Genomic DNA, 72,089 nt, shown 5'->3' on the forward strand with positions numbered 1-72,089 from the left:
GAAGAATTAAAACCTAAACGTAGGTGTAGTTTATGTCTTGAAAATAATTAAGTGGGGAAACGTAACCCAGGGGACTGTTTAGGAAATTGAAAAGATTGTTAATTTATCGACGTGGCTATCTTGTGCAAGGGAAGACCAATTTTGTAGACCATGCTTTTCCAACCTCAGCGTTGTTTGTCAAACTGCATAATCTTTGTTGGAGAAATGGAGTCTCCTGTGCCCCGAAGGGTGTTTGGCTGCATCTCTGTAATCTACCCACTAGATGCCGTTAGCATCCACTACCACCACCATTTTACCTCCAGTTGTGACAATCAAAAACGTCTCCAGTCATTGCCAAATGTTCCTGGAAGAAAAATTGTTCACCCACCCCTGCCGCATTGAGAACTGCTCTTGTACAACAATGATTCTCCAAGGTGATCCTCAGACCCCTGAGGGTTGCCAAGGCTTTTTCAAACTATTTTTATGCTCATAGGAAGACCTCGTTGGCCTTTTTCACCATGTTAACTTTGCACTGATAATGGAAAAGCAGTGATGGGTAAAACTGCTGACAGCTCAGCTGGTATTAAGGCAATGATACCAAACTGTGCTAGTTGTCATTGCAGTTTCACCACCACACTCATACTACCAAAAACACAAAACAAAAACACTCAAGAATGTCCTTTAGGAAGCGGTAAAAATTATTAAAATGACCCTGGAGGAGTTTTTAATCTGTATCACAAAATGGGAAGTACCCATTAAGTACTTTAGCCGTGTATTGAAGTATGATGTCACCAGTAAAAGCAATTGTGAGATCGCATTATAAACTGAGGTATACACTTTTTTTGTCTGGAATGCAACTCTTATTTAGAAAACAGCCAGCAGTCCAGCTGGTTATTCAGGATTGGGTATGTGACAGGCCTTATGAAAATGAACAAAAGGAGCCTGTTACTTCAGGAAAACAATGGACAGTGTTGCCAATTATACTGTCATATCATAGAAGTATTATCATTTGGAGTATATAACTTCTGACATTAATTATAAAAGATACAAAGGTAGTAGAATGTTTCTTAAGAAGGGCAGAGGTTTACATGACTGTGTTCACTGCAAACCTAAATCAGTGACAATTCATCAAGTCAAATATTTATGATTTGCACGCTTTTCTGTAATGCTTCTTTAAGCCTTTAAAACACATGTGTCTCTCGGACAAGACATTCAGCAGGATTTATGCCTTTATAGTCACATTCTTAGTGCTTGGTTCATAGCAGCTATATGAGGGGATATAATTTGTAGAGTGAATAATTAAGCGGTGCTTAAAGCTGTACTCCTTTCTAGGGGTCTTTCCCCAATCTCCCAAATAACTTTACTCTGATAAAGGCTACCTCCAACACTGAGTTTTCACACTTCACCCACCACTTCCCTACTTACTTTGTCCTATGAACTTGATGTACTTATTAATATATTTAATACATTTCTCAGGCTATTTATTGACAATATGATCTTCCAAGTTGCTAGAAATCCTCTAAATTTATCATACTTAACATTTATTGGCATTCACAATAAATAGAACAGTCTATTTGCCTACAATAGAACAGTTCAATAAATATTGGTTTTTCAAACAAGAGCATTTATTGTACAGTTTTATACAGTCAGGGTAAATAAATATCTAGAGCAATTTATAAGTTCCCTAAAGAACAATCTTATGTGCTATTCATAACATTCTTTAGTACTGTTTTCTTTTGTTACAATTATCAAACTATTTTAACGATTTGGAATGCCAACAATCTGGCACAAGGCCTAACAGTGCCATACGGGATATAAGATTTCATTACAGTCGAATTCTAACAGTAGTGGAATTCTAACCAAATCTAATGTTAGCAACCAAGGAAAACTGGTAACCACTTTGGCTTTTATCGTATATATCTTAATATTTTGTTCAGGTGGTTAACTTTTAGATGAAATCAAAACTCAGTAATTTAGTTGACACAAAAATCACACGTCTGAGTGTTAAAATTTGTTTAGGCACTATATTTTATATTTAGGCACACTGTCAAAAAGGTGCACACATGGTCAGCTAGGAATAAGTGCTTTTTATTTAATTTTTCCGAAAGTTAAAAATTTAAGCACACTGTAACAGGAAAAATTATGTTTTCATCATCCACTTTCTAAATCAAAGTATTTTAAATTATATACCTAAATATACCCCGGTCGAAACATATGCGAACACATCTCAGAAATACCGTACCACAAAGATTGATCTCTACCCTATTACCAATTTATAGTTATGTTGTATGTGGAATTTCATTCATCTTGTCAGGAGAATTCACAATGAAAATAAGACTTCTGCTGTGTATGGAGGAGATGGACAAGAATTAAGGGGAAAAGATTTAAACAGCACACCATTTTTTCATTCCAAGGATGCCAGTCCAAGCATAGATGCATGGAGTCCTACATCTAGCCACAGTCCACCAAGCATTCATTGAGTGTGAATGGTAAAACTACAAGGTCAAAAAGCAGGGATTGGAGGGGGGATGGGGAAGGTGAAAGCACAGGACTTTTTATATAAAATCATTTAAAACTCTGAAAAACTACAAAAGCATCTCAAGAGAAAATATAATCAAAGTAAAAGCAATGGAATTTATTTCAGTGAAATTATTTTAAATTAGATATATTAAGCTCCCATATCCCCCAACCTGGTAGAAAATTTCCTCTTGGTGAGAAATCATTTATTTTAATGGCAAAATTTTTACATATCAGTAAAATCTGTTATATTTAAAACTATGTATACAGTACATTTCTGGCAAAAACCTTATACATCTTTCAGTTGTCAAGACAAAGTAAAAATATGGTTGCATAAATCACAAAAAATATAAATTGCTGAAAAGATAATAAAAAAAGATTAAAAATCATTTGCATTGACTCCCTTACATCTTCAGTTAGTAAGAATTTGCAAACTACAATAAATTTTTGAAAATTCTGATGCAGCCTCGACATATTCAACCGAAAGTTGTCATTTCAAATATCCCAGCTTAAAAAAGAATCTGCTGCAATAATCTGTGCGTTTATCATACTATTTGTACAAGTGCAATATTTAAATATCTTCAAAATAAAACTCAGTAACTAAAAGGAATCACAATAACTTAACAAGCAGCAAAGTTTACAAAATTAACAATTTTTAGAAGGTCCTATTTAATTGGTTCCTCCTTTCAATCCCCCCCCGCACCGCCCCACCACCTCCCCACAACAGCTTATAGAGACATTCTGACAATGTCTTAGTTCTATGTACAAATCTGTAACTTTTCAAAAATACAGTCTTCTGTTCTTAACATCAGGAACATAATGCTGCATTTAGAGACCCTACATTAAATCAATATCCCAAAAATGCAGGGCCACATACAAGTTATACAGTTTTGAACTTAGTATTTAAGTTGCACTCCTATTATTTTATACAGCTTTCAGATTCTAAGTTGAATAGATAAGTCCTGGACATAAGCAAGATTTTTCTTTTGAATTCACTGCATGTTTCTAGGGGTACTGGAACCAAATCTACTACTATAGTTAACTGTGCAAGCTATCAAGACACTTGAGTATATTACTGTCTGGTTACAAAGGTGTTCACTGTATTTGCCAAAAATAGTCCTATAATACAAAAGTATTAAATGAGAAATAAGATAGCTCTTCTGCAATGGAAAAATGATTGATACCAAAGAAAATCAATACCTTGAAGTTAAAATAGTATAAGGCAATTATGGGTGATATAGTACTTTTTATTTTTTATTAGCATACACAGGACACCAATTTTAACTGAAGTGACTTTAAATCTTCATTTACAACTATTATGGAATGCTACTAGGAAAAAGGAAGGATCAAGGAAAAGAAAGTATAGAGATCTTACAAAGATTAATTAAGCATCTTTAGGCAGTTCCCATAATGCTACTTTTTAAAAAATGATTAAAATCTAAAACAAACGTGACCATTTAGAAGCACTAACTGATTCATTCCATTATTTTATTGAAGTAATAATGTCATACCTGGCAATGTCTAAATTTTCACTGAATCCTGGTTTGAAATAGCCAGCTATAAAAGAAATTTGGAAGACAACTGGGGAAACCTAAATATGCATGATTAGATGACTTTAGGGAATTACTAATCTGATAATAGCAGTATGTTTTTTTAGGAAAATGTTATTTTTTTTTAGGAGATGCTTGAAATGTTGAGGGTGATAAGTATATCAGCAACATCCAAACGGTTCAAGGAGAAAAAAACATATATATCTATATACACGTTCATATGTACACTATGTCTATATACATACATAGATATAAAGCAAATGTGGCAAAATGTTAACCAGTGTTGAATCTAAGTGGTAGATACACATGTGATCACCCTATAGCCTTTTTATTTTTGTTTTTAAAAATGGTCACGATAAAATTTGGGAGAAAAAGTCTTATCTGAGCATTTAAATGGTAGGAAATATTCTGTGTGCTAAATCAATTTAAAAGATACATAATTGAATGACTAGAAATTTTTGTATACATTCAATACTGAAGGACATGAGCAGCGGAATTTGTGAGATTGACAAAAACATGACTTATTTATAGCATATGCAACTCAGCTCTTGGGACAAAAAGAGAAATTTATGTACAGAATATAGTGAGACAAATTTTAAGATTTAACTTAGTGCCTAGAGTATCTGAATATGTAAGTTCTGTGTGTTTTTGGATTTATCAAGCTAAAGAAAAAATTTTAATTATGTCTAATTTAATCTTTGATATGCTTACTGTATACTAAAGAATATTAAGGGAAGAGATATGGAAGAGTTGTCCAGCCTGTCACTACTGGAAAATACCTGCTATGTAAGACAGGATCCCCCCAAAACAAATCACCTATAAAGGTCTCTGGGGATTCTAGGCAAATATTTATTGAATAAATTTATGAAGCAATTATAGAACATATCAACTTGTAATAATACATGAAGGCCTTTATGGTAAATTAATATTCTACAAAGCCCTGTATACATTAAATATAAAACAGCCAAAAATCAAGTGAGCCTGAGAGACCTATAATTCATTGTGAAAATTACATTATGCTATATGCCTACTGAACAATGAACAAAATTATCTTAATTCATTTTTGCACATTAGGCTTTTAACTATTAATCATGTTCCAATTCCTGTGCAAATTGCATTCCAAAAGGCCAATCCTCAGTTATAATTATGTATAACTTGATTATAAATGGAAGCATTTGGCTATGATTTTTTATGCATGCTTATTGCTATCAAAGAAATAAGCAAAGTTTTAGGTTTACTGTGCAAGAATTTTAATTAGATTCGCACACATTTCAAAAAATTCTATCGTGTGACTTCCAGGTCTTGGAGTTAAGTCAACAGGAGAAGAGTCAAGTGAGGTCACAGATGAGGTAAGTGAAGCTTCTGAGGATTTTCCTTGAGCATCAGCATCTGAATCATTCCTTTGGCAAGATCGATAGTTGCTAACTGATCCTGATCTCTGTGGAGTAGCAGTCCCTGATTTGGCTTCAGTAATTTCATCTGGGTAAAAAAAAATTTCAATTTATTATAATCCATTACACCCCATAATTTTTATTCTTTTAAGTTTTGTTTATTTTGAGAGAGAGAGCGCGCGCATGCATGAGGGAGGGGAGGAGGGGCAGAGAGAGAGGGAGAGAGAATCCCAAGCAGGCCCCATGCTGCCAGTGCAGACACAGCCCAACACAGGGCTCAATCTCACAAACCGTGAGATCATGACCTGAGCAGAAATCAAGAGTTGGATGCTTAACCGACTGATCCACCCAGGTGCGCTCCCACCCGCCAACAAAAGTTGAATAGTATTTAATTTGCTTCTTTGAGTGAGACCACTGACCACCTATCAAGAGCACATTTATTTTGAAAACGTTCTAAAATAGAGGTGATGAATCTGTGTTAAACCATTTGTCTTCTTTACATACAGTACGTATTCTCCTCATGCCTAATCAACATTGGGTATAGCACATAGCTACTCATCAGTATGTAGCTACTCATCAGACTTACACTCCAAAATTAATAGCCCAATAAACTAATAACATGGGGCTCAATAAACATCCTTCCCTAGCAATAAAAATTCATTTCTCTATATTAAAGTCATAAAATAAATGCACTTAAAATTTGGGAGAAATCTTGGAAACCACCTCATCCAATGCTTCATTCTATTGATAAGAAAACATAAACCTCAAAAAGTGTAGTGACTTGCCATAGGTAATAAAGAGGTAAATCTAGAACCTCCTTTGCCTGTCATCTCACTGCTTTTCACTCTCCCACTTTCTCTTTGTATTTAAGATCTCATGAAATGATTCCAAAAAACAAATTAAGGAAAAACTAAAGTTGAAAATACAGTACACAAAAACAGTAAATGTTCATTCAACTGGCAAACCCAGGGGCTAATAAACCTAAGGTTATAAATTTGAGGCCAGTACATTACCACTCAAACCTGTGCCTTTCTGACACTAAGTAGGTACTATTCTTTTGTTTATGAAGAAGACAAAAAATTCATAGGTAAATCTAATAATTCCATAGGATCTTAGATACACAAAAGTGGTAACAGATCTTAATGGAGATGGCCAATGAAGAACTGCTAAAAACTTGTACTTAATTAAAGGCTCTGTTTATGAGAAAACATTTATATATACAGTTATACTCTTGAAATGCTAGGATAGAGTATTTACTTGATATTATGAGTCAAGCGTGCTCTGTCAGGCTTTTTTTTTTTTTTTTTTCCAACGTTTTTTATTTATTTTTGGGACAGAGAGAGACAGAGCATGAACGGGGGAGGGGCAGAGAGAGAGGGAGACACAGAATCGGAAACAGGCTCCAGGCTCCGAGCCATCAGCCCAGAGCCTGACGCGGGGCTCGAACTCACGGACCGCGAGATCGTGACCTGGCTGAAGTCGGACGCTTAACCGACTGCGCCACCCAGGCGCCCCTGTCAGGCTTTTTAATAGACAGTGTTAAATTCGTTTTGAGAGTGTATGCATATGGGAAATCTGAATTAATATAAATTTCAAACCATGTTATAGTATCATATCATTTACTAAAAGCCTATTATAGTCTACTCATACAAACATTGGCATAAAGATATTTTTCCCATTTAAAAATAAAAATAAAGTAATCCCTATCAAAATAGCACACTACTGTTCACTGAACTAGAACAAACAATCCTACAATTTGTATGGAACCACAAAAGACCCCAAGTAGCCAAAGCAGTCCTGAAAAAGAAAACCAAAGCTGGAAACATCACAATTCTGGACTTCAAGCTATATTACAAAGCTATAATCTTCAAGACAGTATGGTATTGGCACAAGATCATTGGAACAGAATAGAGAACCCAGAAATGGACCCACAAACATATGGCCAACTAATCTTTGACAAAGCAGGAAGGAATATCCAATGGAAAAAAGACAGTCTCTTCAGCAAATGGTGTTGGGAAAACTGGACAGCAACATGCAGAAGAATGAACCTGAACCACTTTCTTATACCATACACAAAAATAAACTCAAAATGGATGAAAGACCTAAACATAAGACAGGAAGCTATCAAAATACTAGAGAAAACAGGCAACAACCTCTTTGACCTGAGCCACAACAACTTCTTACTTGACCTGTCTCCCAAAGCAAGGGAAACAAAAGCAAAAATGAACTACTGAGACCTCATCAAGATAAAAAGCTTCTGCATTGCAAAGGAAATAATCAACAAAACTAAAAGGCAACTGATGGAATGGGAGAAGACATTTGCAAATGACATATCAGATAAAGGGTTAGTATCCAAAATCTCTAAGGAACTTATCAAACTCAACACCCAAAAAACAAATAATCCAGTGAAAAAATGGGCAAAAGACATGAATAGACACTTTTCCAAAGAAGACATCCAGATGGCTAAGAGACACATAAAAAGGTGCTCAACATCACTCATCATCAGAAAAATACAAATCAAAAACAACAAAGAGATACCATCTCTCACCTGTCAGAATGGTTAAAATTAACAACTCAGGAAGCAACAGATGTTGATGAGGATGCAGAGAAAAGGGAACCCTTTTGCACTGCTGGTGGGAATGCAAACTGATGCAGCCACTCAGGAAAACAGTATGCAAGTGCCTCAAAAAACAGAACTACCCTATGACCCAGCAATTGCACTACTAGGTACTTATGCAAGGGATACAAGAGTGCTGATTCGAAGGGGTACATGCACCCCAAAGTTTATAGTACCACTCTTGGCTATAGCCAAAGTATGGAAAGAGCCCAATGTCCATTGACTGATGAATAAAGAAGATGTGGGGTGTGAGTGTGTATGTAAACACACACACACACACACACACACACACACACACACACACACACACACACACTGGAATATTACTTGGCATTCAAAAAGGATGAAATCTTGCCATTTGCAACAATGTGGATGGAACTAGAATGTATTATGCTAAGCGAAGTAAGTCAGAGAAAGACAAGTATCATATGATTTCGTTCATATGTGGAATTTAAGACAAAACAGAAGAACATAAGGGAAGGGAAGCAAAAATAATATAAAAACAGAAAAGGAGACAAACCATAAGAGACTTTTAAATGCAGAAAACAAACAGAGGGTTGGTGGTGGGGTGTTAGGTGGGAGGGAGGGCTAAAAACGGGTGAGAGGCATTAAGGAAGACATTTCGGATGAGCACTGGGTGCTCATGTTATATGTAAGTGATAAATCACTAAATCCTATTCCTGGAATTATTACTACACTGTATGTTAACTAACTTGGATTTAAATTTAATAAACAAACAATAACAAAAATGTCTGCTTTCTGCAATTAATAATTTACCTCAACTTAATCAATATAAATAGTTAAGATATTCTGGCAAACTATACATAATGGTAATCAGAGATATATTTTCTAAGTATAGGTTTTCACTTTCTAACTATTAAAACAGTAAACCAATACTTATCATAATTTAATGTTTCTTTAAAAATATTCAAGGAGGTACTTTTAAGATTTTATACTGAAGTAAATCATTATTTTGATGACCAATTAAAATACACCTAACTTAAAAAGTCTGAATATTTCAATTTGATCATCAGGCTGTCTCTGATTGTTTATGACTGTAGGTAAATAGAAATGCACAGCAATCTAAAATTAAGGTTAACAATGTCACTTTTAACGAATTATGATCATTATCTTGAACATTATCTTTAGTCCCAGGAATCCCTATATCATGCTTTCATACAAAAGTGGTCTATTATTTAAGAACACTTTATTAAGAGATAAAATTGGAATCATGTAACTCACAAAACTAATACAGGATGCATACCTCTGATATGTCTCTAGTGTCAGGCTGGGAGCAAAAGGCTGGATGAGAGGAGAAAACTAACCATTAAGTCCCTTACCTATCCAAAACATTTCTCTCTCAGTCCCCTGTAAGAAACCTTACTTGACAAATGATTTCTTGTCCTATGAGCTACTAATCAAATCTATTCACACTGCCTTATCAATCAACTCTAAAAGGTAATAACTGTACTCTAATTCTTAAATGAAAAAAAAAATTTATTAAATATCAGATATAAAAAAATGTAATAAAAAGTCAACATTTATTTCTAAATAAAACATTTTATCTTACCAAAATGAACCACACCAAAAAACAGAAATGTGGCAGAAACTATCATTTTAGGATCGGACTGCATCTGGCTTTAAGGTAATCATAAAAGGACAATACACTGTAAGATTACAGCAAACCTAAGATTCACAAATGCTGACATCACAGAGGCACCAAATCTCACATTTAATGTTCTTTTGCTATTGAATTACTAGGAACAGTTCAAGAAGCTTCGAAAGAATCAAAGACTAAAAAGCCAAGTTAGGTAACAAAGTCTAGTTTGTCAACTAAGTTGTTTTGTGGAAGGTACATACCATCAATACTACGGAAATCCAGTAAGTACGTTCTACTATCCACTTGGTATAACTGTAGACTCATTTTGGAGTATGTACTTGTTACAGGATTCTTCCTTCGAACACGCAAATAATATGGGTTTACAACCTAGTGTGTGGTATGGACAAAAAGAAAGTCAAAAGCAGTTCTTCTATAAAACATTTTATAGACTACAGGTTTAGCAAATGTGCTTAAAGTCAGAATGCCCTTTCTTTTTTACCTTCCATTCGTAATCCAGTTGTTTAATTGCTCTACAAACTTCTGCCATGATATCATTCGGTCGACTTTGACTTCTAATTCCCAAATGCCATTTTGCTTTCCTTACACCTTGGTGTTTTGATTTCTGTGGGTTTAATTCATCGAGGGTGTGGCGTGCCCTTGGTGTTTCAGCAACCAAGAATGGTACTCTTTCAGGATGGGGCCGAGTCAAATGATGATCATCGAGAAAAGAATCAGGTGGGCTTGTTGCCAAGTAAAAATCTTTGGCCTCATTCATTATCCTCCTGTTATCTATTATGAGGTGATAGGCAACTGCCAACGGGTCCTGGTGATTTCTATTATAAAGGCAGCTGAGAACCTCCTCTTCTGAGCATTCAAATTTTTCACACACTTCTTTTAAGGCTTCATCATCAATCATGGTTGAACTATATGATGGATCCTCAGGAAAGAGATATTTTGGAAGATCTTGTTTAAACCATTCATGCTCCCTGAGACAAAGTTAGGAGGTGAGACTGTAAGTAACAGTTTGGGGGATTTAGGATATGAATTCATTTCTATTTATACACATAGGGTATTTTCATTTTTTTTAAACTGAGACTTTCTTCTGGCTCACATTTCATTGTATATATTGGGGGAAATGCTCCAACCTCCCTCAGATTTTAAGAGGGAAAAAGCAGTGCTGCACTAACTGGAAAAGAAATGTCTTCACTTTTATTTAAAGTTTTGGCACAAATGACAATGACAAACAAATGACCAAGACCAGCTTATTTCCAGTTCAGAAAAAAGAATATATTCTGTGGCTTCATTATTACAATATTCTTGATACAATATTAGGTGAAAAAAACAACAAAAACAGACAACTATCATTCACTGAACGCTTACTCTGTGGTAGATTTTAGGCTAAATACTTCGTATACATTATCTCACCTTATAAAACAACTCTATGAAGATAACAACTCTTCAAATATAAAAGGATATGTTTGACCTAAACTATGTCAAAAACTGCTAAAACTAAAAACATCATGAAAGGAAAAGAACAACGATTATCTTCTGGGTGATGGAATTAAAGATCATTTTCTGGTGGGTTTTTTTTTATTTTGGTTTTGTTTTGTTTTGTTTTTGGTGTTTTCTAAGTCTTCTAATTGTCACATATTGCATTTAAATTGGAAAAAAAAAACCATGTAAAACACAAATAAAAGCACCTTTCACTTAGATATTTTAAATTTTAAAGAATGATTTATCCTTTTCCACTGGTGGTAAAAGCATGCCCTTCCATATGAAACTTACAAATCAGTAATTCCACATGTGATTCAATGTATAGTACCCAAAAAACAAAAGCATGTCATTGATTAAATTAAAAATTCCTCATTACTTGAGATGAACAAAAGGAAAAAAGGGAGTAATTTATGAGATAGAACTCAAATAGTAACACACAAATTTACTCCTACTGAAAAGCATTAATCCTAATGAGAATGCATAAAAGTCAAATACGAAGCATACCACAGAAAATCTTAAAGAGCCACTACAAAATTTAACATCCCACCAGGGTCTATTTTTATTTTCTTTCAAAAGAAAGACGTGTAAGTGAAAAGTAAAAGCCCTCCCTCCTACTAATCTTCCTTCCCTAAGGTAACCAGTTTACTGTGTATTTTTAAATACGAAAACAAATGTGCCTATATACTGTATTTTTTAACATACAAATGACATGACATTATACATACTGTCCTGCAACTCTTTCTTTCACTTAATTTAAATCATTGAAGCTATTAGATCTGATAATCTCCAAGTTGCATTATTACCTGATATCTTTGATTGTGGCCCTCTTCATGGGATCCACCTGTAGCATATGTTTCAAAAGGCTAATCACAGAGGGATTTAAATACTGAGGGGTATAAAAGATCCCATCACATATCTTCTTAAAAAGAGTTGGCACATGATCATCATCAAACGGAAGGGTTCCACATAATAAAGCATAGAGAATAACCCCACTGCTCCATATGTCTACCTCTGGACCTGCATACAATCTGTAACAGGAAATACCAATTGGATTAAATAATCATTAGTAACTTGAGAGTCAATTAATCAAAAGTTTTAAATATGGATACTTTATAAAGAATTATTAGAGTATGGTTTCTATAGTCATTGCTTTACACTATACAGAAAGATTCTATATAATTCTATCATCATTATCTTTGAAAACAAAAGTTAAGAATTTTTTTAGGTTAGACTATAGCTAAAATTCTGTTCTTACTCCTTTACTTTGTTCCTCATGATATCAATTAAGAATGTTCTTTAGTGATGAACCCGAAACCCACTCTCCCCCCAAAACCCAAGACTTCCTACCAAGGTAAAAGGGGCCTGAGGCTGTGAAAGAAAGCCAAGCTGACTGGTTCACAAAGAAGATCCTAAACTGGTATTTACAATACACTGTAGCCAACTGACTTAACTACTGCAGACTGTTAGCACAAAGTCTGGCTTTGGGGAAAGGATGTCTGTAAACTGATCAAATAAACTGTTGAACTAATCCATAAATAGTGCTTTGAATACAAGTTCCCACTCATCCAGGGCTCACAGAAAGACCTTTCCAAACTGGAAAATTAGACTTCAGAAATGGCCCATGCATATATGCATATTTCCATTTCTTTCTTTTATTTTTTTTTAAATTAACATTGCCCCCAGAATTGTTTTTTTCCTAAAGAATTTAGATGGCACAAATGAAATAATTTAAAAACATTCTTTGAACATTAAGCTGATCTAAAAAAATAATGATGAAGCTTGATAAATCTAAAATTAGGTACTTCTGCCTTAATCATAGCCATGACTTTACCCAAATATAATTTCTCTGAGCAGGCCAGGCAAGCAAGGTTATGAAAACAGAGAGAAAATACTATACTATTTCTGCATTCTGAATTAGGATATGACATATTCAAACAAAGAAACATGGTTTGAGTGAAACGTTATTAAAAGGTAATTATAAAGACTAGTAACAAACTTAGCCATCTGTTTTCAATTTCAGTAGTACAGTGAAAAACAATTACTCTTTAAAAATTAAATTTTCCTGTCATCTAATCTATTCAAAAAGCTGCACTGTATAAAGATCCTCATGTTCTCAATGCCGGTGGTCAGTAAATTGAGAGATTAGAATTCTTATAATACTGCAGTCTCCAGAAAATAAATGAAGTCTAAAGATTTTATCATACTTCAGTCCAATCCCCCAATCACCTTATCATAAGACAAAAAGCTACTACAAAATGTCTTCTATCTGAAAAATTAAAGGTACACATTATACTTTTAACCCTTCATCTAAGTAAACCATTTCTAAATAGTAGGTATTTCTGTATAATGCAAGTTTTTAATGTCTGACCTACCTTTAAAACTTGCTAGTTTTAAACCTTCAATTTCTTCCACCACGGGGAAAAAAGAATTCTCTTCTATAAATGGAATCCTTAATTCTTATGTTTTATCCCTAAAATATAACACTTTCTGGATAAGAAAAGAATAAGCCCTAAATGTCTTTCCTTTCACTACAATATGACACCACAGACAGACAAAATCTAGGGAAAAAAAGATAATTACAAATGTATTAGTGTGGGAGGGTGTCAAATACTACCTTCCTGAAATTACTTCTGGTGCAGCATAGTTGGGTGAGCCACAGCTTGTTCTTAAAAATTCACCATCTGACATCATGTTTGAAAGACCTGAAAATGTACAAAAAATCAACTATTCAAGATTTCCCAAGGAAATAAAAACAAAACTCCATTAAACAATAAAATTGGGTTTGCATTAAAGTGATAAATCATCACTATATTCTTTGCTTAAACAAATCCTAGTCTTTACTGTTCCCAAATATTTTGTCATTATGCCCTAAAATTTGTAATCTATTTCAGCATTTAAGGTTAGTGCATTATTTGGGGGCAGCTGAGTGGCTCAGTCACTTAAGTATCCAACTCTTGATTTTGGCTCAGGTCATAATCTCACAGTGAGATCCAGCCCCGAGTTGGGCTCTGTGCTGGCAGCTAGGAGCCTGCTTGGGATTATCTGTCTCCCTCTCTCTGCCCCTCCTCTGGCTTGTTCTTTCTCGCTCCCTCCCTCTCCGTCTTCCTCTCCCTCTCTCTCTCCCCCCAACCTGTCCTCAAAAATAAACAAACATTAGGAAAATTAAGTTAGTGCACTACTGGAAGTTAATGAGTATATATTAAGCTATTTGTTGTTCTGTTTATTAGAATAAACTCGGCATGTTTAAATTTATTAATAAAGAAATTACTAGAAAAAATGTAGATGAGTAGAAAAATTAAAATTCAAAGATTCTATGACCCTGTTCTGATTCTTTTTTTTTTTTTTTTAATTTTTTTTTTTAACGTTTATTTATTTTTGAGACAGAGAGAGACAGAGCATGAATGGGGGAGGGTCAGAGAGAGAGGGACACACAGAATCTGAAACAGGCTCCAGGCTCTGAGCTGTCAGCACAGAGCCCGACGCGGGGCTCGAACTCACGGACCGCGAGATCATGACCTGAGCCGAAGTCGGACGCTTAACCGACTGAGCCACCCAGGCGCCCCCCCTGTTCTGATTCTTTAAAAAACAAAACAGTAACTCTGAATATCAAAGCTCCCTCCCGCATAGTTTTACTCCAAAAAGAAACCTCTGCCTTCTCAAAAATGTACTAGATAAAAATAATCATGAAAGGAGTGCCTCGCTGGCTCAGTTGCCAGCATGCAGCTCTTGATCTCAGGGTTGTGAGTTTGAGCCCCATGTTGGGTATAGAGATTACTTAAAAATAAAATCTTAAAAAAATAATCATGACAATTAAGGAATAAGGAAGTCAAATAATTTAGTCAGTTACAACAACAACAATAGCAAATCAGTAGCTCAGAGTTGACTGGCACTGCTTAGTGAATCTCTATAAATTAAAATACATATATTCAAATCTGAGAAAAATACTTATGAAATCACCTCTGATTAGAACTTAAGCTAAGCAAAATTGAGTTGCAGAGATTAATTTTTCTTAAATTTAATAAAATAATATCAATGGCAATTTATATAGAACATAAAAGGAAAATAAATTCATTTTTGACAATGTTCTTCCCAACGTGAAATTATGCTTTTCTATCATGTAAAATATTTTACTAGTTTTTTTTTTAAATAATTCTGTTCATGGGGCACCTGGGTGGCTCAGTCGGTTAGGCATCTGACTCTTGATTTCAGTCCAGGTCATGATCTTACAGTGGCATGATTGAGAGCGCCGGGCTCCAAGCTGAGCATGCAGCCTGCTTAAGATTCTCGCTCTCTCTCTGCCTCTCCCCAACTTGAGTGCGTGCACTCTCTCTCTCCAAATAAAGAAATAAACTTCTTAAAAACAAATGAATGAATGACTGATTTTGTTCATACAGTTTACCTTCTGGCTTTCAGAGTTTGTATAACTCCATTCAGTCTCTTTCCTCTTGCTCCATACTTGATCAAAAGAACATACTGGAGGGGAACCTAGGTGGTTTCATTGGTTACGCATGACTCTGGATTTGGGTTCAGGTCATGAGTTCAAGCCTCAGGGCGGGCTCTGCACTGGCATCTCAGAGCCTGCTTATAATTCATTTTCATTCTCTCCCCCTCTCTCTCTGCCCCCCACCCCCCACTTATGCTCTCTCTCTCTCAAAATAAACTTTAAGAAAAAAAAAAAAAAACTGGAAATAAAGTCGCTAACTTCTCCTTCACAAATAATAGTCTCTATTCAAATGATGTCTCTAATGCTGCCAATTTATTTACCTATTGTCCTAAAACTAAATTTTAAAGACATAAAGTTAAGAAGAGAATTCATCACTTCTTCTCCTTTCTGTATGCTCATAGGCAAAATGGTGAGGATACACTATTTTGGGATACTTTAGTCCATTGCACAGAAGTAAAACTTATCTGAAGAATGCTTTGATGTTCATTAAACATAATGAATATTCGAAACTATAAAAATCTCCTTACCAAAATCAGCTATCTTTGCATTCATGTGTGCATCAAGCAGGACATTTTCAGGTTTCAAATCTCTATGGACCACCATATGCCTGTGACAGTAATCCACACCAGAAAGGATTTGTTGAAACAGACGCCGACTTTCTTTTTCATCCAGCTACGAAAAGTAGAGAGGCATTTTAAAGGTGTGCTTTTCAGAAGAAATTTTTCTACCTACAACTCTCCAACCTATAAAACCATCAAAATGCATGAAACCTTCCAAATGAAACTCATCCTGAGATACTTTTGAAATGGGGAGATGGGTACAATCAGCACAAAGCCAAAATGCTAAGAGGATCTTGGAACTCAACTTTCTGTTACCACTCTTGTGACTACATTGCTTTCCCCTGTATTTCATGAGCTATTTCAAATAGTTTCAACTTCTCCTTGAAACTAGGTATGTTTTCTCCTATATACTGGAAACATTTAATCCTTCATTCCTTTAACAAATATTTATTGAACATCTTTAGTGTGCCAAGCAGTTCTAGGCACTCAAGATACAGCAATGAATAAAACAAAGGCTCTTAATCTAGTTGATGGAAATAGACAATAAAGAAATAAAGAGACCATTAAGGAGTATTTTAAGAAAAATAAAGCAGAATAAGGGCACAGAATTATGTTGGGGTGGGTGATACTATTTTAGACTATATGAGGAAGTAACATTAAAGACTGTTAATGAATTAGCAAGCAATCAAGTTATATGTCCTGAAATAAAGACTTTTTAGTTTTAACAAAAGAAAAACCTTAATTCATTTGTTTTATAAAATATAAAAACATGTATCTTTAGTCTGTTTTCTTAAAAAATTATCTTATGCAGGAACTAACATTTTAAAAAATATTCTTTAAGAACTTCCATTTATCCATTTATCCATATTGTCTTGTTTTAGGATTTTTTTCCCCAAAGCTATAACCATTATTTGGATGAGCCTGTACCCATGAAGTCATATTTAATAAATAGCCTATTAATTCTCTATAATATGCAATTTTCTAACAGAGGTCACAAATTAGCATTCTGAAGCCAGACTTCTACACTTTAAATGGCATGGACAATCTGGGAGAAAAGGTGAACTAGTAATTTCTTTTGAAAGCAAAATTAAAATTAATGAAGTACAATGAGACACCCTTCCTCTAGAGAAAATAACCTGCTAATAATCTAACACATTTATTTCTAGAAGAAATGTAGGTTCACTTTTTTTAACACAACTTTATTTATATTAAATATACTAAATGAAAAGAAGAATGTGTTCTAAATGTGAAATAAAACTTAATTGATTAAACAAAATATAATAGGTAAATTAAACAGACTACAAAAATGAAAATTATACCATATTAACAATAAATACAGTACAAAAGATGAAAAAGGAGAAGTCTCCAAAGGAAAGTTAGAAAAGTTAAAGCATATTTGCAGTTAAACATGGTAGACTGAATCTTTTGTCTCCACACCTTCAAACATCACTAAAAGGACATTAGCATAAAAAGACGAAAAGAGCAAGAAAAGTGACAACAGTAAAATCAGAAGGAGTCACCAAGCTATAGAGTGGATGAACGATGAAGACTTGACCAAACAGAGAAAGCGGAAACCTTAAGCCTGCAGGGTGGAAACCAATAATAAACTAGCCTGCACACGGAACTCTGGAAAAGCTTAGAAATTAGAAACCTTGGAAATTCGTGAAGGGAGAAATGAGAGGTGGACCGAAAGCAGGACAATTGGTTGAAGTTTTAAATTCACCCCTACGGGGGAATAAGACCCATGATTTGCTCTTGAGTAAGACCAAACCAGCTCTGTTCTCAAGGACACCAAGGCAGGCATGAGGTGCCCGAAGGAAAACACAGGGATTAAGTGAAAGTCAACATACTAACTACTGAGACTTGCAGGCCTCTTCCCAATTCAGCTCTCAGAGAACTGCAAGCTAAGCTAATACCCTCAAGGAAATTGGAACATTGCTTCCAGAGCAACCCTCTGATCTAAGGAAAACTATTTGAAATTACTGGTATTTGGTGCACCCTAACAAAATGGACAGATCCCTACCTATTCCACCTATGGGAAGGCTCACCAATCATTAAGTTCCACCTACATGAGCTTGGCATTTAGTACCTCACTCAAATATAAGTGGACAACCAAGAATCACCAGATATCTGAGGAAGGGCCTTTACAAAAGACAGAGACCAATAAAATGAATAGGAAAAAAAAAAAAAAAAAAAAGAACAGGGAGCACAAAAGGTACAGTAACAATGCAGGGAACAGAGGAAAACTTAAATAATAAATAAATAAATAAGTAACTAAGTAAGTAAGTAAGTAACAACTGTTGACTCTTAGCTACAGAGAACAAACTGATGGTTACCAGAGGTGGGAGGAATGGGTGAAAGTGTGATGGGGATTAAGAGTACACTTATGTTGAGCACTGATTAAGTAAGGTACAGAATTGTTGAATCACTGTATTTTACACCTGAAACAAATATAACACTGCATGTTAACTACATTGGAATTAAAATTAAAACCTTAAAAAAAAACAACTAATTATTATCCTTAGACAGATAAGGTTATTATATCTGTGGAGCAGAACTGGCTATTTAAAAAAGAAAATTTCAGAGGTGCCTAGATGGCTCAGTCAGTTAAGCGTCCAAGTCTTGATTTCAGCTCAGGTCAAGATCTCACTCATCAGGCTCCATGAAACCTGCTTAGGATTCTCTCTCTCCCTCTCTCTCTCTGCCCCTCCCACATGTGCATACCTGCACACTTGCTCTCTCTCTCAAAATAAATAAATAAACTTTAAAAAAAAATCTAAAGAAAAAAGAAAATTTCAGAAAACAAGATCTTTGAAATAGAAAATATGACAGCTGAAATTTAAAATTTTTTAAATGTTTATTTATTTTTGAGAGAGAGGCAGAGACACAGCGTGAGTGGGGGAGGGGCAGAGAGAGACACAATCAGAAGCAGGCTCCAGGCTCTGAGCTATCAGCACAGAGTCCGATGTGGGGCTCAAACTAACCAGCTACAAGACCATGACCTGAGCCAAAGTCGGACACAACTGACTGAGCCACTCAGGCACCCCAACAGCTGAAATTTTAATATACCACAGAAGAAAAATGACCAAGAAATAACAAATGGAAAAGATAAGAAAACAAGATACCAATCCAACTTGTGCCTGTTTCCATTTTTCCAGGCACAGCATAGCATGGGGGGAGGGGGTACACTGTATAGAGAAGTGGAATACCTGAAAATTGAAATGAACCATATTAAAAAATGGTAAAATCAAAATTAACTTGGTTAATGAGTTTGATTTTGATGAAAGTAAATAGATATGCTACATAGAACAAATGAGTGAATGATATAAAGAACTTTAGATTGAGAAGGAAAAAAAATGGCTTCTCACTGCTAGACACAGCTCTTCTAGAAAGAGGTTTTAGCCATACCACATAACCTGGGTATGAGAAAAACATGGGCAGGAGGGGCAGTGTTTACTTTTTATGTCTGTAACTTAAGAAACTGTTCAAAATATCTTCTAAAGTTCCTTCCAACTCTAAATTCTTTAAGTCTAATTCCTACCTCCTTCATGGAGCCTGTTCTTACTACTCCAGGTACATCAGATTTCTGAAACCAAAAAATGAATGCAGTTTAAATGTGGCTAGGGTTGACTAGCAAGGCCTAGATCTTTAATATGTTTTGTAAGGATTAAATATATACTTCAAGATATATATTACAAGTATTTGTATACCCCAAAAGCATGAGTTGGAGGATCATGAGTTCTGGGGTCTCAATCCAATTCTGTCATTAATAAATCATGTGACCTTGAGTAAATCTATAAATCGTGAGTCTCAGCTTCCACTTCCATGTAAGTAGACTAAGGAAATAGTCTTTAAGGTCTTTTCTAACTCTAAATCGTCTATGATTCTAGACAAATATATGACTAAGGAAACTGGTTATTAAGTAGACCTCTTAACAAAATTGCTCTCTGACATCTTGAAGCTAGTAAGGAATAAGGGGAGTTACAAAATATATACAGGATTAAATCAGAACTGCTTACCCTTCCATTTTTACAGATATAATCAAATAGCTCTCCTCCTGAGACATATTCCATCACCATGAAAATATCAGATGGTGTACTGATGACCTGGTACCTGGTGAGAGAAAACATTTATCTACCAATATTAAAACATGTATATTCATCATTCAGTAAATATTTACTAAGTGCCTATAATATAGCAGGCACTGTGCTAGAATCCGGGAAAAGCTGCAGGGAACAAAACAAATTCTCTGCCTTCATGGAGTTCATGTTCCAGGAGCCAGGAAACAGACACTAAATAAATAAGCAATATCTCAGGTGGTAGAACTTGCTATGAAGAGAAATAAAACAAACTACGAGGAACCTCTCACACAGGGCATTTAAGGAAGGACTACTGTCCAATAAAGTAACATTTGAGCAGAACCTGATGGAAGGGAGCAAACCATACCACAATCTAGGAAGAAGGTGAGCCAGCAAGTGCAAAGGCCCCGAGGTACAAGTCTGTCTGGCATGTTTGAGGAATGGTAAGACGGCTAGAGCAGAGTGAGCTGGCAGAAAGAAATAGGATGTGGACTCAAAAAGCTAACTGGAGACCAGAGGACAGAACCTTACAAACCACGATGAGGCCTGACTTCTACTCTAAGGGAGATGCAAAGCTATTAAAGGTTTTAAGCAAAGTAGTCATGTGATCTGATCTCTTAAAAAGGAAACTTTAATTTATGGCAACAACATGAAGAACTGATGGGATGGCAAACGTGGAAGCAATAGTCTACTGCAGGAGTCTGTGACAGAGATGACAGTGGCTCAAACTAGGCTGATGGTAATGAAGGAATTGAGGAACACTCGGATTCTAGGTAGATTTTGAAGAAAGAAATGGAATGGATGACAGAAGTTCAGGATGGTTCCTAAGTCTCTGCCCTAAGGAACTGGATATTCACAGAGGGTGACAGCTGTGGGAAGAGCAGGCTTGGTGGAGGGTAACAGAAAGTTCAGCTCTAGCATCCCCATGGGGATGTGAAGTACGCAGTGAGTGAGGGATCTGGAGTTAGGGGAAGAGGTAACAAAGCAGGAGATGTGTATGGAGAAGTCATCAGCATATGGACAGCACTTCAAACTACAGCACCTCAGCAAATGAGAAGAGAGGAGAGTGAAACAAATTTTGAGTCAGCTCATTCAGTACAAAAGCTAAGCAGTTGTCACTGACAGCCCGCATGAGAAAACTGAGCAACAAGTTATATGGAGACCCTACAACTGGCCACTGTAAAACAACCATAATATCACTGCCCTTCTGAAATACTGGAGTCCTAAAATTTTATCGGTCATTATTTGTTTTCTCAGATATAAGCAGTACAGGGGAACACCCTCTCTACTGGCTAAGTGACATCATGCGGAAATTTGGATGTCAAGAGTTTTTACTAGCAAATCATTGTTGGTTCTACAGCAACAGGGACACAGAAAGTTACCTATCAGAAAGGCATGTCCAGAAGACAAGAAAGAATGAGAAAGGTAACAGCTGATAAGCACAAGGGCAAAACATGAACACAGGCTTAGGTGACCAAGAACAGGGTTAGATATAGATAAATACATGAACAGGCAAAAATCTTTAAATCTTGAGGGAAGATTCAAGAAATGTCAGTCATCCTTCTCACTTGTCAGAGTAAGTTGGTTAACAAAAATTATTTTAAAATGATATGACTACATTTCATACAATCAGTTCTTACAGTTTAATTATATGAGGATGCCTGAAAAGCTTGAGGTTCTGAATTTCTCTGCGGATTTTTCCTACCACATCAAGGCTTCGAATCTTCTGTCGATTGAGTATCTTCACAGCAACTTTGTGCCCAGTCAATTCATGTTTGCCAACTGTAGGAGAAATAATTTTACCAGTTAGTGCCAGGCTTGATTAATAACATATTTACATGTATTCTAAGAGTTTGCACTCTCAGAAAATACTGAGCAAATTTAAGTTCCTTTCAATTCTACCTGATTTGCCTCTAAATGTTGTTTACATGTTCAAGAGTGATTAAGTGGGAGAATACATAAGAAACTGGCAACAGTGGTTTCTTCCAGAAAGGAAAACTGGAAAGCTAACACAGAGAGAAAGAAGAGACTTCCTTTTTGCTATATACTTTTTTGCACTTTTAAATTCTGATTTTTTAATTCTTAAGCTATCATACATACAACCTGAACTTTAAAAAAAAAAAAAAACTGAACTTTTTGCTTTTGGTGAACAGTTCTATGAAGTTGAACATACAGTAACTGGTAAAGCCATTAGAATCAAATACAGAATAGTTCCACCATCCCCCAAAATGCCCTCATGCCACAAACACACTCCCCCTCTCCATAACCCCTTGAACCATTCAAATTTCAGTTCATGAGCATGCCATTTCTATTTTTAAGAATAAAATTTAAAAAAAAATGTTAATGTTTTTATTTATTTTTTATTTTTATTTATTTTTTTTAATTTTTTTTAACGTTTTTCTAATTTTATTTTTGAGACAGAGAGAGACAGAGCATGAACGGGGGAGGGTCAGAGAGAGGGAGACACAGAATCTGAAACAGGCTCCAGGCTCTGAGCTATCAGCACAGAGCCCGACGCGGGGCTCGAACTCACGGACCACGAGATCATGACCTGAGCCGAAGTCGGATGCTTAACCAACCGAGCCACCCAGGCGCCCCAATGTTTTTATTTTTGAGAGAGAGAGAAAGTGTGCATAGGGACGGGGCAGAGAGAGAGAGGGAGACACAGAATTTGAAGCAGGCTCCAGGCTCAGAGCTGTCCGCACAGAGCCCAACACAGGGCTCAAACTCATAAACCATAAGATCATGACGTGAGCCAAAGTCGGACGCTTAACCAACTGAGCTACCCAAGTGCCCCAAGAATAAAAAATTTCAGTGATTTTCTTTCAATTCTGAATGCTATGCCCAGATAATCAATGGTAATAATAGGATTTAGTCTCCAAAATTTTAGCTTTTATTTACCCTTTCCCTAGAACCTACTGGAGAATATATATTCTATCAAAATTAGGAAGAAAATGAAGAAAGATAATATCCACTAAAGAAGGGATCAAATAGGGGCGCCTGGGTGGCGCAGTCGGTTAAGCGTCCGACTTCAGCCAGGTCACGATCTCGCGGTCCGTGAGTTCGAGCCCCGCGTCAGGCTCTGGGCTGATGGCTCGGAGCCTGGAGCCTGTTTCCGATTTTGTGTCTCCCTCTCTCTCTGCCCCTCCCCCGTTCATGCTCTGTCTCTCTCTGTCCCAAAAATAAATTAAAAAAAAAAAAAAAGAAGGGATCAAATATAGGAGAAAAACTAAGAGATCTCCAATATGGTAATGAAGCAAAGTCCTAGGTAACAGATGTGTAGAAGGCCTAGAGGCAACAAATCCAGACAGAAATGTGACAGAGGAGCCAAGATGGGGGGGGGGGGGGGGGCAGATAAATTATTTTATAGGTTTGAAAGTTTGGAATGCTGTATTGAGAGAGATTTTACAAAAGCATTTGAAGATACAGGAAATTTAGCCTCAGGTTTAAAGAAAACTAAGAAAATGGACAAACCAAGGTTAACTTAATAACTCCAGGAAAAATGAAAAGTAATGTAAGAAAATATAGTCACAGGGCACCTGGGTGGCTCAGTTGAGCATCCAACTCTTGATATCAGCTCAGGTCATGATCTTGGGGTCATAAGATCAAGCCCCACAATGGACTCCACACCGAGCATGAAAACTGCTTGGGATTCTCTGTCTCCCTCTCTCTCTCTACCAGCCCCCTCTCAAAATAAATAAACATTTAAAAAATATATATAGTCACAGTATTGCCTTGGCAATAGTTTTTACACAGTCACAATTATGAAATGCTAAATGTAGGGTTTTTTAATTATGATATAATTTTTACACAGTTTTTACACAGTCACAAGTATGAAATGCTAAATGTAGGGTTTTTTAACTATGATATAATTATTAGGGGAATGAGGGTGTAGAGGAAAAGGTGTAAGAGAACTGAAATCCATATCTACTCTAACAGAAACTCAACAACAACAATAAAAATCTGACAACAAGAATTAAGAAATAGTTTGTACACATGCATGGATCAATTTGAAATATGGAGGTTTAAAAAACAACAACAACCTAGAGATAAATACAAGAAAAAACAGCTAAGAGTTGAGAGTGTGGGTAAGGAATTGTTTTATAAATACACCTCTTGGCACTATTTGACTTTTTGAAATATACATGTATCAATTTTTTTTTTTTTAATAAGTGGTTTAGGGTTTTAGCTTTTTAGGAAGAAAATGCTGTCTTCTAAAGTAGAACATAGTTTGTAAGACCAAGACCAATAGCTGAGAGCTTTCCCTGGTGATCTTGGTAATTACCAACTGAAAGGCAAAGGTAATGATAAATAAGAAATTCCTTCTTAGTTATTTATGTATGTTATGTGCTGAATTGTGTCTCCCCCTGAAATTCATGTTGGAACCCTCCCTCTCAGAATGTGACAGTACGTGGAAATAGGGCCTGTAAAAAAGTGACTGTTGAAATAGATCAGGTAGGTCTGAATACCCCCTGACTGGTGTATCTTTATAAGAGTAAATCTGTACACAGAGAGAGAGAGAGAGAGCAGGGGTTCACACGGGAAACCCTGGGAGGACACAGGGAAGAGGCAGCCATCTGCAAGCTAAGGAGAAAGCCTCAGAAGGCATCAACCCTTCTGAAACCTTGATCTCCGATGTTTAGCCTCCAGACTGTAAGAAAATAAACTGCTGTTCAAGCCATTCTGGCTGAGGTATTTTGTTATGGCAGCCCTTAGCAGGTAATTATGATACTTTTTATCATTTCCAAGTTGAAAACTCAATATTGATAATTTAAACTTCTTGTGTTTAGGGGTGCCTGGGTGGCAGTCGGTCAAACATCTGACTCTCGATTTCAGCTCAGGTTGTGATCTCAAGATCGTGGGATCGAGCCCCACCTTGGGTTCTGCACTGACAGCATGGAGCCTGCTTGGGATTCTCTCTCTCCCTCTCTCTCTCTGCTTCTCCCCTGCTCATGCATGCACACATGAGCGTGTGTTCTCTCTCTCAAAATAAATAAGTTTTTTTTAAAAAAGATTTAAACTTCTTGTGTTTAAAACATTATTTTAAACAAAGACTTTTTCTCACTATTCCAATCTAAATAGGCTTTCCTGCTTGATCTGGGATTTGGGATGGAGTTGAGCCTGCCCACCCTTTAGAAACCCTCAAGGATTATGAACCACTGCATGTTTTTAAGCAGGGGAGCAACAAGATAATTAAATTAGCTTTCTAAAGACAAAACTCACTGATTGCTCCTCACTTAATAGGTGCTCTTGGTGACTTAACAATAAAATTAGAACTAAAGAGAACTTTACAGATCATCTAGTCCAATGGTTTTCAATAATTCAACATCTTCCCCCCACCAGGCCAACCAAGACAATGGGTGATGGGCTTCTCTGCCCCCCACGCTCCCTTCAGTTGAGAAGGTCAGGGGATGGGGTAGTTTCTAATTACTTCGAATTTTTTTAAGCATTTGCTATTTTCCTTAAATGTTTTAATTAATAATATTAAATCCAAGGTAAGCTATACAGGTATTTCACACTTGCAGAAAAAAGCATTAAGACTCCAAGAAAACTGTTTAAGTCACAGTAAGTCTCAATCCTTCTCAAAAATACAATTTATCACCTAAATTCACCTCCTACTTTGTCCAGATTCTTTAACCTGCACAATACCTCTGGAATGTACATCTTCCCAGCAAGTGAACAAATATACAACTGCAACATAGTCTACCCTAAGCCAAAGCATTATCACAGAATCAAAAATGCCAGTTTCAAACTACTACAATGTAAATGGAATCTCTAAATTTTCTTATAACCACCATTTGTATAGCTTGACTAATCTCAAAACCACCCATGGCTAAGAAAATATAGAACTTTCCTGAAAGATGGTAGAATAGGAATACACTGGACATACTTCCATCAAAAACTAATTAAAATACACATGAAATCAGTAACAAAGAAAAACCTATAATCACAGCTGAAATGGGACTGAAAATTGGAAGCACATTCTAATTTCGGATAAGGCTTTCTCCAATCTCCTATACCAATCAGATGTGATTAAGTGCAGTCAAACTGACTGTTAAACCCTAATTCAGGAAGTATCTTAGTTTGTTGAGACCTAGTTTATTGATACCTGAAGTAGTAATCTCATCTGTCTGAACTACCCCCAAAATCTCCAAGCAATGGCTTAGTAGAAACTCTCTCCCATTAACTGCATAGCTGAAACAGGACTGGGAAATAGCCACAATACTGGACACTACTGGCAGACTGAATCAGAAGGAATGTTAAAGCAGAATCCATTTGGGACTGAATTCCCAATTCATCACAAATCAACCAGTCTCCTCTCATAGGATACCCTGCTCAACTTAATCTCAACCCAGATTAACTATGCAACAACAGAGTCTTTTTTTTTTTTTTTTTTTTTTTTTTTTTTTTTTTTTTAAAGAGAGCATGCACAAAGTAGAGGGGCTAAGGAAGACAGGGAGAGAATCTTAAACAGACTTCACACTCAGTATGGAACCTGACGCAAGGCTTGATCCCATGTCAGGGATCCCATGACCCTGGGATCATGACCTGAGCCAAAATCAAGAGTAGGTCACTCAACCAACTGAGCCGCCCAGGCACCCAAAAAACAATGGGTCTTATCAAAACTCCAGATGTGCATTCTATCATTAAAGAAGGAACTGCAATAGAGACTCAAAGTATTCTTTCAAATTCATTTCATGTACTGAACATCTGCTACATACCAGTTAACATTGCCACAGAAAACAGAACTGACCAAAAGCAACCTGGGTCCCTGGGACCTTCCTGGCCTCTGAAGATGACCAAAATAACTGTAAGGTAGGAAAAACCAAAAAGTTTTTTAAAGTACAAAAGAATAAAGCAAGAAGAACAGACATTAATTAAAACATGAACATTTAAAACATGAACCCAAGAATACATGACTGTTGTAGAAAAAAAAAAATTTTAACAAGGTGATAAGAAATACAGAAGTTACAGAGCATCTGGCTGGCTCAGTCAGTAGAGCATGCGCCTCTTGATCTCAGGGTTGTAAGTTCGAACCCACATTGGGTGTAGAAATTACTCAAACATTTATGTTTACATTATTTTAAAAGATTTTAATCTTTTAAGGAGTGCCTGGGTGGCTCAGTCAGTTAAGCGTCCTACTCTCCATCTCAGATCAGGTCTTGATCTCAGGGTTTTGAGTTCAAGCCCTGCACTGGGCTCTGCTCTGGGCGTTAAGCCCATTTAAAAAAAAATAAAAATAAAGGGGCACCTGGGTGGCTCAGTCAGTTAAGCGTCTTACTTCAGCTCAGGTCATGATCTCACAGTTTGCAGGTTGGAACTCCACCTTGGGCTCTGTGCTGACAGCTCAGAGCCTGGAGCCTGCTTCAGACTGTGTCTCCCTCTCTCTCTGTTCCTCCACCGAGACATTCTGTCTATCTCTCAAAAACATATTTTTAAAAATTTTTAATAAATAAAATAAAATATTTTAAACAAAAAAGGAAATATAAAAGGAAGAGCAGAGCAAGATGAATTTTACAACAATTAGAAAGCAGTAAGTTGTAAAAATATGAGAAAATTTTATTGTAAACATACCAAAAATTAGGAAGAAATCAAAATTAGCACTCAAAGGATGGATGCTGATAGACAAAGAACAGGAAATCAAGTGAAATTCAACTCATGAGTAATAGCAAGTAGAGAATAAATACTATTCCACCTATGAATAATAGAAGTCCCTCCCCAGTAAAGAAGAGTAAGTTAACAGAACGAAATCAATAACCAAACAAAGTACGACTAAAGACATTGTTCTAATACCTGAGCATTTCATCAAATTAGAGATTACTTAGAAGAAATAGAGGCATATCTTCATTTCTGAAACAACAGAAATCACAGAAGTATGACTGTACAAATAGTATTCAAACAAAAATTGAACAGTAACAGGAGAAAGGTGTCGTAACAGCCACTGTAGAGATCAAATTCAACCTCTCTGTCTCTCTCTTACACACACACACACACAGCTAAGTAAATAAGCAGGGTACATGATCAGTTTGTTTTTTTAAGGGAAAATTAGTGCACTAATTCCTTTTTCATGGCTGGCAAACCAATAGAAACATTTCAGGGGAAGAAAAAGACAGCTGACATACTAGACCGCATTAAGAGTGATTTTGGGGCACCTGGGTGGCTCAGTTGGTTAAGCGTCCGAGTTTGGCTCAGGTCATGATCTCACAGTTTGTGGGTCTGAGCCCTGCGTCAGGCTCTATGCTGATAACTCAGAACCTGGAGCCTGCTTGGGATTCTGGGTCTCCCTCTCTCTCTCTCTGCCCCTCCCCCACTCATGCTCTATCTCAAAAATGAATAAACATTTAAAAAAAAATTTTTTTTTAAATTTTTTTTTTCAACGTTTTTTATTTATTTTTGGGACAGAGAGAGACAGAGCATGAACGGGGGAGGGGCAGAGAGAGAGGGAGACACAGAATCGGAAACAGGCTCCAGGCTCCGAGCCATCAGCCCAGAGCCTGACGCGGGGCTCGAACTCACGGACCGCGAGATCGTGACCTGGCTGAAGTCGGACGCTTAACCGACTGCGCCACCCAGGCGCCCCTAAAAAATTTTTTTTAAGAGAAAGAGTGATATATATTTTTTATATAGTTCCTCGGAATTTAACTTAGAATTAAGTACATTTTAACATGTACATAATTATTTTTATTATAGTGTTTTATTTAAGAAAAGACTAAATGACCAATTTTAGAGAACAGTTTAATACATTGTTATTCCAACTCTCTCTCAGAGGAAGACTATAGAAAATGTTCTTATAATCATGAAAAGAGCAAACAAAAACATATGTATTCTACATTGTCTACCTATACCAAAAATATTTCTATGAAAATGACAATGTGCCTGGAAATGCAAGCTGGTGCAGCCACTCTGGAAAACAGTATGGAGGTTCCTCAAAAAATTAAAAATAGAACTACCCTACGACCCAGCAATTGCACTACTAGGCATTTATCCAAGGGATACAGGTATGCTGTTTTGAAGGGGCACGTGCACCCCAATGTTTACAGCAGCACTACCAACAATAGCCAAAGTATGGAAAGAGCCCAAATGGCCATCGATGGATGAATGGATAAAGAAGATGTGGTATATATACACAATGGAGGATTACTTGGCAATCAAAAAAATGAAATCTTGCCATTTGCAACTACGTGGATGGAACTGGAGGGTATGATGCTAAGTGAAATCAGTCAGAGAAAGACAAAAATCATATGACTTCACTCATATGAGGACTTTAAGAGACAAAACAGATGGACACAAGGGAAGGGAAACAAAAATAATATAAAAACAGGGAGGGGGACAAAACATAAGAGACTCTTAAATACGGAGAACAAACTGAGGGTTACTGGAGGGGTTGTGGGAGGCAGGGGTGGGCTAAATGGGTAGGGGGCATTAAGGAAGCTACTCCTGAAATCACTGTTTCACTATATGCTAACTAATTTGGATGTACATTTTAAAAAATAAAAAAGAAAATTAAAAAAAAAGAAAATGATAATGTACCAAAATTAAAAGTTATTCTATAGTGGTTTTTTTTTCATATTTTACTTACTGTTTTATATTCTTTACAATTCAAAAATCCCAAAGGGAAGAAAAAAAAGAAAAAACGATGGGTGTTAGATTCACATTTTTCAGTAACACGTTGAATGCCCCATTCTCCTTTCACATAAGAAGGCAGTCTGTGTACAAAGCATAGACTTTGTAGTCACACAGACCTGGGTTCTGTGTATGAAGGTATTTACTAAATGTTTGACCTGGGAAAGTTAAGTAACTTCAACCTTCTATTCAGTTGTCTGTAAAAATAACAATACCACATACACAAGGGTGACTATAAGGAATACATGAGGTAGGGTTTGTAAAGCACTTTCCATAGTGTCCAGCACAGTAAATGCTTGATGAATAAATGGTGGCTATTACCATTTAGGGCTACTTATTTTCAATCGCTCCCAGACCTGCCCCCTCTACCTATCTAATCAGCTCTAAATTTTCTGGTTTAATCCACACATGGCCAATTATCTCAGCTCTTTGATTTGTGCCCCTTATCCACTTAGAGTCAGTAGCATCCCTTTAAGCACATAAGTGCTAAATAATTAATAGCTATGATTTCTATCCATCTAGCTCCCATCTTCATAAGCTTCAATTCCACCAACCTGCTCCATCCTTCCCCCTTCCATCAACCATCAATCCTGAGATTTCTAGCTTCCAAAGTTAGACCCTTTCCTGACTTTGGTTAATTTTCAACATATTAGTGCTAGACATATACACTTGGCACCAAGTCCTTGACGGTGATTTCACCTAATACCTAAAAACTATAGGAACGCTTATTCAGTCATAGAAGAGCACAGAGTAATTTGACTCAGCTTAAATCACATTTTTGTAAACAAATACTATTTTTAAATATAAATCTTATTGATTTGCAACACATAACAATTTAATGAAGACACACAACTTAGTAATTAATAGGCATGATGACACAGCCACTTTGTGTCCAAAGCTACTGACCCTCTAACTCTAACCAACTCTGGAAGACTGATATTATTAGCAACACTTGACAGGTAACTGAGGCACAGGAAGATGAAATAACTTGCCCAAAGGCCTATAGCTGGTGGTTAGTAAAATCAAAACACGAACCCAGATCTAGCTCAAAAACTTGTGCTTTCCCCAAAACAGTAAGTGAAATGTGATAACTTTTTAATGTTTTTATAAAGCTATTTAAAAATTTTTTTTAAATGTTTATGTATTGTTGAGAGACAGACAGACAGAAAGACAGACTGTGAGCTGGGGAGGAACAGAGAGGGAGGGAGACACAGAATAAGAAGCAGGCTCCAAGCTCTGAGCTGTGAGCACAGAGCCCGACGTGGGGCTCGAATCCAGGAACCGTCAGATCATGACCTGAGCCGAAGTCGGACACTTAACCAACTGAGCCATCCAGGTACCCCATGATAACTTTTTTAAAAGATAATCCTTTTTTTAAATTTATTGTTTTATTTATTTTTGAGAGAGAGAGAGAGCGAGCATGAGCAGGGGAGGGGCAGAGAGAGAGAGGGAGGAACACACAGAATCCTAAGCAGGCTCCAGGCTCTGAGCTGTCAGCACAGAGCCCGACGCAGGCTGGAATTCACAGACTGCAAGATCATGACCTGAGCTGAAGTCAGACGCTTAACCAACTGACCCACCCAAGCACCCCTAAAAAGATAATCCTAAAAGGGCATTACATAGTATAATAATACAGATACAGATATCCTTTTAATAAAGGATAAGTCTAAGAAGTTGAACATATCAGAGGAATCCTTAATTTATAGGCTCACAGTTTTGAAAAGAATAATAGACTGAATTCTCACATGCCAATAAGAGTTATTCTAAAACTTTGTTCATTAAGAAATAGTTGAGTACCACTCAACATGTCTCTGGAGGCAAGGGAAACAAAAGCAAAAATGAACTATTGGGACCTCATTAAAATAAAAAGCTTCTGCACAGCGAAGGAAACAATCAGCAAAACTAAAAGGCAACCAACGGAATGGGAGAAAACATTTCAAACGACATATCAGATGAAGGGTTAGTATCCAAAATCTGTAAAGAACTTCTCAAACTCAACACCCAAAAAACAAATAATCCAGTGAAGAAATGGGCAGAAGACATGAACAGACACTTCTATACAGAAGACATCCAGATGGCCAACCAACACAAGAAAAAATGCTCAACATCACTCATCATCAGGGAAACACAAATCAAAACCACAATGAGATACCACCTCACACCAGTCAGAATGGCTAACATTAACAACTCAGTCAACAACAGATGTTGGCAAGGATGCAGAGAAAGAGGATCTCTTTTGCGCTGCTGGTGGGAATGAAAACTGGTGCAACTACTCTGGAAAACAGTATGGAGGTTCCTCAAAAAATTAAAAATAGAACTACCCTACAACCCAGCAATTGCACTACTAGGTATTTATCCAAGGGATACAGATATGCTGTTTCGAAGGGACACGTGCACCCCCATGTTTATGGCAGCACTATCAACAAGAGCCAAAGTATGGAAAGAGTCCAAATGTCCATCGATGGATGAATGGATAAAGAAGATGTGGTATATTTGTACAATGGAGTATTACTCAGCAATCAGAAAGAATGAAATCTTGCCATTTGCAACTACGTAGATGAAACTGGAGGGTATTATGCTAAGGGAAATTAGTCAGAGAAAGACAATAATCGTATGACCTCACTCATCTGAGAACTTTAAGAGACAAAACAGATGAACGTAAGGGAAGGGAAGCAAAAATAATATAAAAACAGGGAAGGGGACAAAAACATAAGAGACTCATAAATACGGAGAACAAACTAAGGGTTGTGGGAGGGGGGGATGGGCTAAATGGGTAAGGGGCATTAAGGAATCTACTCCTGAAATCATTGTTGCACTATATGATGACTAACTTGGAGGTAAATTTAAAAAATAAATAAAAAATTAAAAAAAGAAGAAATAGTTGAGTACCTGCACCTACTATGTGTCTGGCACCGCTCCTGTGATCTTTTTCCTGTACTAGAAAATTAATTCAGTCTACCAAAAACCTGCCTCATCAATTTCACCATTTTAAGACAAGATACCAAGAACACACTTTATTCATTCTAGCAAACCAATTGAAAGTTTCTCAAAAACTGAGGCACCTGGGTGGCTCGTCAGTTAAGCGTCCGACTCTTGATTTTGGCTCAGGTCATGATCTCAGTTTGTAACATCAAGCCCCACGTTGGGCTCTGTGCTGACAGCATGGAGCCTGCTTGGGATTCTTTCTGCCCCTCTCCTGCTCACAAGAGCACACGAACACGTGTGTGCTCGCTCAAGCGCATGCTCTCTCTCTCTCTCTCTCAAAATAAATAAATAAACATTGTTTTCAAAAAGTTTTAAAAAGTCTCTCAAACATTAAAGTATTATAAGGGAGAAACCAAGATCATAAAAACAAAAGCATATAAAATGGCAAGTGTAGTGGGTTGAATAGTGCCCCTACAACCCAGAATGTGATCTTATGTGGAAATAGGGTATTTGCAAATGTAATCAGTGTGGATCTCAAAATGAAATCATCCTAGCTTTAGAGTGGGTTCTGTATTTAATGAATGTTGTCCTAAATAAGAAGAGAGAACACAGACACACCTACAGGAGGCCACTGGAAGACAAAGGCAGAGACTACAGTTTTGCTACCACAAGCCAAGAAACACCAGGAGCCACCAAAAGCTGGAAAAGGCAAGGAAAAGGTTCTCACCAAGAGCCTTCAGAAGGAGTATAACCCTACAAACCCCTTAATTTCGGACTTTAGGCCTCCAGAACTATGAAAGAAGAAATTTCTGTTGTTCTAAACCACTCAGTTTGTGGTACTTTGTTACTGCAGCCCTAAGAAACGAATAGTTTTTTCTCATATTTGAAATTCACCATTAAAATTAACAAGTTAACAAAAGTAATCTTTTCTGAAAACAGGTTTTCTAATCTGTACTACACATGCCCAGAATTCTTAAATGGGATACACTGTACAAAATGAATGGGAACCAAGCAAATGTTCACCTTGTATGAGCGTCATTTACTCCCCTGTGCCTTCACACAGTGACATCTGTGGGAGTTAGCAGGATAGGACTTCTTACTCCTAGGCTATTTGTTCCAGCTCCATGGTTTTCTGCATTTTGAAGTTGTGTCCTCCCCTTCACAGCCTATCAGGAGTCAACTCTTACAGCCCCCTCTCCAATGTTCTAATTTGGGAATTTGAATTTTCTATAGGCTAGAAAAATCATAAAACTAAAATTATCACAATGAATTTTATGAAGTATGCCCTACAATATACTAGGACAGAAGACACATTTGGGAGAGGATGTATGTTCTCCCTTTTGGGAAAACACTATGAATATTAACACAATAATGGCTCTGAAGCACCTGGTAGAGAAACCAGTTAAACATTTTTAATCTGTCTTCTTTGGATACAGGCTTTTCCCTCTGAGGTTTTCAAATAATGTCCCAACACTGATGACTCAAATATTTTCTCTTTTAGAGTAGGCAATAGCCCTTCTGAATATTGTCTTTCTTCCTCTTTCTTCCCAGCAAAAGCTTGGTAATTTAAAGCTATGATACGGTAATCTGTTCTTTTCCTTAATTATGGGAACAAATATTTGCCTTGAACCCAATTACCAACAAACTTCAATATCAGAACTTCAGTAGCATAAAACTTTTGAAAATATAGTATATAACAGCTTAGGAAAAAAACACATTATCACATTTGAGCCTCACAACAAACCTATGATAGAGGTAATTAGGAGGCTCTGAGCGATTATGTAATTCGATGAAGTAAAGCTATTATATGATCAAGCTGGGATAGGTCTTCTGACTCCGAGTCTTAAGACCTACGTATTCTACCATCTATCTCTGCAGAACTGGGGAAAAGGTTTGGCACGGTATCAAACTCTGAACTGCTTTCTCAAAACTAAGCAAAAGATTCTGCATTGACTAAACTCAGTTGCGGCCAAATTAACTGCTGCTCCACAGTCAGTCAGCAGTAACAAGCGGACCCTATTGTCGGCAAAATAGGCATCAAGTCAACCACACCCCCCTCCCAAAGCTCAAAATTTGCTCTTGAGACTGTCACTGCTTTCCAGTAGTGCTAAGATACCGTTTTTGAACAAAATGGAAACAGGTATTTCTGCCATGGAAGGCTTGTAGGCTCCCAGAATTCACATCTCCCTCACACGAACAGCAGATTCGTCAACGATTAGCTACCAACTCTAAAATTCTAAGAGTCAGAAAATCTCGTATCTTAAAGCAGAAGGGAAATAATCCTAGAGAGGAGTGAGTTTTAAAAGGTGGAAATGTGAGAAAGGTAGGTTTTCTTAACAAAACACTTCAAGCATCCCAAACGGCAAACCAGATGTCCGCCATGTGCCACCACCACCAGTCGGCCAACACAACACTGCAAAAATGCAAATGCAGGAGAAGCTCTGAACGCCTCCTCCTAGATCCCTTGCTCCTCTCCCCCTTCCCAGAGGTAACCACTACCTTGAATGTTTGTCTGCTCCACATACAGGAACACATAAACAATATTTTAACAATGTTTTCCCTATGTTTATTTCTACAAATTTTATACATTCTTTTCAAAACGTAATACCTGCACCAGACCATTAAACACTACAAAAGGATATACAGTGAAATGTCCCCCTGCTACCTAATGTAGCTGTTTTATGTGTATCTGATATAATGTAACTGACCAACTAATGTAACTGTTTTACGTGTATCTTTAAAGGAACACTCCACACATATGCAAGTAGTTACACTTAAATACCTTTTGGCTCCTGTTTTTTTGTACACAAATGGTAGGTATACTATACACATTTGTTTGACTAGCCGTATTAATACCTTTTGGCTCCTGTTTTTTTGTACACAAATGGTAGGTATACTATACACATTTGTTTGACTAGCCGTATTTCTCCCCCTAAAAATACACCTTAGAAATTGTTCCCGAAATTATATAAAGTCTCCTGCTTTTGTTTTTAACGTTTGCAGGATGTTATCACTGCACAGCTGACCATAATTTAACTACTATCCTATTAGAAAAGTTACTTTCAACCTCTTGTATCTATAAACAATATATCAATGAATAACTCATTATTTCACACAGGAGTGTATCTATAAGATAAATTCCTAGAAGTTGAATTGGTGGGTTAACTTTAATAAACACTGTACCAATTTACTCGCATTAGGAATGTCTGAGTGTTTTTGCATGACTTTAAAATTTATATGGGGAGCCTGAGTGGCTCAGTCGGTAGAGCGTCCAACTTAGGCTCAGGTCATGATCTCACAGTTTGTGGGTTCAAGCCCCAAGTCAGGCTCTGTGCTGACAGCTAGGAGCCTGGAGCCTGCTTCAGATTCTGTGTCTCCCTCTCTGCCCCTCCTCTGCTCGTGCTCTCTCTCTCTCAAAAATAAACAAATACCCCCCAAAAAAGAATTTAAAAAAATTATATAAACAGCATGACTGTACATGTTCTTCTACTTCTTTGTTTGTTGTGGCCTACCCTTATAAACTTGAGATCTACCGATGCTGGTGTGTGTGTGTGTGTGTGTGTGTGTGTGTGTGTGTGTGTGTGTGTATATATGTTTTTTGTCCTTAAAGATTTTTTTTTAGTAAGCTCCATACCAATGTACGGCCTTAAACTCATGACTCCAAGATTAAGAGTTACAGCAGACACACCCTCCTTAAATTTTTAAATAACTTCTACTGTGATTCATTCATAAAGTGAACAGTGGCCTATTTACCTGAAACTGCAGTTTTATGTAGAAAAATACCAACTTAATTAATAGATTATATGTATAAACAACTCATTTGCTAGAGACCACCTACACCACTAAAAAGACCATCTTCTCTTCTCTTGGAAAACTTAACAGAAAGTGCCATTTTAATTTACTGCAACAATAACATGACTGTGCTCATCTGTGCTTTTATAAAGGTTGTACCTGGGGAAAAGTGAGTGGACTCTGTGCGGGAATGGAGACTAACACCTTGACAACCAGGAAAAAGAAAGAAAAAAAAGAGAACTTGGAAATAAAAAAGATAATTCAAGCGTAATCCCAAACCAACCCGAGTTGTCTGTTTAAACCTTCCCCTCAAAACGCTGGCATTAAATTACCAAAGGACTTTTTTAGACTGTAATAAGAAACAAAATAATCACTGCAAATTCACAGTCCCTCTAAGCATGAAATATCATATCAGGAATTTTTCTGCATATCAGTATCACATCTTCTATTAGATTCCTTTTCTATGTTAAATTTACCAAAGTGTATAACTAATTTTAAAAGCTGCATATACTCTGAATTAACTTCATTGAAATATATGGCTAATTGTAGCAGTCATAAAAATTCTTGTCAAATTAAGGCTAGTGAAAGTTGCCAACATCATAGGTTGGCCACTGTCATAGGTTATTTCTGCCTGCTCCCTGAGCATCTAGGCCCCCTTTTCTTTCTCCTAACAATTAATACCCATTTCTGTGTAAAGTATTTATTCTGTCTCCCAATAAGTACTTCAGAAGAGGATAAGAAGATGCCCCCACCACACACACACACACACACACACACACACACACACACATCTAACAGTGGGCCACGGTCCTCCCAAGAGTAATGCTATCTCCCTTGCTGGTACCTACTTAGGAACACAAGCACCTGGCATCCCCGACCCCAGGGACTGTATGAGCCAATGAGACTCATGAGAGGTAGGCTGAGGTTTCCTTGCTTTGGAGAGAGAACACAGAAAGAGAGTGGCTCAGTCAGTTAAGCATCTGACTTCAGCTCAGATCATCGTGATCTTATGGTTCGCGAGTTCGAGTCCTGCAATGCGTGAGCTTGAGCCCTGCTTCAGGTGCCCCGCTTTGGGTAAAAAAAAAAATCACAGGCCCACTTCGGATGAGTCCTGCTTCTCTTTCTTTCTCTCTCTCTCTCTCTCTCTCTCTCTCTCTCTCTCTCTCCCCTCCTTTCTCTGCCCATCACTCATTTATGTCCACTCTCTCTCTTAAAAAAAAAAAAAAAAGAAGAAAAAAGCACTGGTTGAAGATTTTGACTAATATCAACTTATATATTTATGAACAAATTTAACCCTATCTATGAGACATGTGATTGTTTGACTAATACTGGCCTTTCTACATTTGGCCAATATTAGTCCATTTGGAGAGGCTGACTTTGACAGTATTTTGTACTTCAAGACAGGCACATGTGAGAGAGTGAAGGATAAAGAACAGCACTCACTGGAGGGATTCATGTTACAGCCACATCACAGATCAAATCCAGAACATGAACATTTTCCTCTTGCTTTCCTATCTGCCATGCCAAAAGCCATCTAGCAAATAAGAAAATGAGAACTGACGTTGCACAGTTCTACATTAAAATGATGAGCATCCTAATCCAAGCAGAGTCCTGGGAGGAGTGAGGGTATCAAGACTATTTTGGGGCATTAATGACCATGTCTTACAAATACTTGAAAAGAAAAAGCAGTTTGTGATTGCTAACAAGTAAAGAAACAGCATAGCCCAAAATAAGTAACTTCAAGGGCACAGAGACATCTTACTGGCCTAATACAGACCCACCCTGATGGCTGTTGTTACCCTATTCTGGCATTTGCTTCTTACTTTCTTACATTGTTGGCCTTGCTGATTTTCATAAGAAGACTTAGGCAGTTGCTTCCCTGTGGGCTATACAGCAATTTTCCAGTTCTATGACTCAGAAAGAGCAAGAGAAGGAAGGGTTCTCCTCTTCCATCCCTAGATAAAATCAGAAAATGTTTATTTTAGCTCCGGTAAAGCAAGGCTCAGTTAGTTAATTCACTGCACAGACTTTCACAACTTTTTTTTCTTTCAACTCAAATATTTACCAAGAGCTCAGTATATGCAAGTCACAGGTTATTATCTATCCAAAGCCAATGCATGAATTATATTTATCAGTTCCATGCTTTCTTCCTCTACCTCCCTAATAACAAAGTCAAATATTTTAAAGAAAAAAAAACTTATGTCTCACAAGGTTTGCAATTAAACTTTTTGTGCCATGGGCACCTGGGTGGCTCCATCAGTTAAGGGACTCACTCTTGATTCCACCTCAGGTCATGATGTCAGGTTTGCATGGAGCACGTGGCTCTGTACTGACAGCGTGGAGCCGGCTTGGGATTCTTTCTCTCCCCGTCTCTCTCTCTCTCTCTCTCTCTCTCTCTCTGCCCCTCAAAATAAATAAATAAACTTAAAAAGAAAAAACAAAACAAAACACTTTTTGTGCCAGAATTGGTGGGTTGGAGATCAAGTTTGTTATTTCCAGAATATTGTGTTGAAACACAAGGATAAGAGATTCCACTTTCCTTAAAAAAGTTCAAATGATGTGCACTAAGTTGTTAAAAATATCCTGTGCAAATAAATGGAAACGAACTACATTAATGAGCTAATAAATACTATCTGCAGGCAACATCTGCACTACCTACCAGGTTTGGCACACAGAGACTGCAAAACTGATAAATCAGAAACACTAAAGGCACGGAGTCTGCATTCAAAACATAAACCATGCATCGCAAATACAGGACCAGTTTATATTCATTAACTGCTTCGAAAAAAATTAGTCATCCTTCCGGACGAGATGGCCCTCTTTTTTGAATTCCGTAAGCTAAGCCCAAAGCAAGCTTAGCTGGGAGGGGGCGGGGGCGGAGGAAGGCGGGGAACGACACATTTCACACTTGAAAATCTGCCGGGGCAGGTAAGTCGAGAACCTCCTAAAGAGGACGGAAATACGGACAATACGGAGGACTCCCGGGGAAACGATGGGCCGGCCCTGAGCCCGGGGAGCACAGCCCCAGCGAACAGGAGGCCCTCTCGCCCGGGCTCGGCGCCGAGCCCCCGGCGCCTGCACCCAGCGCCAGACTGCCCCACCTGGGAAAGTTCGCACCTCCGCATCCCCGCCCCTCGCACTGGCTAGCCCCTCCGGCCGCGGCGCCGTCGCCATGGCGACCGGTCCCCTCCCCACCCCCACCCCGCCGGGGAGGGTCGCGCCGCAGTCCCGCGGCGGGGCCGCGGGCTCCGCTCCCGCTGGAGCCCGGACGGGGGCTGCCGAGCGCGGCAGAGGAGGAACGCCGGGGCGGGGGGAGGATGAAGAGGCGAGGAAGGCGGAAGTGGCCCGGATCGCGGGCCGGGGCCCGCCCTTGCCGCGGGGGTCCTCACCCTTCACTTTGCCGAAGGTGCCGACCCCCAGCGTGTCCCCCAGGATGTAGTGGCCGATCTTCACCCGCCCGTCGTGTTTCTGCTTCTCGGCTGTCGCCATCTTTCTCCAGGAACTGAGTCTGCGCATGGCGCCGCGGGAGGGGGCGGAGGGGGCGGGCAGGGCCGCGCCGGGGGCGGGCGGGGCGGGGGGTGGGGACGCGGGAGGGCAGCCGCGCCGCGGGGCCGCCGCCCAGCGCCGCCCGCCGGGTCCCCGCCGCCGGCCGTCGGGCACAGACGCTCCCCCTGGCGGGGCGGGCGGGGGTCGCTGCGAGGGCCGCCGGGACCCCCTGCCTCGCGCGGCTTCGTTTGGGCCTGGGGCGCCCGCCCACCTGCGCGCGGGCGAGGGCCTCCTGAGCTGCAGGGGCGGACGGCAGCCCCTCGGCTCCGCGGCGGAGTTTGTGCCGGCAGCGGTCTCCCCCGGTCGTTCCTCCTGGGCAGGGGGACCGATCTCCTCGTGATTCCGAGGGGAGAGTTGGGCACTGAGGAAGCCCGCCCTGGTGAAGCAGTTGCGTGGCTCGTTACTAGCGCAGCGTGAATTGAAACATGGCAGGGGACACCGCCCTGCCACTGCTTTCTAACCTTTTCATTTTTCCTGTTCGGATGGAATCTAAAAGCCGCTGGGAGTTGTCAGTTGCATCTTTGATGGAGTTTCCCGTTTCTCCACCCACTTCCCCTTGCTCTTTGTTGTTGTTGTTGTTGTTGTTACTTTAAACCAGTAAGTTGTTACTGGGCACCTCGACAGCTCAAGTAGCGTTGTTGGTCTTTCCTCCTTCTGGATGCTTTTTCTGAAATTTCCTTCCCCCAAAGCAAGCCCTGTTGGAAGGGATTAGGTTGCGAATATTGTGAATGTGTGTTTGCTCAGGAATGGGATGTTACAGACATAGGAATTAATATTTTTCGGGTGTCGGTAAAATGTAGACTCTGAACTGAAAAAAGGCTTACAGTTGCATCAACCAGATCAGTCGACAAATATGTATTGTACCTGCAATGAGTAAAATTTACTCTATTATCTATACAGACGTGATCATGCCATATCACAGAGGAAGTAGAGAAAGTATGCTTATTCATATTAAAATTGTTAAGCCAGTTCACTACTCAGTTGTATTCTGCTGACACGGGCAAAATCAAATGTCTAAAAAAACAAGATATCTCAATTTTGCAGAGTCATAGCATTTGGGCCAGTGTCAGTGGGCAAAGAGTTGAGCTCTTCAAGAAAATAATATAAAAAAGTAAGACTAAAAATGTTATCCTTTTTCTTCCTAACCAAAGCTACCCGGTTCCTCAGATTTTTATATGCTATTTATGAAATCAAAGTAACATGCATTAAGCACAGCTTTGTTCCAACCGAGGCACCGCAGAAGAAGCAAAAGCTTAAGCTTAGATCAGATAAACAGAATAGTTAACAACTAGCCTTGGATAAATTTTTATGGACAGTACATATTCTGAAGGACCAGAAACTTAAGAAGTCTTTGACTATGACATATTTGTGGGGTGGGCAGTGGTCACAGTTGTAATTTTTGCTGTCTGGTTTCTTCACCTTTACTTGTTTGCCTTGTGAGTTTCTGCAGCTCAGACATTTTGGATCTTTACAAAGCAGAAATAGCTTGCTGGATTCTCTCAGGGAAAACACACACACACACACACCAAAAAACTTTAATCCCCTACCCTGAAATATCATCTTAAATTACTTTAAATTTGCATCATGTCTAGAATTCAGCCTAGCAAAATTCTGTTATTTCTTTTAACCTAAAAGAAAAAAATCACAAAGTACCTCAGCCCTTTGTGGTTAAGCCACAGAGGATCTTACAAGGGAGCAAACTGAAGCTGAATTTTGCAAACCAATTGTCAATCTCCACAAAACTATGAAAACCCAATTAAAAAAGTAATACAAACTTTTTTTAACAGAAAAATCAGTTTGTTTCTGCTATAATGTTTTAGATTATAATTTTATTTAATAAATATTCATTAAATGCCACTGTTTACTCAAAAGCATTGTTGGGGAAAAAAAACCTAACATCTTAGGTCAAAGAATCGAATAGGAACTTAGAGGTCGCCTTATTTGGTCTCCCATAGTCTCTGTTTAAGCAGCTTTTATTGCTGGGTTGTTGTTTTTTTGTTTTTTTTTCTTTCCTTATGTTGAGTTAAACACTGAATTCAGTTAAGTTTCTAAGAAAGTAAATAATAAGTCTCCTTTAATCCTTTGGTTTTTCTCTTTCCTTCATTCCTTTTAAAAAGTTTTTTGTCACCTTTTCTTCCACCCTCTCTTCCTTTGATTCTCCCATTGATCCATCCACAAACCCTCCTCCTTTCTTTCTTCAAGCACTGCCACACGGTGGATAAATACAAAATGAAAATCCGTGGCCCCTACCCTTGAGCTCATAGTCTAGGGTGACAGTTCTCTATATTTCTCCCACCCAAGACAGATAATATTCACATGCTCAATCAACATTGTCATAGGGTAGAAGTGAAGATAAGGCAAACTGTGGCTCACCCCCAGTTTCCAAACCCATCAGTTGTAACTCTGCCCCTATTGTCAGCAGAGTATATTGAAATATAAGTGGACAGGAGTGACTTTACAGAAGCAACCTTGATTCCGCACTAGTTTAAGAGGGAGGGAAAAGTAAATTGTTTTCCGATTTCAGTACTTCAGCTTTTATTAGTACAAACAAGTTGCATACATCTCGGCACTGATGAAGACACACCACAATGACCCAACACCACGGTGGAGAACCGCTGGTATAAGGAAGCTAAGTAATTGTCGACTGTTTCCTTTTTGGCACTTTGGAGAGTCTAAGGGAGCTGTGCATTCTCTTGGTCTTTTCTTAAGGCTATCACAGTGTTAGTAAACCATACACTGTCAGGTGGATATTACACTTCTTCAATCTCTTTTTCTAAATATGGTGGCCGGGGGGGGGGGGGGGGGGCCTGGGTGGCTCAGTCAGTTAAGCGTCTGACTTCGGCTTAGGTCATGATCTCACGGTTCGTGGGTTCAAGCCCCACATCGGGCTCTGTGCTGCCGGCCCAGAACCTGGATCCTGCTTCAGAGTCTATGTCTCCCTCTCTCTTGCCCCTCCCCTGCGCACACTCTCTCTTTCTCTCAAAATAAACAAATAAGCAAACAAACAAACATTAAAATTAATTAAAATTAAAAATTAAAAAGTGAATATGATAGCCAGAAATAAAAATTCTAAGACCGCACTTCTATTAATGCAGCCTAATATGTCCTTAGTTTACTTGTAGTTATATTGTAACTAATATTCAATAACAACTAGGTATTAGTTTGCTAAACTGAGGACTCAAAAAACAAAGGAACACTGTACTGCCTTCAACAAGGCAATGTGATAGGTGCTATAATAAAAACACATACATATATTTCTTTTTTAAAAAGGTTTTTTTGGGGTTATTTTGAGAGAGAGCGTGTATGTGCACACACAAACGGGGAAGAAGCAGAGGGAGAGAGGGAGAAAGAGAATCTTAAGCAGGCCCCACCCTCAACACAGAGCCTGACGCGGGGCTCTGTCTCTTGGCTGTGAGATTGTGACCTGAGCTGAAATCAAGAGTCAGTCATTTAACCAACTGAGCCACCCAGGCACCCCAAAGATTTTATTTTTAAGTAATCTCTACACCCAACATAGAGCTTAAACTCACAACCCCAAGATCAAGAGTCGCATGCTCCACCAACTGAGCTAGCCAGGTGCCCCTGTATATGGTCCTTTCAAAAGAGTTTCATCAAGGGAAGGCATACATAACCTTTATCTTTGCAGGTTCACAAAGGCTTCAGCCTGAATATAGTTAGGGGAATAGTAAGGGATATTGCACTACACTCAAAGAAGGGTGGCATTGTGTGGGGAAGCATGGGGATCCCAGGTAGGGGGAAGAGCATAAGTAAAATCACAGATGGAAAGAAGCCTTAGGCTTTTGGAGAAGAACAAAGTAGTTACAGGGGATGAAATCAACATGTACAGAGGGACTTACTAGAAGAAACAAAAGAGAAACAGGAGTAAATCCTGAAAGACCTCATTTGCACTTCTCAATTTGGACATTATGATGAGGCACAGAAGATGTGAAGTAGATGCATTTTAGAATTACTTTCTTTACCAAAGAAATTGATGGCTATCTGTACCTTTGGTAGGAGGGTGACCAAGAAGTCAGGTGTAAGGGGCACCCTTTTCCCTCTGTACCCTTCTCAACTTTTTGTTTTTGAACCTTATGCATACATTACAGAGTCGAAAACTTTAACTGTTAGAAAAAAATTGTAAAGTCTGAATTCAGTGTGGAGGATGGATTGGAAAAGAGCAAGACCAAAGTGGTGATAAAACAGTAGAATTGGTGATTATCTGGTGAAGAAGTGATGAGATAGGCACTATTATGAAAAGGGGAAAACTCCAGACACATGTAGACATGAAATGAGCAATGTACAGAGAGATTGGTGTGGACAGAGAGGATAAGGAAGGAATCTTAGTTACCTCCTAGGCTTCTGGAGGGATTATTAGGGGACTGGGATGTTACAATTCTATTTGTAACATTAGGGCATCCAAAGACATTCAGGTAAAGATATCCAGGATGATACTGGTAATGTACGCCTATTACTCCAAAGAAAGGTCAGTCTAGAGATATAGATGGGGGGTCATCACTAAACAAATGGCAGATGAAGTAGGGCAATGAGTATAACAGAGATCTCCCCAGTTTGTAGAATTAAGAGATCTAAGGACAGAAGACTTACTAAGATAGAATATGGATAATTACAAGGCTCCAGAAGCAATATAAGCCTATGGGAGAGACAGAAAGAAGAGCAGTCAATTTATATTAGAAGCTCCCAAGAAGTTACAGTGATTAAAATTAGTTTGTGGATAATTATCCCGTTTATGTAGGGTAGATGATTCCTAACTCCTAGTTAGAAACTTTTTAGGCAAAAATGTCTCTCTCATGAGAAATTTTAAGCTTCAGTTACCCTTGTAGATATAGGCCCAGAACAGTTTTCTAGGGAAAATCTTGGTACTCTTTGCAAGGACTCACTTGGCCCATCTCTATGTACAGGTGGTTGGTTGATCCTTGTTGGATTACTTACTATTAATGAGAAAACATCAGCCCTGCCCACCTCCAAGTTGATTCTCTTGAGTACCAGGCATGTGGATCTATTCATGATCAGCAGCATAAAGTGCATTCATTCACCAAAAAATGTAACTCCAAACTTTGTTGCCCTATTCTTATCAGTTAAGGGAAATAATATCCTTGGGAATATTAGGGAAAGAGAAAGAGATGATTGGACTGTCCTGTTTTTGGTCACTATTAGACTTGTTTTTACTCGATTTGCTAATACAAGGAGCTGATAAACACTTGGATATCTTGAATGGGCTAATAATTTGGCTCTCCATTCAGACTACTCATTTGGTTCAAAACGATATTCTTTAAAAATATATTTGACATTGGGGCACCTAGCTGGCTCAGTCAGAAAAGCGTGCCACTCTTGATCTTGGAATTGTGAGCTCCAGCCCCATGATGGATGTAGAGATTACTTAAAAAAATAATAAAATCTTAAAAAATTTTTTTTTTGTTGAACATTCACCTAAGTGGTACAAAATAGAAGATTGCTGGAACAATGTTCCAGGGAGCAAAGACACTGCCGTTCCCAGACCCTCACTTCTTAGCAGTCAACAGACCGACCAAGCACACATTCTGTAGGGTGGGGGTCTTCTCCCACCCCAAGTAATTTATCAAAATAGTTCTTTTTCACCATCCCTTTCCAAGAAGCGCTCAGATAGACAAAAGTTTGAGTGATGTCTTGGCACCCCAGAGATGTGCAGTATCCCTTACAGACTGAGTCCTGTGCAGCTGCCCAGCTTAGATCCCTCTAATCTTGTGCTACCAACCTGTCCTCAGTGCAGATGTAGTGTAAGAACGTAAGGGATGCGATAAGAAGCAGACATACAAAGCCTCTTCACTTCTGCTTGTCCAGATTTACAGCCTGCCTCTAACAAAGATAGTTACTAAAGGTGTGCACTTTAGCGTTCTAACCTCATACCTGGGCTTGTCGTATTTGTCATATGTCATAACACATATTTCCCCTGTGTGCCTTATTCTTCGGTTATTTATTCTTTACTTTCAGGGAAATATTACTCTTTAGGCTCCCCAGATGCTTTTTTTAGATTTTTTTTAAGCTATAAAAATAAGATAGAATCTTATTTTTTTTTTAATTTATTTATTTAAATTCGGGTTAGTTGACATACAGTGTAGTCTTGGCTTCAGGAGTAGAATCCAGTGATTCACCACTTACATATAAGACCCAGGGCTCATCCCAACAAGTGCCCTCCTTAATGCCCATCATCCATTTAGCCCCTCCCCCCCACCCATCTCCCCTCCAGCAGCCCTCAGTTTGTTCTCTGTATTTAAGAGTCTCTTATGGTTTGCCTCCCTCTGCTTTTATCTTATTTTTCCTTCCCTTCCCCTATGTTCATCTGGTATGTTTCTTAAATTCCACATGAGTGAAATCATGTGATACTTGTCTTTCTCTGATTTATTTTGCATAGCATAATACACTCTAGTTCCATCCACATTGTTGCAAATAGCAAGATTTCTTTCTTTTTGATTGCCAAGTAATATTCCATTGCATATATATATATACACCACATCTTCTTTATCCATTCATCCATCGATGGACATTTGAGTTCTTTCCATAGTTTGGCTATTGTTGATAGCACTACTATAAACATTGGGGTACATGTGCCCCTTTGAATCAGCACTCCTGTATCCTTTGGATAAATTCCAAATAGTACAATTGCTGGGTCATAGGGTAGTTCTATTTTTAATTTTTTGAAGAACCTCCATACTATTTTCCAGAGTGGCTGCACCAGTTTGCATTCCCACAAACAGTGCAAGAGTGTTCCCTTTTCTCTGCATCCTTACCAACATCTGTTGTTTCCTGAGTTGTTAATTTTAACCATTCTGACAGGTGTGAGATGGTATCTCATTGTCGTTTTTGATTTGTATTTCCCTGATGATGAGTGATGTGGAGCATCTTTTCATGTGTCTGTTAGCCATCTGGATGTCTTCTTTGGAAAAGTATTCATGTCTTCTGCCCATTTCTTCACTAAATAATTTTTTTTTGGGCATTGACTTTGACAAGTTCTTTATAGATTTTGGATACTAACCCTTTATCCAATATGTCATTTGCAAATATCTTCTCCCATTCTGTTGGTTGCCTTTTAGTTTTGTTGATTGTTTCCTTTGGTGTGCAGAAGTTTTTACCTTGATGAGGTCCCAGTAGTTCATTTTTGCTTTTATTTTCCTTGCCTCCAGAGACATGAGTAGTTTTTAAACAAAAAATTTTTTAAGTTTATTTAAGTAATCTCTACACCCAATGTGGGGCTCAAACTCACTACCCTGAAATGAGGAGCTCTACACTCCTCTGACTGAGCCAGTCACGTGCCTCTAGTAGATTTTATTTATTTATTTACTTATGTATTTATTTGCGAGAGAGAGTGCACATGCATGTGAGACAGGGAGAGGGGCAGTGGGAGAGAAATCTTAAGTAGGCCCATGGCCAGCGTGGAGTTGTGGGGTTTGATCCTATGGCTCTGGGATCATGACCTGAGCCCAAATCAAGAGTCAGATGCTGAACTGACTGAGCCAGCCAGGTGCCCTAGTAGACTTTATTTTTTAGAACAGCTTTAACATTACAGAAAATATGTAAAGATAGTACAGAGTTTTCATAAACTCCACAGTGAGTTTCTACTATTACCAACACCTTACATTTGTAACAATTAATGAACCAATGCTGATATGTTATCATTAACTTAAGTCCACAATTTCCTTAATTTTTACCTAATGCTCTTTTTCTGTTCCAAAATCCAGAATACCACATTACATTTAATTATCATGTCCACTTTGGCTTCTCTTGGCTATGACAAGTATTTCTGGTTTTCTCAGGTATTCCGGGTTTTGATGACCTTGAGGTGTATTGAGGTGTATTAGTCAGACATTTCGTAGAATGCCTTTTGTGGAATTTGGTGTTTTCCTTATGGCTAGACTGGTGTTATGGGTTTGGGAGGAAGAACAAAGACAATGGTCCATTTTAATCACAGTATATCAAGTGTTCATACTATCCACATGATTTGTTCATCATTGTTGATGTTGACTTTAATTACCTGCCAAAGGTTGTGTTTGTCAGGTTTCTCTAGAGTTACTCTCTTTTCCCTCCTTTCCATACTGTACTCCTTTCTGTATTCTTTGGAAGGAAATCACTAACCACATCCCACATTTAAGGGTTGGAGAGTTATGCTTCCACTCCTTCCCAGTATGCTATCTACATAAATTATTTGGAATTCTCCGCAGGAGATTTCCCTCTTGTCCCCATTCATTCATTCATTCACTCATTTATTCAATAATTTATTTATAGCAGTGTAGACTCATGAATATTTATTTTATAACTGGGTTATAATCCAATACTCCTTCATTTTATTGCTCAAATTGTTCCAGCTTTGGTCAGTGGGTGCTTTTTCAGTTGGCTCCTGTGTCCTTTTGACATACCTCCATCAATGTAGCCTTTATTGCTTTTTTTGTTTACTACTTTCTTACTTTCTGGCACTACAAGATGCTGCAGGCTCATCTTGTGTATTTCCTGCCCCAGTGCTAGGATCAGCCATTTCTCCAAGGTGTCCTGATTACCTTTTTTGGAAAGTGGTATTAGAACACAAGATTTGGTGTGTGGTGTGTCATTGCTTCTAGAACCTCTCAGCTGACAGAGCAAGGAAATATATGTGTATATACTAACCAATAAATATACCCATATCTCTAAATAATTCTATATGTAGAACTGCCCCTCTCCGTAATAAGCTAACCATGATTTCATACAACCAACTCTAATTCGTTACTGCATAGGTTATCCTATCTTCTTCCCTTTGCTTACCTATAAATTCCCGCTCCAACAGTGAGAACCTAGCTTCCATTACTTAACATCCATTTACTTAATTGCTCAGCTGGAGTAGCATATATATTTATGGAAGTATCAGAATTGTTAACCTTACCCCTGTGGATAACAACTGTATCAACTTGAGTCCAGTGCTTGTGTGCAGTTCCTTTTGTCTTTAGTCGTATAGACTCCCTTCATTTCCAAGTCCTAGTCTGGACTCCACCATTTCCTTAGGTAAGCACCTTTTCCCTCCACCCCCCCTTCAGTGAGGTCATTTCATACACGCATAATACCAGGAGATTATGTTGTCACAATTTGCATTCCTTCCTGGGACGCTCTGGCCTTTGTTTTAATCTCCTATGCACCATGTTGGGGATGGAGAAATTCCCTCCTTTGGGTTATGGAGATGGCCAAACACACAACACCCAACACAAGACAGATGTGTCAACAGCAGTCTATTGGTCACTTGTATGCACAGCCTAGCGGAGGGGGGCACCACATACCATTTGGGCCACACAGAGGTTGCACTCAGGAACAGAATGAACAACCAGTGGCTTCAGAAGGCAGTCCTTATAGTATCACGAGGGTGGGGTGCCTCCTGGTTCCTATGAAGAATGTGATTAGTTGTTTGAATAATTCTACAAGCTGACAGGGAACTGAACCCACTAGTCGGGGATTAGCACTAACTGTGCCTGGCCTCTTGGTAATGAGGGTTGTTTGGCTACAGAAACTTCTCTGTGGGAGCAGAGTGGAGAGGGGAACTTAGAGCTGGGCCATTTGAGGCCCTCTCAATATTACCGGATGTCAAGGCAACATATAATATTGAGACTTAATATTTGGCCTTACACCACAACCTTGCAAGTGACTTTTTAAAATTTGCATACATTAAGGTTCACTTCCAGCTATAGAGTTCTGTGGGTTTGGGTTCAATGCCATGTATCCCAATATTAAGGTATCAGAATATTTTCACCATACTTGAGGTGCGTGGTTGGCTCAATCTGTTAAGTGTCTGACTTTGGCTCAGGTCATGATCCTGCAGTTCATGGAGATGAACCCTGTGTCGGGCTCTGTGCTGACAGTTCAGAGCCTGAAGCCTGCTTCAGATTCTGTGTCTCCCTCTTTCTCTGCCCCTCCCCTACTCATGCTCTGTCTCTCTCTCTATCAAAAATAAACAAAACAAAACAAGAAAAAGGATATTTTCACCACCCTAAAAATCCCTTGTGCTTCCTGTATTCAACTCTGTCCACTTTTTCCTGTTTCTATCATTTCGCCCTTTTCAGAATGTCGTCTAATTGCAATCATATAGCATGGGGTCTTTCCAGACTTGGCTTCTTTCACTTAGCAATAACCATATGAGTTTTATTTCTATCTTTTCTGTCACCCTTAAATGCTTTTGAAGTAAGGAAAATATAAAATGGTTAAAAATCTAAGATAGGTCTCCATTCTAAAATATTTTCTTCAGATATTTAAAATATCTTATACTTTTTAAAAGAATCTTACAATGGTACAGCTTTGCTAAAAGTTATGGTGAATGTATCAAGAGGAGATTAGATAGGTAGATAGATAGATGCACGCTGTTATTTAGCTTTGGTGGTTTCCTCAGTAACTATGGAGGAAAGAAAAGAGTTCAAGACCTGATTTTTTTCCTGTTTTAGTAAGGAATATTATTCCTTATATATGTAATCAGTACATGGTATTACTAATTTAATTCTCATATTCTTTATATATATTATTTTTCTTATATAAAGTAAAGCACAGATTCAAGTACATTACAAAATGTGTGGAGGGGCGCCTGGGTGGCTTAGTAGACTTAGCATCCAACTCTTGATTTCGGCTCGAGTCATGATCTCACAGTCCTGAGATCGAGCCCAACATTGGGCTCTGTGCTGGGTGTGGAGCCTGCTTAAGATTCTCTCTCCCTTGGGACACCTGGGGGGCTTAGTCGGTTGGGCATCCTACATCGGCTCAGGTCATGATCTCACAGTTTGTGAGTTTGAGCCCCCACATTGGGCTTTGTGCTGACAACCCAAAACCCACTTTGAGTTCTATGTCTCCCTCTCTCTGCCCCTCCTCCTGCTTACACTCTGTCTCTCTCAAAAATAAATAAACATTAAAAAAAAAAAAAAAAGATTCTCCCTCTCCCTCTGCCCCTGCACGCGCTCATGCTTTCTCTCTCTCTCAAAAAGGAAAAATGTGTAGAACTTTTAATTTCAGAAATTAAGATGGTTTTATGTGGGAATTTTGTTCTGTTTGTGTTAGGCATTTGGTCTAAATCTAGCATGTTTTATTTTTACTGAAATGGTTCTAGATTACTTGACTCTATGAAATTCTTCCTTGGAGAATCTTCTAGGTGTCTTATTTGATTAGAGACCTTTAGTAGAAGACTGTTTTGCCTGGAACTAATATTTTGTCATTTTTTTTCTTGGTTAGATTTCTATATATTATCATAAATACAACCCAAACTCTCTACCAATTGTCTAAAATATTTTCTCAGGACATTAAAATGCATGAAGTGGGGGCACTGTGTGGCTCAGTTGGTTAAGCGCCCGACTTCGGCTCAGGTCCTGATCTCACGGCTCGTGGGTTCGAGCCCTGCATCGGGCTCTGTGCTGACAGCTCAGAGCCTGAAGCCTGCTTCAGATTCTGTGAGTGTGTGTCTCTCTCTCTGCCCCTCTCCCACTCACCCTTTGTTTCTCTGTCTCTCAAAAATAAATATTAAAAAAACTTTTTAAAATAATATGCATGAAATGTATGACATGCAGAAAGTATTAATGCTTTGTCATGTTTTTTACTTGCTTAGTTTTCTATGTACTTATCATCAATTCAACCCCATTCCAATTGCCTAAAATCTCTTAAGACATTAAAACATGTGTGATATATATTATTAGTTTGATCTTCTTGAACACAACTCTCCTAGACAGAGCTTTCTTACCTTATTTGCCTTCTACACATGTGTCAGAGTTATCACCCAAGAATCCCCCTTCACCATCTTCCTAGAGAGTCCCTTTACCTTTGTCCTGTGTTGGACTTAAATTGTTTCATGTATACAAAACAATGGTTTCCTTTTTTTTTTTTTTCGCCTGTTTTTGTTTCTGTTTTCCCTGGTTTGTGTGAAATCTATTCCGCCAGTATCTTTAAGAAAAAGGCACAGGGAAGTAAATTTTTCTGAGAGCTTATGTATTTGAAAATGCCTTTATTCTACCTTCACACTTGGTAGTTTGATTGGATATAGGGTTTTAACTTTGAGAGTTTCCTTGAGAATTTTGAAGATACTGCTCCATTGTCTTCTGACCTTCCTTCTTTTTATTTTTAAACACGTTTATTCAAGTATGATTGGCATTTAGTAAAATTCACCTTTTTGTAGGTGTAGAATTCAATGAGTTTTGAAAAAAATATATATACAGTAACCACCACCACCGTTAAAATATAGAACACCTCCACCACCCCCTAAAATTCCTTCATGCCCTTTTGATTTCTGGCCACATAATTTTGCCTTTCCCAGAACGCCATACAAAGAAAATCATACAATATATAGACTTTTGCATCCAGCTTCTTTCACTTAGCATAACCCTTTGGAGATTTATCCAGGTTGTGTCATGTGTCAGTAGCTTATTGCTACTTATTACTTAATAGTATCCCATTATGTGCATATAGCAAAATGTATTTACCTATTCTCCAGTCGTGCTGTTCTGTTTGCATTGTTTCAGTTCGGAGAGCAGGAATAGCCTGCTATGCACATTAGCATACAATACTCAAGAGTCAGATTGCTGGGGTTGCACGGTAGGTATATGTGTAACTTTATAAGAAGCAGCCAGATTGTTTTCCAAAATGGCTATACCATTTTTCAATTCCACCAGCAACGTACAAGCATTTATTAGCACTTGATATTATCATTTTTTATTTATTTGCTTTTCATTTTAGCCACTCTAGTAGATATGTGGTGCTATGTCATTGTGGTTTTAATGTGCATCTCCCTGACGACTAATGGTGTTGAGCATCTTTTCGTGTGTTTATTTGTCATACTTAATTATTCTTTGGTGAACTGTCTGATTCTTTTGCCCATTTTAAAAAAATGGGAAATTTATTTTTTTAATTACTCACTTCTTCTAAATACAAGTCATTTGTCATATATGTTTTGCATATATTTTCTTCAAGCTCATGTCTGGTCTTTTTATTTATTTTTTAATTACTTCTTTTGGAGAACAGGAATGTTTAGTTTTGATGAAGTCCAATTTACCAGTTTTTTGTTTTGTAGGTTGTGCTCTTTATGTCATATCTAAGGAATTTTTGCCTAACCCAAGTTCACAAAGATCTTCTCCTGGTGTTTTTTCATAGTATTGGGTAGTTTTAGGTTTTACATATGATCCATCTTGATTTCATAGTATAAGGTATGGCTTGAGATTCTTTTTATTTAAAAAAAATTTTTGGCATATGGACGTCCAATTGTTCCATGACCATTTGCTGAAAAGACTATTCTTTCTCCGTTGAATTACCTTGGCACCTCTTTTAAAAATCAATTTACCATATATGTGTGGGCCTATTTGTGGACTCTGATATGTTCTACTTATTTATGTCTGTTCTTATACGAGTACTACACTACTTTGACTACTGTAGCTTTATAGTGAGGCCTTGTGTGTGTGTGTGTTTAACAATTGCATTACTATTCCATTGTAAGAATGTACTCTAATTTATTTAACTCAACCTCTACTTAGGGGACTTAGGTTTTTAAAGTATATATTATAAATAATGCAATAATAAATGCCCGTGGGCATAGAACTTTGTGCCCTTGTGATAGTGCTTGGGTAGTATACATGTTTAGAACTGGTAATGTTGGATCAGTGTTTCCTCACACTTTTCCCTAGTAATTGCGTCTGCTTTCAGGTCCAGACCCACTTGGGTTGGCCTTAGAGTGGAATGAATTAGACTATCTTGGCTGTGTTCCAAGGCCCTGCATCTGATCTTAAACCATGTCTTTCAGCCTACTAGCTCTTTGTTAAAACAAGGATTTCCTGCTTTCTTCTTTGGTCAGTTCATGGAAGCTATGGAAAGGTGCTTTCTCAAGAACAGAAAGATAAGAATGCTCTTTCAGAGTTGAAGAAAGTGTTTGTTGAGACTTCCAGAGCATTCTACCCTAAGGTGGCAAACCAATTTTCAAACAATTTTGCTGATTAACCATGAAGGCAGGTGAAGTGCACGGTGTGGTGGAGAAATTGAGTAAATGGTAAATGTATGACCTTGAGATTGAACCTGAGCTCATGTAGTAGATATCTCGGGATCATGCCTTGTCTGCTCCCTCTGCCTTTCAACTGCATCTTCGCCAAATAGCTGATCCTTAATCAGAAATAATTCCCAAATGGTTAACCTACCCCTACCTAGATAATAAGAGTTGATGGTCATTTTGTTTTAAACATGACTTAGGCTTATCCATGACCATTTTCCTGCCTTCCCCTCTTGGTTCACTGATATATCCCCAATGCCTAGATCAGTGTCTGGCACAAAGACAGTTTTCAGTTTACTTTTGTAGACAGAAGGTTAAAAACAAGTTTGTTGGATATATGGTCATCTTGGTTACTTGGTTAATATGAGCTTCACCTGAGAGATAAGCCATGCTCATTGTTCTGATCAAATCAAATTTCTGAGCCTACAGTGCTATAGAGTCTAATATAGCATAGATCATTGACTGTAGTAGATTCACCTAGATACATGTTGTCTTTATAGGGTTCTTTCTGACTTTCTGCCATTATCAAAGTGATATCCCTTATCCAGGAATGATACCTAGATAGTAATAATAATGACCACTAACATTTATCAAACTTTTACCAGGCACTGGGCTGATAACTTCTATGTACTATCTCATTTTGTTCTCATAGCAACACTTTGCAGCAACAACATGATTAGGTAGGCACAACATTTTATTTATTTATCTATTTATTTACTTACTTATTTATTTTTACCAATTTACATGTAAAAAGCTGGGCTTAATTGACCTAAAAGGTAGTAACTTTTGAATGTTTTGATTTTACCTATAGATTTACATGGTGAATGCAGCACCATTTTTTTTAAGTTTATTTATTTTGAGAGAAAGAGAGAGGGGGGGGGAGGGGCAGAGAGAAAGGGAGAGAGAATCCCAAGCAGGCTCTCGCTGTCAGCATGGAGCCCAATGTGGGGTTCAAACTCACAAACCGTGAGATCATGACCTGAGCCAAAATGAAGAGTCGGATGCTTAACTGCTAAGCCACCAGGTGCCCCCAACACTATTTCTGATTCAGACAGCTTCAATGATCACTCAACCTCAAAATGCTAAACTTGATGTCAAGGTTCATGCTACCCGATAGGGTAACCCCTAGCCACACATAGCAATTGAACGTTTGAAATGTGACATCTGAACTGAGATGTGTTGGAACTATAGAATACAGACTGTATTTTGAAGACTTGGTATGAAAAAAGAATGAAAAATATCTCCAGTTTTGTACTAATTACATGGTAAATGATGTTAGACATACTGTTAAAAAATATTAAAATCTCTCTCCCTCTCTCTGCCCCTTCCTTGCTTGCTCACTCTCTCAAAATAAACGTAAAAAAAAATATATAATAAAGTTAGTTTCACCTTTTTTTTACATTAAAAAAAGTTTATTTATGTATTCTGAGAGAGAGAGAGCGTGGGTGGGGGAGAGACAGAGAAAGAATTCTAAGCAGGCTCCATGCTGAGCATGGACACAGGGCTTGAATCCACGAACTGTGAGATCATGACCTGAGCCTAAATCAAGGGTCAGGTGCTTAACCAATTGAGGCACCCAGGCACCTCTTTTTACATTTTTTTAAAGTAATCTCACACCCAACATGAGGCTCAAACTCATGATTATGAGATCAGGAGTCACATGCTCTATCGACTGAGCCAGGCAGGCACCCTGTTTTCTTCCATTTTTAAATGTGGCTGCTAGAAAATTTAAAACTACATACATGGTTTGCATTTGTGGCTCACATTATATTTCTAAATTAGACAATGACTGTCTAGCATATTTTACAGACATTTATATTGGCCAAGTCAGCACAAATTTTACTTAGATTAAATCTGACAAAGAACTCTCAGCTGTATTAAAATGATTCTTGGGGTGGGAAGGCACCTGGGTGGCTCAGTCGGTTAAGTGCCCAACTCTTGAATTTGCCTCAGGTCATGATCCCAGGGTCATGAGATCGAGCCTGGCATCAGAGTCCACTGTGGAGCCTGTATCTTCAGATTCTCTCTCTCTCTCTCTCTCTCTCTCTCTCTCTCTCTCTCTCTCTCTCTCTCCTCTGCCCCTACCCCCACTCCACCACTTGTGTGCATTAACAGAAAAAAAATAAATAAAATTATTCTTGGGGTGCCTGGCTGGCTCAGTTGGCAGAGTATGTGACTCTTGATCTCGGGGTTGTGAAGTTTGAGCCCCATATTGGGTGTGGAGATTACTTAAAATCTTTAAAAATAAAATGATTCTTGGTAAACTTGGGAAAGAGGCCTACGATTTTTCCAGAGCCAGGCTCCTGCAATGGCCACAGGTGCCTAAATGACCAGAAGCTTCCCTCAGAGCCCCTTCAGGCAGTTTCACAGCAGAAGGCTATTGGGCAGCACGCCTCCCTGTAAATGGCTTCTCCATCAACATCCCACTGGGCTTCCCAGCTAAGTCCCAGCAGCAAGACACTCCGATACCCAATGAGCTATGCTCTACTTTCTGAATCTCAGTTCCAGGGGTGAGGCCTTTTCCTTTGGTGCCTTATCTCTGCTTCTAGGGGTAGTGCCTGCTCCTTTATTTCTGCTCTTCCTATATTCTGTAGAGTTCTCTTTCATTTTTGTATTCAATTCTACATTACCTCAATCCCTTACCTTATAGGATTCCTGTTCAGATTACTGTGTGATTTCTGTCTCATTGAACCCTGATATACCAACTATTTTCGCTGGATGTTTGTATTTTACACTCTACATGTTACCTCTGGCATTTATGTGGTAAACTACCATGTTTTGATACAGTAAGTGGCTTCCTTATTTTGCAAATACTAAATGCCTGTCTGTGCTTGCATCTACACAGATTTTAGCATAAACTCAAGACATTGAAAAAACCCAGAAGGGAGAATGTGCGTGATGCTGTCTTTAAATCTACCTATAATTAGTCTATTTAGACTTTAAAAGTTCTCTCTTTAATGAATATGAAATTTATTCAAAAATTTTAAACTGTTCAAAATTTAACTGTTGAGGATTTTACTCTATAATATATTCTGTCACAGGACTTTTTGAGAGGGAGTAGATCAGAAAAGAGCAGATTTGCTCTGATCAGGATTACTGGAAAATGGTTTCTTCTTACCTTTTAAACAAGTTAACCCAATGCTGAAATTATGTATGTGCATGGTATCTTGGATCTGTACTTTATCACATATGATTAGTATGATTAGCACAGTGGTTCCGCATCCAGGCCATGGATGAGTAAGGGTTCTACTAATGAAGACAAATTTGCTAAAGGCTCACATTGTGCAATGTCTTCATTAAAGGAATGCATTCCAACAACACTCACTGCTGTCAAATTTTTATTACCAAAGAAAATATGTGCCTTTAACAAGTAATCTATGCCCTTTTCTCCTCTCCACAATAAAGGAGTCCTTTCACACCGTCTCAAGTTTCCTGAAACTGTAAAAGCACCGCGCAATGCTGTGCTACCTCACAGGAGATGTTCCCAGAGGTGTCTCTCCCAGGAGCCGTCCCTAATTGGACAGTACTTCTCTCTGAGGCTTTCCGCTTCCTGTGTCCTCGCCTGGGGAACTCTTCTCTGAGGGCTGCTCCTCTGGGACACAGGAAGCATCGACAGTTTCTGCCCTGACTATGCCTTGTCCATTCTGAGGTGGCTGGATCATATGCCACCCCTCCATTCCTCCCATTTGCCCAAGATAATTATGTTCCTGAAATAATACCGTTTGCCGCCTGGCACAGTATCGTTTGCTTCCTCTTCAGCCACCTCTACTACCTCTATCCTAACTTGGGGAAGCTGGACTTTTCTCTGATACCATTTTACCAGTTGTTGTTTTTCAAGGCCTTCCCTCTCCAGGACTTACCTTCTCTATAGACCACATGGGAGTTCAAATCATTTTAAACATTTTTAAAGGCAAACCAAATACTTTTTTACATTGCTAGATGTTTATGGTGCAGAGCTATATAAATGTAACACTTTACCAGAATAGGACTTTTCTTGCTTTAGGAAACTACCAAAATTAGACACACATTCTCACCCCCCCCCCGCCCCCAAGAAAATATATCCAAAAACCTGGTCACAGCTTTTAGAATCCTTGGATCAATGATATAAAAGGGGTACAAGGGAGAGATTGGCAAAGAAAAACCTTTGAAGAGTTTTAAGTATTTAATCCAACCTTGGAAACAAGGGTTGCTACCTTCTAGTCCTAAATATGGTGAAGGGAACTTCAAAGGGACCACTCAGAGCTTTGAAATGTGTTTCCTGCAACTGTTTTGGTGGCGTGCCAGGAGAGGCCTGCTGCCGTATCTCCCTGCACTTCAGAATTTGGTCAGGTCAGGGATGTGGGAATGTTTCCTGTGGACCAAATGTGGGCCACTCAGGAAAGAGACAGCATGGAATAGTTTTGGATCCTGCCAATACAGCCCTGAGAGGTACAGAAAATCCTAGGAGAAAGAAGCTGGATACTATGGGCTAGGAAGAAGTCACAAAAGACTATTCTGAATGGAGATGAGAACTACAGGAGAGGGAAATCAGTAGGAAATCTCCAAGGTAATCCAAGAGCCCAAGAGAGTAAAAGTCAGCTTAATCCTCTGCTGGGTCCAGGGAGGAATAAAATTGCTGTTTACAAGTCCCAGAGTTATACAGAAAGCTGAAACCAGAGCAACCATTCCCCCTTTTCCACTGCTGGCATCCAGCCCAAAGGAAGTCAGGCTGGAAGAACTGAGTTAAGTTTAAGTCATCTTTGAGTTTTGATTTATTACAAAGGATTGGACATTTTACTTATTGAAGTAAAACTGTTTTTACAACTAATCATGGCTGGAAGATATTTTTTATTATCTGTGAGTGCTCTAAAAATACATGGGTCAGACCAAGTCTTCATCCTGGGGCACTGGAGCATATTCCCATTGTATAAAGAAAGGACACAAAAAGTTAGGTTTTTATCTCAATCCACTTACCATGCTTATTCTACAAACCACTTGCATACACAGGAACCATTTTTTCAATGGAATTTTCCTTGACAAACATCCCTCTCTTAGTGTACAAGGACACTTTTGCTTCAGATTCCATTCTTGATTCCTAAGTTTACTGATAGTCTCTACCCTGTGCTTTTCTTATGATTCAAACTACTTTTGTTTTGAGGGAAAAAAAACTAAATATAACCCATATGTACTGTGAAAAAGAAAGCTTTCTCTGAAATAAAACAATTCTATAATGCATTACTTTTTAACATTTTTAAAAAGTTTAATTAATTAAGTCATATCTACACCCACGATGGGGCTTGAACTCACAACCCAAAAATAGTTATGTGCCCTACCAACTGAGCCAGCCAGGCACCCTGTTACTTTGCTTTTCTTACATGAATATACAGTATTACAAAATTTCAGCTAATTATAGCCTAAGCTAAATTTTGCAACCAATCCAGAACTCAAAAAAGGCAGAGTATAATCTCTGCCTGAATGACTGTTCTGGTCTTTGCGGGGGTAGCTCCTTTTCATTTAGCTTAGCCACCTTTTTTTTAAAAAAAAAAAAAAAAAAAAAAGAGAGAAGAGAGCACTAGTCAGGGAGGGGCAGAGAGAGAGGGAGACACAGAATCTGAAGCAGGCTCTAGGCTCTGAGCTGTCAGCACAGAGCGCAAAGCAGGGCTCAAACCCACGAGCCGTGAGATCACGACCTGAGCTGGTCCGATACTTAACCGACTGAGCCACCCAGGCACCCCTCTTAACCACCTTTCTAAGAAGGGTTCTCTACCCCCACCCCCATTCTCTTTCACATCTTTGTCTTCACAGCACTTATCACTACCTGAAATTGCCTACTTGCTAATGGTCAACCTCCAACACACACACACACACACAAGCCTAGTCCACACGATTGAAATCTGTCAGAGCAGGGTCCTTTTGTCATTTTCTACATATCTCCTGGACCTGGAACTACTTCTGGCACACAGAGGTCACTAAACAGGTATTTGATATATGAGAAGGGGCACTATATCATCAACAGAAATGAAGAAAACCACAGAATTTCCAGTATCTTTCCAAAAGCATCTTTTTAAAACTAAACTCTCCATTCCTCATTGCCCATCTTTGCTGAATCCGTGGAAAACTGGCTTTATTCTCAATACTCTACTGAAATAAAGTTTATGGAAAGTAAACACTAACCCAAATTTTGCCAAATCTGGAAATCTTTATTTTTAAAATCTTCATTCTCAAAAACAACCCCGCCCCCCCCCACCACTTCATTCTACTTGACCTCAGCCAGGTGATTGAATGCCCTGTCAATAATCCCTTTTCTTTCTGACTCAACCCTGTCCTAGTTCATGGGTTCATTATTCTGCAAACACTGGAGTTGACTGTCAACTTCAACCATGTTTTTGTTCCCACTGCACCTCTAACATGGAAGGCGCATAGTAGGAACATTATTACACAGATTGTGTGGTGAACAAATGAATGAACTACTCTCTCTAGTATATGGACATTTACCCACATCTTTCTTTGAGCCTCTCTAAACCGTCTTTTTTTTTTTTTTTTTGAGTTTGTATCTTTTCAGTTTCAACCATTACTGTCTGAAGGATGGCTACTGAAGTTCCTCAGTCAAGAAATTGCATCCATCATTTCTAAATGGCCACTAGGTCTCACCATCACCTCCCATCTCTGTGGAAATTATCTTCACCATTCTAATCTTTAAAATAGGTCCCCCTCCCCCCTTTTTTTAGTTTATTTTGAGACAGTGAGTGGGGAGAGGCAGAGAGGGAGCAGTCCCAAGCAGGCTCTGCACAGCCCCCATGAGGGGCTCAAACCCACAAACAGCAAGATCCTGACCTGAGCTGAAATTACGAGTGGGAATCCCCACTGACTGAGCTGCCTAGGCGGCCTAAAATATGTTCCCTTTCACAACTCTAAGTTCACTACTTCCACTATAGAGCTCCAGTCTAGCCACCTTTTTAAAAAATTTTTTTATTATTGAGAGACAGAGACAGTATGAGCATGGGAGGGGCAGAGAGGGAGACACAGAATCTGAAGCAGGCTCCAGGTTCTGAGCTGTCAGCACAGTGCCCGATGCGGGGCTTGAACTCACAAAGCTGTGAGATCATGACCTGAGCTGAAGTCGGATGCTTACCCAACTGAGCCACCCAGGCACCCCTCCAGCCTGGCCTTCTAACTAGAACTGCCACCAGATTTATTCAATTCCTTCTGAACACTTCATGATGTCCCAGAGGCATTGCAACAAAACGCGAGTTTAGTGTTTCCCCCTCTTGCCTCCATACTACTCTACTTCCTCAGTGAAATGAACAAATCACCTCTTTGCCATGGCCAGAAAACTGTCATCAAAGATTCCTATCTCCCTGGTAATATTTTTGCATATATGATCTCATGGAATGTTCACACAGCCTGTTACAGAAGGAAATGGGAGGGGGGCTGGAAACTCCCTTTGATTTAGATATTCTCGTTAGAGACCTCCCTAACACAGCCAGTCCTGCCACTACCTTAGCCCACTCATTTTCACACCATTTCAGAACCTGCTTCCTGATTTTCCAGCTTCAAGACTCATGACATCCACATCACCACCTTCCACATTTATCTTGATAATGAAAACTAACCTTAGTGCCACTGGGGGGGGGGGGGGGGGGTCCAAAACCTTCAATGACTTCTCATTACATTAGCACTTTACTACTTGAAACTTTTCATCTGCTCACAGCTTACTTACACCTCTAGATTCTTCCCTCTCTTGACAAACCACACTGTGATTAAAGGACCAAATAAATACATGACACAAGGCACTCAGTATTTCTGGTTCTCATTTCAGCCACACGTTGGTGATACTCATCTGGTCCTGAGTAGCCTCTGCCCAAGAAACACAAATTCCTCAGCAGTTCAGTAAGGTGATTAGGTGGCTCAGGTGTCCCTTTCACTGTCTCAATAGAATTAAGTGGGGCATCTTTTGTCAGACTGGGACCTACTGCCCAAACCTCAACCAATCCTCAGGATATCAGCCAATTCATCAGACATGAACTTCTGCAAACTGACTCAACTGAATACACCTGTTGGCACTCTTCAGAATGTGCCAACCCAGCCCCATCTCTTTCCCATTGCTTCTCCCTGGGCTTTAAAATCACTTTTAATTCATCAGGGCGGTTTCATTTGGTCCATGTGCCTTCCATGGTCTGTGGGGAGAATTACCACGGAGCCAGAGTAGTTTTCAAAACTTAACTCTGTGCTAAGGGTCACACGCATTGGCAAATGAAGTAAGCTCACCTTATACTCCAACACACAGGCCTTTGTTAATGCATCCCTGCCCACCAGTCCCCACATCCCCTTCCCCTTTGCACCAATGCTTTTCCTGACCTAGTATTCAGTTAATTCCACAGGTCTTCAGGTCAGTGCTCATTTGCCTCAAAGCCTAGTTATTCTATACTGGCCATCACCTATCTTAATGGGTCCCTCCATCATTCAGGAGCCAACTAGTAATAACACTGGAAGATTTCAGAAAGACTTTGCAATCAAGTCAGATTATTTCAGTTCAGTTCTCTCAAGCCGAAGTATAGCTAAGCCGTGAACGATGGAGGGTTAGCATGCAAATGTACCATGCAGTCAAAAATCCACGTGTAAATTCAATTCCCCCCAAACTTAACAATGGACTGGAAGCTTTACTAGTTAACAGTCAACATACATTTTATATATGTATCATACACCATATTCTTACAATCAAGCTAGATATAATGTGAAGAAATCATCAGGAAGATGTCTGTAGTGCTATACTGCATTTATTGAGACAGTTCAAACCTGGTTGTTCAAGGACCACCTATAGGTTTTAGATCAAAAGCAATTTCATAAACTTGAACCTAATTATTTTCAGCTGTCTACTGTAAAAGCACCTTTGCTTAACTATTTGACTGTACTCACAAACACATGAAAGTTACCATTAGCCTTCTAGTTTACCAGTGAGCAGAGGCACTGAAGTTAGGAAAATCACACTAACAAATGATGTCAGCCAAACTCCAGGAATCATACTCTTAATAGATCCCTAAAGTACAGAGCTCTGTCATTTCAGATCTTGTATCAGGAAGCCCAATATCGGTTTCTATCAGCAGGGGCTCCTGTACAATTGAGTGTAAGCTGTGATCTGAAGTATGAGTTAGGAGCTAAAGAGAAAATCAGGAGGGCAAAACTTAGCTAGTATCCTGGCAAAGCATTATAGGGTGCAGTAAAGTAAGGTTAGTGAGGCACTGAAGATCATGAACATCCTCCACAGGTCAAGTTGCAATCAATGAAAGCTGTAAGTTAGACAGTACTTGACCACTCTATTTTATGGTGACTGTTCGAACACTTGTGCTCCACTTAATCTTCTCTGCTGTCACTCCAACTAAGTTGGCCTTGTCACATTTCAAATAACGGACAATAAACCACCAGAGCTGGGAAAGCATGGTAAAAAATTTCAGAGCACTTTAACACAGAAAGATCAATGATCATTTGAGGGTTACAAAAATTCTCCTGGGGACCTTATTTATCATTGCCTTTTGTCCACAAATCTACGTTTACATATTTCGCTTTCCTTTACTTTCTATTCAATCCACTGCGTTTGCATATGGCCCTACAGACTTTCTCTTAACCCACCCAAGTGTTTTGGACTCCCACCTAGCAAGTAGCTTCAGGTATTCACTCAGCTGGCCACCTTAAATAACACATAAGCCTGTATACTAGACACCAACCAACCGTTTTGGAGACTCTATGAGCTAACATCACCTTTCCAAAACTCATTCAACACCTGTCCTTCACGTTCTCACTGGTACTCCAAATCCTATCACATAGGATTAATGACCACTCTCCAATCATTAGACTATAGCAGATAAAGGCTACTAAAAGCACTTATGCTTTCTCATTTACTCTAACATTTTAAATATCCATGTATGTCACATGAGCTCTGCTGTGCTCATACTTTCTTTCCATTATCTTCCAGTGTTGTCTGCTTGAAGACAACCCAGGTCAAAACTAGTGCCCCAGAACAGTAACTTAACAAGTAACTCTAATATTAAGTTGTCCTATCCCCAATCCTACAGTAATTCACTGATACTACAAGGCAATTAAAAATACCTTAGCACACCACACATTTTTTAAAACCAGAACATTTATTGTGTGACTAATCCTTGAAATCCTTAAGATGAACTGGATGCTGCAACAGCTGCCCTCTTGGGTTTAGGCGTTGTTCCTTCACGGAATCCATGCCTGCATAATGTTAAAAACAAAACCATTACTTCAGCAACTCCAATATTTACATTTCAACTTTTACTAATACAGATTTAAATGAGCTTATCTCAGTTGAATGCTGAAATCAGTATTAAATTCATATGTTCAGACATTTATTTTTACAACATCACAGATAAGCTGCAACATTTTATTTACTACTTCTGCATCAAATCACCCATTTTAAGCATATATTTAACTGCAATTGGAAAAAAGGTCAACAATTTATTTGGTTGTACTGATCACTGGGCCAGTACTTCTCTCCAGATTAAGAGCCCTAAGGTAATTTGTGAAAATGTGTCCCTAGGCTATTAGGCAGTATCCTTTAACCAAGGTAAAAAAAGGAGCAGGTTTAATGGCGGATATTTTCTAAACTGCTTAACTATGCTTTACATTTTTAACTTTTAATATGCATACACACTAAGGCAATTAAAAATACCTTAGCACACCACATATTTTTTAAAACCAGAACATTTATTGTGTGACTAATTGTTGAAATCCTTAAGATGAACTGGATGCTGCAACAGCTGTAGTTATCCCCCTTTTAAAGACTTCTGATCAGTTCATGCTCTTAAACAGACATTAAACTAGCAGACCACTCAATGCTAAGCCCACACTACTGTACAATGCTTTTAAGGGCAAAGAAAGGTCATCTCAGCACATGAACACAAACACATGTAAGTGTGTAGTGTTTACAAAGCCTCAAAATTCCTTGTTATCTTTTAAAATTAGAAAATCTGGAATTGAGGGGGCAAAGGCCAGGGATTCCCCAACAAAGAATGATCTTAGTTGAGACCTAAGACACCTTAAAAGATGCCGTTAAAATGCAGTTTCTCTGAAAGTCCAGGATGGAGCTGAAATTCTGCATTCTAACTCTAAAGCCTGGCTTTGACAAGACAGAAAGGTATCTTTCATTCTATACTAATGCAATAACTATGACAGTTTTCTATAGCAGATTTGCTCAAAGCCACAGAAGTGAAGGCCTGACCCAGGCCTCATTCACCACTACTGTCCTGACAAATTTTGGTGAGAAAGATGTAGATTATCCCTGGTATTATTACATTTGAGGGAGTCTAGCTCAAATCACTCTCCATGTTTATAGCTTATACTATTGCTCACTGAAAGATTAACAAAATGCAGATTAACTGATCTGAAGTTTACAGTGGCAGCAAAAAAACAAACAAAAAAAACCTTCCAATGAGTCATTCCCACCAACCAGGGTAGTATCCCTAGTTTACAGTAGATAAAGAGGTTCTTGTTTAAGCTCACAGAACCAATTAGGATAGAAACACAAAAACTGTACCTGAATCTGCGGTATACAATTTTTAGGTGCCTCATTCGACCGGTCCCAGTGGTATTTCTTCTTTTAGCCTTGGCACTCCAGTTATCTAAAACATAAATTCAGGTCAGGTTCTAACTGGTTTTTCCTACACACGTTGTACGCACTGTCGGTCAATATACTTTAAAAAGTGCCTTGTTTTTTAAATCCACTTCGTCCACATACAGATGCACTTTTATGTTAAGTACCAAGTACTGCCCAAAGCCATGCCCACTTAGGTACAATGCAAACAGACTATTAACATCCCTTCCAACAGCTAACACAGTTGTGTTGAAACATCAATCAACTTACACTTTCTCTTTCGCTTGGCAGGATAGCCACATTTGCCACAGGTCGACTTCTGAAGGTGGTAGGCCTTCGAGCCACAGCGGCGGCACAACGTGTGCGTCTTATTGCGACGCTTTCCAAACGATGACGTCCCCTTCGTCTGCAAAGGGGATGAACGATTCGTTGATCTAATAATTTCTATATGAATTCCGATGTTTCCAAGATAAGAAAATTAACTAAGATTTTTAAAGACAATCTACGGCTGAAACTGCAGCGGAAGCTCCTAACTTTTTAAATGCTAAATTAACTACCAGTATTTCATGTTACCTAAAGCCTTCTGCAAGAGTTGCTGTATTTTGAAATCAGCTACTTTTTTTTTTTTTAAAGAGGAAAAAAAACGCAAGTCGCAAGACGAAATAAGGTGGCGGTTTTCCTACATATTCCGACCCCCAAAATATAAGAGCTCCTGCCAGGTCTCCCCTTCAATGAATTCCTTTGCTTACAGAGCCAAACACTCCCAAAACATGCTTCTTTTTCCAGTTCTCATCCGAGGACAGGGCTGTGGGAGTTCCCCCAAAATCAAAGGGAGCAAGGGACCGAGACTGGCGCCTGCTCCACGGCTGCAGATTGAGTACCCCAGTTACAGTTAGGAGCCACTCTACTGTCCCCGTTGCTGCCCACCCGCTCCCCTTATCAGGAACCTTGCCGACCCCCTAAGGATGGCAAAGAGGACAACGCAGAGGATGAGGATGGAAGGCGATTCCAGAAACCCTTGAAAGAAACTCACCATCTTGTTTCCGCAACCGAGACCAAAGAGGCCGGAAAAAAAGGCACTTCCGCTATATGGTGGCTCAGAAGCTTCCGCCCAGGCAAGTACTTCCGGCGGGACCGGTACACCGTTCTCAAACGCCCGTAGCGCAGTGTGGGTGGGTCTAGAGGAGGATCCAGAGCCAGGCGGAGCCAATAAGGGTTTCAGGGCCGGGTGGCGGGAGGGCTCACAGCTTCCTGGTGTCCGAATGGGCGTGACTTCGGTGGACCCGCCTTGGCCGAGAGCAACGTTCACGCCAGAGCTGCGTTCTTTGTGCGCCTGCTCATTTTCTTCCACCTTCTTGAGTTCTGAGTTGTGCCCACACCGCAGATTTCGGGTGGGGAATCTAGGGGTGCCCGTGCTGACCCTGCGCTACCGGCGTGAGGTGTTGGGTTCGGGATGGGACTGGAATCCCCAGCTGGGAGAAACTAGCGCTTTTGGCTAGACGCTCTTGGCTGAGCCGGTTCTTCCCTAGAGGTCGTCAGCGGTATGGAGAACACCGACCGGCCTCTGAAGAGCTGGGTTCCGAATCTAAAAACAAAGGCGAATCATGTTTTTTTCTGGCTGTAGTAATTTAGTGGCAAGTATTTTGATCTAAAATTATATTGTGTCCAGGGAACCTGTAGATGTAGTTTCCTGCACTCTGATGTGAGGAAATCTGATTTGGCCCCTTTAGGTAGGGCCTGGCAGTCTGTACTTAAGCACTTTTATTATTTAAAAAAAAAAAAAATTTAAGAGAGCACGTGAGGGTGGGGGAGAGGGGCAGAGGCAGGGAGAGAGACAATCCCCAGCAGGATCAGCTCAGGGCCCAACCTGGAGCGTGGTCCCACTACTCTGGGATCATGACCTTAACCGAAATCAGTATTTTGTTGCTCAACAGAGCCATTCAGGCACCACTAATTTGTTTCGTTTTAAGCCTCTTAAGTTTGTAGGAACTTACTAGAACCGTAGTAAGAAACAGCACCTAATGCAGAAAGTTCCTGGAATTGCAGTTTAGTCTGGGCACTTAAATGTTGGCCTCCTCTTTATCCCTTAGCTGCTGACCCCTCATCCCCGACCTGCCACTATCTCGAGGACAGAGACTGCCCTGTGAACATTTTTGTTCCCAGCCCCTAGAAAAGAGTCTAGTACTTATACAGCGACTGTTAACCTGTTAAAATTAAATGTCTGATTTCTAGAGTTCATTTTGTTCTGCTAGCAGTTATTCCATTACCTTTGCTAATATCTCACAAGTGACAGCCACTGAGGTGGCTCTAATGCCGTGGGGACCTACGTAAGCAAACAAATCTAAGCCTGTAAATGCCTCCACGTTGGGAAACCAAAACATTAAGGAGACGGTGCCTGGTAGTCAGAGCACCCGACTCTTGGTCTCAGGGTCTTGAGTGGGGTGTAGAGAGGACTTAAAAAAACAACGAATCAAACAAAAAACAAACACAAAACCACTAAGGACAACCAATTAAAACTAACTAGGCTTAAAGTTACACCCAATCAAGTCCTTGCCTTTCTTTGCTTCTGCACTTTCTGTTTTCCCAGGCTCTTGAAGTCTGAGACTCCTAACCACTTCTGGTTTGACACTGCCCTATTAGAATGGCTCAAACAAAACTCTTCAAAATTTAAATATGCCTCAGTTTATCTTTTAACAGCCCCTTGTGATTACATTGGCCCCACCAGATAACTTCCTTAGCTCAAGATCAGCTGATTAGCAACCTTAATTACATCTGCAACCTTAATTGTCCTTTACCATGTAACCTAACATATTTATAGGTTGTGTTAATAAGGACATAGACAGGGGGGTGGGGGGGTGGCATTCTGCCTAGCACAGGTGTCCAAATAAGTGGGATTAGAAAAGGTAGGGCAGGTGGCAACCACTGAGGAACCAAAGCAGTATGACTGGCACTGTGTGAGATTCTTTTTTTTACTCTCCCAGTTGTAGACAGGGAAAGTGAAATATTTTTCCTCTTTGATGTAAAGTAGTTGTTTTTGGTATGCTTGATTCCATGCTATCTCGGTCCTAGTCAGGTTAACCCTTAGCTCTGCAAAGCCAATTCAGAACCTCCAGGTTCCAGTCCAAATGCCATGTTTAGGTCAGGAGTAAATGAACTTCTGAAACATGATATATGCTGCTACCTAGGTATTTGCTCTATGACATGTTGCCTTTCAGCAGAGAATGATGGAGACTACATAAACACTGCATCCATGATTCTGATACAATCCAAGGCTCTTGACCACCAGAACTTGGCACTAGCCCTCCTTTTCCCCCCACCTATAGTAAATGAAATTACTGCTGACTTTTCTTTTTATTTTTAAAAAAATGTTTATTTTTGAGAGAGAGAGATTGTGAGCAGGGGAGGGGCAGAGAGAAAGGGAGACACAGAATCCCAAGCCCAAGCAGGCTCTGTACTGTCAGCACAGAGCCCAAAATGGGGCTCAAACTCATGAACCGTGAGATCATGACCTGAACCGAATCAAGAGTTGTCGACGCTCAACTGACTGAGCTACCCAGGTACACATTCAACTTTTAAAAAGAGTGTCTTGCTGCGTATAATCTTTTGGGACTTAAAGTTTTCCCTTAATATATGGTTATCTTCTGGGTCACTGAAGGTCATTCTTTTTGAATGGTGTATACTGTTAATGCAACACTAGAGTTTATTTATCCAGTATCCTGTTGATAGTTATTTAAATTGTTTTGTTTTCAGGTTCTTGTGAACTACATACCTATAAATAAAAACCACCCAGGTAGTTTTTTTTTAGAAAAATCAAAATGAAGTCTGCTAATAAAAACAAAAACTATGAAATATTAAAATAAACAGGAGTGTTTAAAGTAGAAAGTATGAATTCCTCTGTCATCATATCCTCAGAATTAACCAGTGTTACCATTGGGCTATCTCTCTCCTGACTATGTTCTTTTAAATCTATATCTACATATGCATATAATATATGTATGCTATGCACATTTTAATTTTTTAAACAAATATGGGATCTTAACTTGCTGTCTTTCATAATGATATATCATGGCTATTACTAGCTGTCAATATGTATAACTCACTTCATCCTTTTTACTTATTTATGTATATATTTTTTGTTAAGTAAACTCTGTCCCCAATGTGGGGATCAGGATCATGACCCTGGGATCAAGAGTCGCATGCTTTACTAAGCCTGACAGATGCCCTGCTTTCGTCCTTGTAAGCCGTTCTTTTCTGTTTCACTGTTGATGTATCAACATTTATTCCACAAATGCCCACTTTATTTAAATCTTGGTTATTTAAAATTTTTCTGCTATTATAAATAATGCTGTCATGAAGATTCTTACACATGTATCTTTGGGCCTTTGTCTGATTATTTCCTTAAGAAATTTTCTAGAAGTGAAATTGCGGAGTTGAAAGGTATAAATTTGTATTATTTTTTACTTTTAAAGTGTTTATATATTTTGAGAGAGTGTGTGTGTGTGTAAGCAGGGGAGGAGCAGAGAGAGGGAGAGAGAGAATCCCAAGCAGGCTCCGTGCCCAGCACAGAACCTGATGACATGACGCTCAGGAACTGAGATCATGATCTCGGCTGAGATCAAAAGTCAGACACTTAACCGACTGAGCCACCCAGGCACGCCTTAATTTGTATTTTTATCTATCAGCATTTATTTATTTATTGCTGCATATTGCCAGATTTCTCTCCAGAAAGAGTTAATCAATTCATTCTTATCACGAATAGAGCTCAGAGCAGGGAATACCTAGTCCAAACTAAATTTCAGGAGAGACTTCTCAGAGGAATTGACACTGGGGCTGAGTCAAAATGAGACTGAGTCAGGTGAGCAAAAGAGCAGATAAATAATCTATAGGGAGGCAGGCCTGGCTGGGTTTAGGGCTGGCTCCACCCCCCACCCCCCACTTGTTTGTACTTGCCCTCTCCAATGCTAGATATCTTTGACCTGTTTAATCTTTGCTGAATAGAATTACTCTTTGCCATTTTTTTTAACTTGTATTTATTTACTGTTGGAACAGTTTCAAAATCCATTTCCTGGTCTAGAGGACACAGGAACAATGGCTGCCAGGAGTGTTCCTTCAGAGATCATAGAAAAAGAACGAAAAAAGTTACTTGAAATCCTCCAACACGATCCTGATTCTGTCTTAGATTCGTTAACCTCTCGGGGGCTGATTTCTGAGGAAGAGTATGAGACTCTGGAGAATGTTACAGATCCCCTGAAGAAAAGTCGAAAGCTGTTAATTTTGGTACAGAAAAGGGGAGAGGTGAGCTGTCAGCATTTTCTCAAGTGTTTACTTAGTACTTTTCCAGAGTCAGCTACTGTTGGTGGCTTACAAAATGGTAAGTTGGATTTCTGTACTTTTTTGGGGGCTAAGAGTAGGAGTGACAAGGCAGATTCCCTGAAAAAAGAACATTATTGCCTTTTGTTTTCATTTGTCTTTCTACTGGAGATAATTTTCACTAGCATATGAAAAAGGGGAAAAGTGTCCAGGATTTTAAAAGTAGGGAACAATGTATTTTATTGGTTTAGGGGATTGATAAGTTTTTGTTCAAACTGTATCCAAAACTTGCAGTTTTTTAGTGCTAGTATAAACTTATTATTATTATTCAATAATTATTATTCAATAAGTAAATTCATGGATATTTTACAACCCCAAGACCAAATGCTGCATCTTTCACTTAGTATAGCCATTTTGGACATATCAGAAAAGTGATTTTGTAGCACACCTATATGGTGGATCAGTAACTTCATTTTTTTTCTGTGATAAGAATACCTGCAGAAGCCTACTCTTCTGAAACAATTCAAATGCTAATTCTTCAATGTTTAAAGATAATTAGTGGCAGATGAGGGAGTAATTCTTCCAGAATGGATTTTTTAGTGACTCTGTACATTACTACCAGAGACAGATGTAGCTCCTTTTTCTAAAAATCTAAAAAATATTGAAGATTATTTCAAGAGGTATTAGAGAGGTAGAGGTTCAGCCAAGAAGGTTCATGTTAACAGTCTGTAATGTAGGACAAGACCCATGTGCTTAGAGAAATAGATATTATTTCTAGAACTTACTATTCCAAATTAGAGCTATTTGCTTCCCAATTAGAAGTTATTAGGATCAGATTTCATCAGCAATGGCCCTAGGAAATCTGACTTGGTTTTGGGTCACAGTAAATCCACAAGTCAGCACTATTCATAGGATTCAAATTTTCTGTTTCACTCATGTACTCTGAGTTTGCTATGAAGAGCCAAACTTTTGAGCAAGGTAGGAATGTGATCTGATTTTTTTCCAGTGAGAGAAAGAATGACAATTGACTTGTTATTTGTCTGGGAGATGCTAGGTATTC

General features: G+C 38.8%; 3 protein-coding genes and 1 non-coding gene across 8 annotated transcripts in view; 1 reads left to right on the forward strand and 3 right to left on the reverse strand.

Annotated features, from left to right (window-relative positions):
* Window positions 1-2,593: 2,593 nt before the first annotated feature.
* PRKAA1 (protein kinase AMP-activated catalytic subunit alpha 1) lies at window positions 2,594-49,151 on the reverse strand. 5 transcript variants are annotated; one of them, XM_058718298.1, is made up of 12 exons: window positions 49,024-49,139; window positions 38,404-38,527; window positions 38,016-38,106; window positions 21,872-22,013; window positions 20,172-20,265; window positions 19,694-19,738; window positions 16,120-16,264; window positions 13,763-13,850; window positions 11,952-12,176; window positions 10,154-10,640; window positions 9,915-10,041; window positions 2,594-5,525 (listed from the first exon to the last, which is right to left on the reverse strand). In XM_058718298.1, the coding sequence occupies exons 3-12, from the start codon at window positions 38,026-38,028 to the stop codon at window positions 5,281-5,283; spliced, it is 1,611 nt and encodes a 536-aa protein (XP_058574281.1). In that variant the 5' UTR covers window positions 38,029-38,106; window positions 38,404-38,527; window positions 49,024-49,139; the 3' UTR covers window positions 2,594-5,280. The 5 variants fall into 5 exon arrangements, with proteins under 5 accessions (XP_058574281.1, XP_058574265.1, XP_058574275.1 ...); XM_058718282.1 differs by lacking the exons at window positions 38,016-38,106; window positions 38,404-38,527; window positions 49,024-49,139 and adding an exon at window positions 39,962-40,120; XM_058718292.1 differs by lacking the exons at window positions 19,694-19,738; window positions 38,016-38,106; window positions 38,404-38,527; window positions 49,024-49,139 and adding an exon at window positions 39,962-40,120.
* A 15,073-nt stretch (window positions 49,152-64,224) lies between these two features.
* On the reverse strand, window positions 64,225-68,100 carry RPL37 (ribosomal protein L37). Its single transcript, XM_058735819.1, has 5 exons — window positions 67,987-68,100; window positions 66,753-67,145; window positions 65,990-66,125; window positions 65,663-65,747; window positions 64,225-64,341 (listed from the first exon to the last, which is right to left on the reverse strand). The coding sequence occupies exons 1-5, from the start codon at window positions 68,098-68,100 to the stop codon at window positions 64,272-64,274; spliced, it is 798 nt and encodes a 265-aa protein (XP_058591802.1). The 3' UTR covers window positions 64,225-64,271.
* LOC131490011 (small nucleolar RNA SNORD72) lies at window positions 64,423-64,502 on the reverse strand. Its single transcript, XR_009250903.1, has one exon. It is a non-coding gene; the product is annotated as a small nucleolar RNA SNORD72 (small nucleolar RNA).
* A 1,848-nt stretch (window positions 68,101-69,948) lies between the features above and the next one.
* CARD6 (caspase recruitment domain family member 6) overlaps window positions 69,949-72,089 on the forward strand; it is a 12,516-nt gene continuing 10,375 nt past the window's right edge. Inside the window, exon 1 of the mRNA XM_058718403.1 lies at window positions 69,949-71,090. Coding sequence (XP_058574386.1) covers window positions 70,808-71,090 — 283 coding nt within the window. The 5' untranslated portion in view covers window positions 69,949-70,807. The remainder of the gene's footprint in view (window positions 71,091-72,089) is intronic.

This window comes from Neofelis nebulosa, chromosome 1 (genome assembly GCF_028018385.1).
Source record: "Neofelis nebulosa isolate mNeoNeb1 chromosome 1, mNeoNeb1.pri, whole genome shotgun sequence".
NCBI classification, from domain to species: Eukaryota; Metazoa; Chordata; class Mammalia; order Carnivora; family Felidae; genus Neofelis; species Neofelis nebulosa.

Coding starts and splice junctions, on each gene's coding strand:
- RPL37 (XM_058735819.1), bottom strand. CDS start 68,100: ATGTTTTGGTTTCCCAACGTGGAGGCATTTACAGGCTTAGATTTGTTT. Junction 67,146..67,986: donor CTTGTGAGATATTAGCAAAG/GTAATGGAATAA, acceptor TCACGCCGGTAG/CGCAGGGTCAGCACGGGCAC. Junction 64,342..65,662: donor ATTGTATACCGCAGATTCAG/GTACAGTTTTTG, acceptor AACATTATGCAG/GCATGGATTCCGTGAAGGAA.
- PRKAA1 (XM_058718282.1), bottom strand. CDS start 40,088: ATGCGCAGACTCAGTTCCTGGAGAAAGATGGCGACAGCCGAGAAGCAG. Junction 20,266..21,871: donor CATCCTCATATAATTAAACT/GTAAGAACTGAT, acceptor TTCTCTCACCAG/GTACCAGGTCATCAGTACAC. Junction 16,265..19,693: donor GAACAGGCTCCATGAAGGAG/GTAGGAATTAGA, acceptor TACTTTTCGTAG/CTGGATGAAAAAGAAAGTCG.